The following is a 70,491-nucleotide window of genomic DNA, read 5'->3' as shown; positions in this document are numbered from 1 at the left end:
TTATGGTTGCATTCCATAGCTTAAATACATACCTGGTAGATGACCTTTTTTTGTCCAAATCTGCTGCATAGTCAGCATCAGTGAACCCTAGTATATTAAGCTCATCTTTTACATTAGCTCCACCATAAACAAGACCATATTTATTGACCCTTTAAGGTATCTAAAAATCCACTTAACAAGAGCCCAATTCTCATTTCCCGGATTAGCCATGAACTACTTGCAACACTTATAGCACGTGCTAAATCCGACCTAGTACACACCATACAATACATGAGGTTGTCTATAGCACTAGAGTAGGGAATCTTGTTCATTTCTTTCATGCTCTCTTCATCATTAGGTGATTGGTTATGGGATAGCTTAAAATGCTGTGCAAAGGGAACATTTACCTCCTTTGCATCATGCATTTGAAATCTTCTAATCAATTTCTCTAGCTATGCCTTTTGGGATAGCTGGATTAACCTCCCTGTCTATTCTTTATTATTTCAATCTCTAAAATCTTTCTAGCCTCTCCTAACTCAATTCATCTCAAAAGCTGATTGTAATTGTAGCTTTAATCTATGAATTTCCTCATCTGATTGAGTAGCAATCAGCATATCATCCACATAAAAGAGGAGATAAATAGAGATTTTAGATGAAATATGCTTAACAGAGACACAACAATCAAAGACACTTCTGTTGAGGCCTTGGTTGATTATGAATGTATCAAATTTTCTATACCACTGCCCAGGAAACTGCTTAAGTCCATATAAGGATTTCTTTAGCAAGCATACTTGCTCATTCTTACCCCTAACCTCAAATCCTTAGGTTGATCCATTAGGATGTCCTCTTCTAATTCACCATGGAGGAATGCAGTGGTCACATCCATTTGTTCTAGGCTTAAGTCCAAATGGGTAGTCATAGCAAGCAAGATTCTAATTGAGGTATGTCTCACTACTGGTGAGAAAACCTCATTAAAATTCACCCCAGCAACTTGGGTGAATCCCCTTGCAACCAACCTAGCTTTATACCTAAGTTTTTCCTCCTTACTTTCCCCTTCTTTAATCTTAAAGAGCCACTTACAACCTACCATCTTTTTATCCAAGGGTCTATCAACCAAAACCCAAGTCTTATTCTTATTTAGGGATTCCATTTCTGATTTCATGGCATCCAGCCATAGCTTGGAATCCTTTGATCTCATAGCCTCTTCATATGAAAGGGGTTCATCTCCAGCTGTCTCTAAATCAGAATACCCATATCTTATTGGAGGTCTAACCTCTCTCCTTTGCCTACCCTTTGCCACATTGTATCTTTCTATACTAGGAGATCTATCTGAACCCGAAGATCCAGCACTATCAGAAGGCTGGAACCTCTCAGAACTTGAGAGGATCAAGGCTGCCACTTTGATGGAAGCTATCTAAGGAAGGGGAATCAACACCAGCACTATGCTGGTCCATAGCCATAGGGGGATCAGCACTGTCAGTGTGCTGATCTGCTGCCAAATCCATGGGATTATCCATGGCAGTATCATGCCCTTGCTGTTCCACCCCAGCAGCCTTGGCTTTACCCTCCCCATCCTTTTGAAACTCTATATCTTATCATCTTTTAAGAAAGAATCATCTCTAAAGGTCACATCCCTACTAACCAATGTTCTAGGCAATCCTTCTTCTAGGGCCCATAACTAATATCGTTTACCCCGGTTGGATAACCTATAAATAGACACCTTTTGGCTTTAGGCTCTAATTTCCCTTGCTTAACATGTGTATGAGCAATGCAGCCAAATACCCTTAGATGCTCTAAGCTTGGCTTATGACCATTCCATACTTCATAGGGTGTTTTAAACCCTATTGCAGCTAAAGGTGACCTATTAATAACATAGGCAGCTGTTGTAACAGTTTCTTCCCAAAATGATTTGGATAACCTAGCATGGATTAACATGCATCTCACCCCCTCTAGTAGGGTCCTATTCATTCTCTTAGCTAGGCCATTTTGCTTAGGGTAACCCAGGACTATTAAATGCCTAAGAATGCCATTCTCTTTACACATTTGGGCAAATTCTTTGTTGCAAACTCAAGTCCATTATCTGTCATAATGACCTTGATTTTCATACATTTTTGATTCTCTATTAAGGTTTCCTAGGTTTTAAAAGCTTTAAAAGTACCATCTTTTGATTTTAATACATATACCCAAACCATCCTAGAAAAGTCTGTTGGTCCTTTGACACACAATGGCCACTCAAGGGGGGGGGGGGGGTGAATTGAGTCATTAAAAACTTTTCAACCGAATTCTTCCCTTTTAAAAAACTCTTAGATTTTCTTATACAAAGAAAATACTTGTTATAAATATATATATTGTTTGGTGTGATAGCAATATAAATATGCAAACAACAATAATAACACAAGAATATATAGTGGTTCGGTGTCTCCAACACCTACTCCACTCTCTTAAAGTCAACCCGACACTTGAGGTTCCACTATAACCACAACACTAGGTTTTCACACAAGATCACCTAGCAAACTTGTACAACACCGAGGTTTTCCCCTCGGCTCATCTCGAAAACTATTACAACAAAACACCACACCTAGATTACTTGGGCTCTAGGAGGCCACTCTCAATCCACAAATAATACAAAGGAACAATCCTATGTCCAACACACTTGGACTAATATGCATATGAATACAAGAACAAATATTACAAGGCAAGTATGAATACAAATACAATTTACCACACTTGGAGAGAATATCTTCTTCTCCTTTGCCTTGGGCTCCAAATGATATATCTTTGAGCTTGAGCCTTGGATTGCTTTATTTGAGTTGCTTGAGAGCTTGGGTGTGCTTTAGGAAGATAAATCTTGATAGAGCATTTGCCTTCTCCAAAAATCTCTTCTTGATATATATAGTGGAGCTTCCAACGGATCTGTATCGGCTAGAAAAATGTGATCGTTGGAGTCTGGGAGTCTACTTCTCTAAAACAGGAGTCGACTTTCATTTTAAGTGGCAGTTGACTCTAGTTATACAAGTGTCGATTTCTCTAATGCTAGAGTCGACTCTTCGAAAAACACCAATGCTGCCAGGTCGATTCTGCATAACATGCTCTGGGCTGGGTCGACTCTTAACTTTGCAAGAGTCGACTTCAGCTTAAGGGGGAGTTGACTCTAGTTATACAAGAGTCGACTTTCTGAAGCCAATTTTATAGAAATTAGATTTTATACTTATAGCAATTGTGTGAAGATATAAACCATATAGCATGTATACATTACAAGATATTTACATTTATTTAGTTTAAGTAAATGTTTAAAAATAAATGTAAATAAGAAAGTACCCCCCATTTGGATTCAATAAAAATATCTAAAAAATTAAAATCCAAAACAATAAGAAAATAAAATTTTAGTTTTAGTACAAATTCGGGATTTAGCAATTTTACCACCCTCAAAATTCATACTTTCTATTTCTTGAAAAATTCATTAAAAAACATTTTAACAACAATGAATGTTAGCTATCGAAATACCAGGAGATAGTTTTCCAAAATAAAAACATTTTCTTATATGTTCCCTTGTAGTGCGTTAATCTTCCAAACTTAGAGAAATAACATTTTTTGGTTTATTTTGATACACAAAATATTATAATTAAGACATATCAAAAATCCATTAGGGGTTTTAAATATACCAAAAATAGTTTTATTAAAATTATGTTTAGTCAAACATCAAAACGCACAATAGGTTGATTGGAACAATTTGGCTCAACAAAGTCATCTATGATCGACAAAAAATACCTTGCCCCCACCATGTGTTAAAGATTGACTAGGGCCCCACAAATCCGAATGAATATATTTTAAAGGGGCTTTAGATATGTGGTTTGCTTTCTTAGGGAATTTTACCTTAGAAGACTTACCAAATATATATGTTTCACATTGGTCCAATTCTGCTACATTTTCAGCCCCTAGGATACCTTGTTTGGACAATTCTCTAAGGTCTTGCTCACTTATATGGGCCATACTAAAATGCCACAATTTTGTTTGTGCATAGGTTTTGTTTTCACCTATTGTTGCCTGACCACTTAATGTGGTTGCTTGCAGCACATATATTCCATTTTGCAGGACAGCTTTCATGTACATAAGTGCTCCCTTAAATACCCTTAAGACTCCACCATCCCCTTTATAGGAATAGCCTATCTTATCCAACTCTCCTAGGGAAATTAAGTTCCTTTTCAAATCTGGAACATACCTAACAGAATTAATGTCTCCTACACCCTTAATATTGCACTCATGGTTGTTCCCTAAAATCACTTTTCCACCTCCAAAATATCTCTATAGTTAAGAAACCATTCTCTATGGGGTGTCATGTGAAATGAACAACCCGAGTCTAAAACCCACACATCCTTATCTTCTTGGCAAGATGCAACCAATGCATCTACACTATCATAGTCATACTCACATAGGGAGGATGAAATTTCAGAATTTGATCTTTCTTGAAATTCTTTCTTTCTACTAGGGCAGTTTTTCTAAATATGACCCTCTTCATGGCAGTGATAACATTTAATTTGTTTCCTACCATTCCTAGACTTGGACCTAGACTTCACCCTAGGCTTAAACTCTCTCCCTTCAGCCCTACTTCTAATAGTTAGGACATCTCCAGCAACCTTTCCCTCTACTTTCTGTTGCAACTCCTTAGAGTTCAATGCACTTGTAATTCTAGATTCCGCCTCACTAATTCAAACACTCAACCCTTAAGAATACACAGATAGAATAAGAAATGAAAACAACAGTATAAACTATACACACAAAGAGACATATGTTTATCCTAGTTCAGTTCCCTTGGCAGAAACCTACATCCAGACTGCCTTAGGGCTCTTCTCCACTATCTTGAATCACAAGAACGATTAGATGCATTGTAGAACACTCTCTCATAGCCCTATACCTAGTCGATATAGAGTTAACTCGAGATTACAAAGCACTAGACAGCTTTTCTCTCACACAGCACATACTTGCATAGCTCTCTCAAGATAGAATGAAAATAGAATGATCCAGAAAAGAAAAGACCCCCCGACCCCCTATTTATAGAACATAAGGGGCAGACCAAACAAGACATGATCGGCCGTTACAATATGGCTGTTACAACTAACCAACATTCTAGAAGAAACAACCAGGTAAATACCGAATAATCCCTAACATAAATGCCCTCCCTGAGACTCTCTAGCTAATCTAATACAAATGTTTCAACAAAATTCTCCACCCATTTGAGTTAGATTAGGCTTCCTTAGGGCTTCACTCTGCACCCTCCCACACTGCCATGCTACTCCTTTTAATCGGCATTTGGAATAATCTGTAGTATTTTCATGCAATGCCTTAACTTTGCGATAAGTACAACTTTAGTAAACAGGTCAACTGCATTCTCTACGCCTGAAACTTTGGTTAGAAATACATCTTGCTTTTCAATTATTTCCCTAATGAAGTTGAGCCTAACATCTATATGCTTAGTCCTTTCATGACATGCCTTATTTTTAGACAAATGAATGACACTTTTACTATCACACATCAAAGTTACCTTGGCATCTATCCCTAGGAGCTCACTAACTTGACCCTTAAGCCACATAGCTTTCGATATAGCTATGTATTTAGCTTCGGTGGTAGAAAATGCCACCATATGTTGGAGACTAGACTTCCAACTGATTGTAGAATTCCACAACTTAAACACATACCTTGATGTGGATTTCCTCTTATCTAAATCAACATCATAATCTGCATCCGAGAACCCTAGGATACTAGCTTGTTCTCTTATATTAGCTCCACCATAAGACCAAACATTCTTAGATGATCCCTTTAGATATCTATATATCCACTTCACTGTATTCCAGTGGGATTTTACTGGATTTGCTATAAATCGACCTACTACACTCATTGCATGAGCGAAGTCGGATCGAGTGCATACCATACTATACATTAAACTTCCCACAACACTCGAGAATGGAATATTTTCCATTTCCTTCCTACTTTCCTCATCCTTTGGGGATTATTCCGAGGACAACATAAAATGAGAGGCAAATGGCACATTCACAACCTTAGCATTTGCCATTCCAAACCTAGATAACAGCTCTGCTAGATAGTATTTATGAGATAGGAAAATTCTCCTTTGCTATTTGTCTTTAGAGATTTCTATCCCTAGAATTTTCTTTGCTTCACCTAGTTAGTTCATCTCAAATTCAAATTTAAGTCTTAGCTTTAATAGCTGGATTTCTTGCTCGAATTGACTTGTTATGAGCATGTCATCCACATAGAGAAGCAAATATATAGAGATGCTAGGTGAGATATGTTTAAAGTAAACACAACAATCATAGAAACTTCTAAGATACCCTTGCTTCAACATAACAATATCAAATTTCTTATACCATTGTCTTGGAGGCTGCTTAAGCCCATAAAGGGATTTCTTAAACAAACACACCCTTCTCCACCTTTTCTTTAACCTTAAAGCCTTTAGGTTGATCCATTAAAATTCTCTCATCTAAGTCTCCATGAAGAAAGGTTGTTGTTACCTCCATTTGCTCCAATTTTAGGTTTAAATGAGCAGTGATGGCCAACAACACTCTTATTGAGGTATGTCTCACAACAGGTGAGAAAATCTCATTGAAATCTATTCCCGATACTTGGGTAAAACCCTTTGCAACCAACCTAACCTTGTACCTAGGTTTAGGGTTGTTTCCAGCACCTTTCTTGATTTTATACAGCCATTTACAACCCACTATACGATGTCCTTTAGGCCTATCAACTAGATCCCAAGTTTGGTTCTTCCTAAGGAATGCTATTTCTGACTTCATGGCTTCTATCCACTTTTTAGAGTCTCTAGAGGTCACTGCCTCTTCATAGGTGAGGGGTTCATCTCCTAAACTTTTCGATGCACTAATAAGGGCATATGCTACTAAATTTGAGTAGCCAAGTTGTTGGGGAGGCCTTCGGGTCCTAGCCTGCCTATCCCTTGCTACACTATATCTAGAAGGGTTTGGCTGGTCCCCTAGGCTAGAGTTTGCATCATTTCCTTCTTCACTCTCCTCATATTGAGTTGAGTCTTGGTCCTGATCTCCTTCCTAGACTTGTTCATTCAAGTCCTGATCATTTCCAAATGTTTCTTGAGTATTATCAACCCCTATTCTAGAAATTTCCACATCTATGGTCTCTCCCTTTTCCTTTAAATCATGTTGGGTTTTCTTATTTCCTAATTTCATGGTAGAGTACTTTCATCAAATGTCACATCTCTTGTGACTATTGTTCCAGACCCTTCAGGTTCAAGGTTTCATAGCTTATAGCCTTTTACACCAATGGGATAACCAATGAACAGGCATTTCTTGGCTCTAGGTTCAAGCTTGCCTTGCTTCACGTGAGCATAGGCTAAGCACCCAAAACATTCTAAGGTGATTTAGACTTGGTTTATGGCATGTCCACCTTTCATAGGGGTTTTAAAGTCAATGGCTGCTGATGGAGACCTATTTATCACATGGGCAGCTGCTGAGACTGCCCTCTCTCCAAAAGATTTTTGTAAATTTGTATGGAAAAGCATGTACCTAACCCTTTCTAATAAGGTTCTATTCATTCTTTCGGCTAACCCATTTTATTTAGGGTTTCTTGGGGTAGTCTAGTGTCTTATAATCCCACTTTCCTTACACATTTGATTGAACTCCCTATTACAAAATTCGAACCCATTATCAGTTCTTATTGCCTTAACGGATATGCCCTTTTGGTATTCTACTATTATTTTCCATATCCTAAAAGCTTCAAAGGTATTATCTTTATATTTAAGACATAAACCATAGCATTCTAGAGAAATCATTAATAATTGACAGGAAATATCGAGAGCCTCCATGGGTTAGGGTTTGGGCGGGCCCCACAAATCTGAGTGAATATAGTCTAGGGGTGATTTGGATGAGTGTATGGCTGTTTTATTAAACTTTATTTTGGCAGCTTTGCCATAAATGTAGGATTCACACTTAATTTAGTGACCTGTCCATGCCGCAAAATTCCTTGTTTGGCAAATTCTTTGAGCCCTTGTTCGCTTATGTGTGCCATTCTTAAATGCCATAGCCTTGCCTGATTTTGGATGTTGTTGCTTGCTACTGCATCTTCGCCACTTAAGGTAGTTGCTTGCAGAAGGTATATATCATTCTACAGCATTGCCTTCATGCACACTAATGATCCTTTTGATATTTTCAAGACTCCACCCTCACCTTTCGATTTTAGGCCATTCCTATCCAACTCACCAAGAGAAATCTATTTTCTCTTGAGTTCTGGAACATACCTCACTGCAGTGAGGGTTCTATAGGATCTGTGAGAAGATATAAGTAGAACTCCAACCTGAAAAGCTAGCTTAACAGGTGGAGGGATCATCCTCCTTATATATAGCCCATGTTTCCCTTGTGGAGTCGATGTGGGATTCTCAACACTCCCTCACACGCCGAAGCTTCTCTAATAATTGATACATGCCCAGGTGATCGGGCAGGGTACTGGTCCATGACCACGATAGCCAAGGGTTAGCTCTGATACCATGTGAGAAGTTAGAGGTAGAATTCCAACCTGAAAAGCTAGCTTAACAGGTGGAGGGATGTTGTCATGGTCATGGACCAGTATCCTGCTCGATCACCTGGGCATGTATCAATTACTAGAGAAGCTTCGGCGTGGAGGGGGAGTGTTGAGAATCCCACATCGCCTCCACAAGGGCGACCTGGGCTATATATAAGGAGGAGGATCCCTCCACCTGTTAAGCTAGCTTTTTAGGTTGGAGTTCTACCTTTAACTTCTCACATGATCCATCATGCATTTTTTTATCTTACATCACCCACTCCTAGGATCTTACGCTCATGGTCATTTCCTAGCAAGACCTTTCCCTCATTTATTTCTTGGTAATTTTGTAGCCAATGCTTCTTAGGGGTCATATGAAATGAGCAGCCAGAATCCATAACCCACTCATTATTTTCTACTTTTTCAGAAACTACCAGTGCATCAGCACTATCATACCCTAGTTCACACACACTCACACCCCTTTCTACACTCTTCGTATCGGATAGGTCTTTCTTTTTCTTAGGGCAATGTCTTTTAATGTGTCCTTTTTCATGGCAATAGTAACATCGTATGAGATTCTTTCCTGTCCTAGACTTAGACCATGATTTTTCTCTACCTCTAAGGTCTCTTCTCATGCTTCTAGACCTTACTAATAGGACATCTCTAGGGGTGGATTTTCCATCTAGCTTAAACCTCAATTCTTTTGAGTTAATGGCACCAATTACGTCATCTAAGGACAACTTATCCTTGCCATGTTTCAGTATGTCTACAAAAGTCTCATATGACCTAGGTAATGAGTGAAGTAGAACTAGGGCCTTATCCTCATCATCGTGTTTTACATCTATGTGCTCAAGATCTAAGCAAAGTTTGTTAAATTCGTCTATGTGATCTTGAAGTTTTGATGATCATACATTTTAAATGTAAAGAATCTAGGTTTAAGGTAGAGATGGTTAGACAGGGTCTTCTTTAGGTATAGACTCTCTAATTTCTTCAAAATTTCTTCTACCATCTTCATCTTGGATACTTCTTGGAGAACTTTGTCACCAAGACTCAATAGTAGAGTGTTGAAGGCCTTCTTGGTGATCCCCTGCTTCTTCTCTAACGTAAGGGTCTTTGACATCTCCTTTTTTTAGCGCCTCCTCAAGGCCAAGATTGTCGAGGAGGGCTTCTATTTTAATCTTCCAGAGGGTAAAGTCATTGTTTCTGTCAAACTTTTCTACATTGTACCTTGATGAAGTTGACACCATTTTTTTCTACTAGAATTCGTCTCCATCCCTTGAGTTCTTGAAGAGACGCCTTGCTTTGATACCAAATTGTAATCCTAGATTCCACCTCACTAATTCTAACACTCAACCCTTGAGAATACATGGATAGAACAAGAAATGAAAACAACAATATGAACTATACACACAAAGCACTTGGCAACTTTCCTCTCACACAGCACATACTTGCATAGTTCTCTCAAGATAGAATGAAAATAGAATGATCCAGAAAAGAAAAGACCCCCCGACCCCCTATTTATAGAACATAAGTGACAGACCAAACAAGACATGACCGGCCGTTACAATAGGTCCGTTACAACTAACCAACATTCTAGAAGAAACAAACGGGTAAATTTCGAATACATCCCTAACATAAATGCCCTCTTGAGACTCTAGCTAATCTAATACAAATGTTTCAATAGCACCTATTACATCCTCTAAGGTCAATGTATCCCTACCATGTTTAAGAATATCCACAAAGGTTTCATATGACTTAGGCAAGGAATACAATAAAACTAGGGTTGTCTTCATCTTCATATTTAACATCTATGTTCTCTAAGTCAAGACATAGCTTATTGAAGTCATCTTTATGACTTTGAAGCTTCTGCCCTTCATGCATCCTAAATGTGAAAAAAACTTTGCCTTCCAAGTACAACCTACTTGAAAGGGACTTAGTCATATAGAGGCTTTCTAATTTAAGCCACAATTCAGCTGTTGTTTCCATCTGAGACCTCTCTAAGGACTTTATCCCCTAGGCTCAAGATTAGGGTATTATAAGCCTTCTTGATAATATCTTTCTTCTTTTCTTCTGGGTAAGTTTTAGGGATCTTAGCCTCTCCATCGAGAGCTTATTCTAATCCTAAATTACCCAACAAGGCTTTCATTTTCATTCTCCAAAGTCCAAAATCATTAAGGCCATTGAATTTCTCAATGTCGTATCTAGCAGCAGATTGGTATTTCTCCGATACCAATCTGTTAGGATTATGAACACTAGGATCCTCTCAATTCAATGCCAGTCTCTCACACACTCACCCGAAATCAATCACAACAACATAAATATAAAAACGGAATTGAAAACAGTAAAAAAATTAGGGAAAGAGACAACCAAACCACACAGTGAAGACATCAAGATTTATCCTGGTTCAGGCTACGGAAACAGTCCTACATCAAGCCTCAGTCCGAGAGCAATTCCACTAGAAATCTTGAAGAAATCAGTACACAAGAAACCCTTTCTATCTCGCTCACGAGTACAATCCTCTATGGAGATTACAAAGAACTAATTGCTCGTCTTTCTTCCCTCAATTTCACTGCACTTGTACACAATCAGAGAATAAAGATGAATGATGATCTTATGCGACTGCCCATGCCCTCTATTTATAAAGGATTTGGGCGGAAAATACAAGGGTGTTTAAAAAACCAACACAAAGTCTATATTACCCTTACATAACTATTTTAATTAGAACTAATCTAACTCATTGTCAGCTATATCACCAATCTAACTAACCAGTTTCTTCTGATTCTTATTAATCTTCTAGAATGTAATCAATGCAAAGCTACAACAAAGAGAAGATAGAAAACACATGAGAAAAGGAAAAGGCCTTGCATTTTGGTAATTTCTTAATGGTTAACTAATGGCAGGGGGAAATTGCAATCTAGTATTAGACCTCATGGGTGCTCGTTGTATTTTCTTAAATGTCAGGGGTAGTTCTTGCAATTATCCTAAACCTCAGGGGTACTTGGTGTAATTTTCCTTTTTAAAATTAAATTTCTTTAACATTTTTAAATTTTATAATCCCAAATTTTTAAAATAAGTCCAAATGTGTAAATTAAATGTTATTCAAATGAATTAATCTGTTACCAAATCGGGCTGTCTCCACCAATTAAAATGAATCAGTCAAATGAAATCTTTCATTCACTTCAATTAAATTTAAACTTTAATTCCCATATTTAATTTTAGGGATATAACATTTGAAAATTTGAGATAGATATAAATGTTTACATTTGAATAATAAGGTAAATTTCAAATATTTAAATAAGAAATTTGAATATAAATGTTGAACTTGTATGATATAAATTGAAATAGGTTGTTTATAAAAAAAATTGAAATAGGTTAAAAAATATTGAAATAGGTTAAAAAATATTTAAATTTGAATATTTAAAGATAAAAAAGGGCGAGCTTGGTTGGTCCTGCCTGTCAAGGCCCATGGGCCTGCCTGGTCCAACCCAGCTGGGATTTTGGGGTGTGCCTAGCCTCCCCTCAAAAAAAAAAAAAAAAAAAAAAAGGGCTTGATCATGCCTGGCCTGGCATGCACGGTGCAGGGCTAGCCACCCTGACTGGTATTGACATCCCTTTCGCTTGGGGACCCCAAAAATCTAGTATCAGTTTAGTACTTTGAAAGCTGAAAGCCCAGTCCTTTGGTATAGAAGGCAGGTAAGGTGGCTGAGTTATTGGCATTTGTTGGAGTAGCACATGTAAGAAGCTCTGTGGGGCTCATGTTGTCTGGGACCCAAAAGGCTAGCAGGCATGTCAGAAGAACTGATATTTGACATTTTATATATGTATCTGCTTCATGAGAGGTTTCTACCTGGACAAAATTATAGTTGTCAGTGCAATTGTCTCCCTGATACAACATTCTAGGCTTTAAAAAAATAAAAAAAATGAGCATCATATGTGCTTGAGGAAGGATATTAGATAATTATTATGAGAGTATTCAAAAGAACAAAAGACACAATAACAACATGCCAAGCCTTTATCCCATCATGTGGGGTTGGCCATATAATTCTAGCTCTTCAATCATTCTGTCTATATTCTCATATTTTTTTAAGCCCTTATAACTAAAATCATATCCAATTGTCTCCCACTAAGTTTTTCTTGATCTTCCTCCACCCCTTTTGCTACATATTTGTTCAATTTCTATCCATTTTCCTCACGAGCCTTTATTGGTTTTCTTCTCACATAACTAAACTATCTTAATCATGTCTTATACATTTTATCTTAAATAAGAGCTACTTTGACCTTATTATGAATAACCTTATTTCTAATTTTGTCTTTTTGTATTGCCCCCCATCCATCTTAGCATCCTTTTTCTGATCTTGCTTACACTTCCAACTTCTGTACCATATAACAAAGCTAGTCTTGTAGTAATTTTTTATGAGATTTCCTTTTAGCTTTAATGGAATCTTACTATTACATAAAATGCTGGATTCCCTTTTTTATTTTAACCATCATTCCTTAATTTTATGGGTAACAGTGTCATTTATACCCGTATCTTTGAATGATTGATCTAAGATATCTGAACTGATTGTTTTTTGGTATGACTTGATCTTCTAGTTTTACTATAACATTGTCAACACATTTTTATTAAGCATACATTTCATATATTCAATTCTCACTCTAGATTCTAACATGTTCCTCCATATCTTGAGCTTAGTATTGACACCTTTTGTCTCAGCCCCCTACATAGTGTCATCTGCAAATGATACACATATGACACCTCTGCTTGAATATGGTTAGTGAGTTCATTTGTTACTATGGCAAATAGGTAAGAGATTGATACAAATCCTTGATATAATCCTATTATAATTGAGACCTCACTATCTCCTCCACATGTTTCTACTCCATGATACATCTTCACTTTAGTAACTTGTATACAAGCAATTTGGACTCCTTTCTAAATCTATGAACACCATATGTAAATCCTTTTGTTTACCTCTATAGTTTTCTATTAGGTGCCTCAACAAATTGATAGCTTCCATCGATGACCTACCAGGCAGGAAACCAAATTGGTTTTCTGACACCTTGGTTTTTCTTAATCTTTTCTCAATTTCTCTCTTCCAAAGTTCCCTAGTATGGCTCATTAGTTTGATTCCTCTATAATCTTGACAACTTTGAACGCCTCCTGTATTCTTGTAATAGGCACTAAATTACTCTTCCTCTAGTTGTTTTTGGCTTCCTTTTTGATTTAAGGATCACATTAAATTATTTCATTAATAAAAAAATGCCCTCTTTTCCCATGCTTTTTCATGCTTGTAGCAGTATATTATCTGGTCCAACTGGTTGACATATTGCATGCTGCATGGCAATCCACAGCTTTAGTTCCACATAAATGACTAATATTTTGAAAAGTAATATTTTAAACTGTTGAATTAATATGTGCTAGGGGACCTCAGTTACTTTATCCGTGTTAGCTGCGTGGGAAGAGTTTATAGAGTTTTCAATAATTTAATTGCTGGATGCTGTTGGTCACTTTTTTGGCAAAATGCTTCCATTTATATATCCTAGAGAACAAGAACATAATGACAAGGACATTGTATTAGTGACTATATATGTTATTTGCATAATGTTAAATCTGAACCATGTATGTTATTTGAGTGAGATTTACTCATTTTCTTGAATAGGAGGGTTGTGATAGAGGAAGACAAGTTAGTTTAATATGTGAACATTCATTATTGGAATGTACATGATGATTTTAGACTCGATGACCATTTTGTGGTTTTGACATTTTTATCATGCAGCTCCAATTTGTAAGTTGAAGTTCACGAACTGATCCCCAAACCACATAATGGGTTTCAAATCTGTTATGATTAGGAGCTCTAGGATCCTCTCTATTCAATGCCAATCTCACACACTCACCCGAAATCAATCACAACACCAGAAATATAAAAACGGAATTGAAAACAGTAAAGAAATTAGGTAAAGAAACAACCAAACCACATTGTGAAGGCAGCAAGATTTATCCTGGTTCAGACCGCATAAACGGTCCTACATCCAGCCTTCAGATCCTCTATGAAATCCACTAAGAATGAATGAAACCAGTACACTAGAGTCCCTCTCACACATACACACGAGTACAGTCAATCTTGGAGATTACAAAGTCTATCTTTCTTCTAGCTTTTCTCTCACACACTGCACTCTTACATCAGAATGAATGATTGTCTGCCCTTTGTCTTCTATTTATAGACATTATGGGCGGATGTTACAAGGGAAATAAAAGACTACACATTTCTTATTATAACCCCCATACATAAGTACATAACTATACTTAGAATAATCTGCTGCTTGATATTATGGACTTCACTGGTTTCTTCTAGGGCTTACACTCGATGCAAACTACAACAAAATCAATGAATCGCTGGTTACTGCAAGTTGTCCCAAGTATGATTTGTAGTGATAAGTTATTTGTTTGGTGTCCAGGATAATCAGTTCATATTTTAACTTGTTTATAGCCATAGAAAAGGCTGTTATATAGATTCCGATAATAACTTTTCAGCATTTTTCTGTAAATGCTTTTGGTTGTTGGACTTGTAAACTTAAAAAATCTAGCTATATGGCATGATATTGAGTCTGCTTTGTTAACTTTGAACACATGGTTTTGTTTGTTGCATTGCCTTTAGACTGTGAGATAATATAATATATTGAATTCCATGTCCCCCAAATTGAAAAGAAGACTGAAGCCGTTTTCTCCTATGACATTAGAAGTTTAATGTATAATTTTAATGCAATGGAGTGTCTCCCTCATTCCCATACCATGGCACATTATTTTAATATTGTTAACCTGTTGCCTCGGCATACAATGATATGAGATTTGATGTATAGGTCGATATTGACTTTGAGAAGGAACCAATTGGAGTTGGGAAAGATGGAAAAGATGTCTACTTTAAGGATATTTGGCCTTCAACAGAAGAAGTTGCTGAGGTACATACTCTTAAGATTGTAGGTTTGCTAAAAAAGTTGATATTTTACAAATCGATTAATTTCTTTGAATGCTATTTAGGCTGTTCAATCCAGTGTATTGCCAAATATGTTTAAGAGTACTTATGAGGCTATCACAAAAGGAAATCCCATGTGGAATCAGCTGCCAGTTCCAGCGTCCAAATTATACTCATGGGATCCCAGTTCCACCTACATTCACGAGCCACCATATTTCAAGAATATGACCACTGATCCTCCTGGTCCCATTCAAGTGAAGGATGCCTACTGTTTGCTGAACTTTGGTGATAGCATTACAACAGATCACATTTCTCCTGCAGGAAATATCAACAAGGATAGTCCTGCTGCAAAATTTCTCCTCGAGCATGGGGTGGAACGCAAGGACTTTAATTCTTATGGTAGTCGCCGTGGTAATGATGAAGTAATGGCAAGGGGAACTTTTGCAAATATCCGTCTTGTCAACAAGCTATTAAATGGGGAAGTTGGGCCAAAGACAGTTCATTTTCCTACAGGGGATAAACTTTACGTGTTTGATGCAGCAATGGTTAGTTTCACATATTAAATATTAATATTCTTTATATATTTCTATCTTCCTATTAACATCTTTCTATTGCCTGGGATGTCATTTATTTGTTTCTGATTTCTGATTAGCTTTATTTATTTGTAGTATTGAAGCTCTCCTTTCTCAGCAATGTTGTTCAGAGTAGCAAATCTTTATTTGGGCAAGATTAGAACCCAAATGATAAAAAATGAGGTGTCTTATTGATAACAATCCTCTTGACCTTATAAATGAAGAGTTGGGCTAAACTTACTCTGATTTCATAATTGATCATTAGTTCCATAATTTTGTTTATACACACACACACACACACACACACACACACACACACACATCTTCATTCATGCACATGTCAAGTAACATATGATGCATAAATTAGATGTCAGTTCCTTTAGTTTGTCAATTCATAACCTATCTTACCTGGAATATGATCATTTTGCCATGTTGAATTGGATCGTGATAAGCTACATGTTCTAAAGTGCAGCAGTACCATATGATTACAGGCTCTCACGATTATGCAGATTTGTAATGTATATATAATAGCCAAATGTTTTAACTATTAGATACATATCATAGTAGACTGTATATTTTCTCTTGAGATTAACCTTGTAGAAACTCAACCATTGGTGTGTGATAATCAAAGGGAAATAAACATAAAATAGTTGGGAGTTGATTTGGAGTTGCTAAACTCAACTTTTCTGGAACAATTTGGAAATTCTCATGGCATTAGGGTTTCTCGGTAGCTCTGTTCCTAACAGATATTAATGATACCTTACCGCAAATTTTGTATAGTTCAGTGAAGGAATCCGGTCACATTTTACTAATAATATAATTTTCAAATTAACCTCTTTCCAGAGGTACAAGACTGCTGGACAGGATACTATTGTTTTGGCTGGAGCAGAGTATGGAAGTGGAAGTTCTCGTGATTGGGCTGCCAAGGGCCCAATGTTGTTGGTAAGTCTTTGCATGGCATTTGAACCAGTCCGCTTCCCCATCTGTTTGGTTTCTCGCCTTCTTTCTATGCTGCTTTCTAACCACTGAAATAAATATAACAGGGAGTCAAGGCTGTAATTGCAAAAAGTTTTGAAAGGATCCACCGCAGTAATTTGGTTGGAATGGGTATTGTTCCACTTTGTTTCAAGCCTGGGGAAGATGCTGATTCAATTGGGTTGACGGGTCATGAGCGTTATACCATTGATCTCCCCAATAAAATTAATGAGATAAGACCTGGTCAAGATGTCTCTGTGAGGACGGACACTGGCAAATCATTTATCTGCACAGTTCGCTTCGACACAGAGGTACTTACAACTTCCTCTCTCTCTTATATATGTCTATTGCTATTTCTAAAATATGTGCTGCATGGATTCCTATTTCAAAGAAAAAAAGAGAAAAGTTTGGGTACAAGCTCAGTTAGTAGTAGCACCACGGTGATCCTTTTCTGATTTGGTGCCCAATCTCTCTTCTAACCCTTCTAGTATGCAGGTTGGTGTTTATTTTGTTTTGGAAATTCTATTTGGATGGTGGTTAAGTTTGACACTAGTGACACTCTACATTGATGTCTTGCACTTTTATGTCATATTAATGCAAATATACAAGACATTAATGCAAAGTGTCAAACTTAATTGTTTAAATAGCATTTCCCATTTTGTTTTATTTTACTGCAACTTGAGGGGGTATTTTGAATCACTAGGCAATTAGCACCATATATGCTTAGTACACCAAATGACGAAGTGCTTGGCAAAAAAGAAAATATAGCATGTGTTTCTGCCTATGCAACACTATGGGTCATCACTAAAAAGTGCCAGTTGAAGATGATTTTTGGATTCACTGGACGAAGTAATATTCCTAAATGGTAATGCTATTTGTATGTTTAACTTTTGACAATCACAAAATTACAAGTGTTTCTTGAAAAAAATTAACAATAGTTCTTCATAAATTATCAATTCCTTTTTACAAATTCAAAGTTTCTAATTTTTGAAAATTATAAACACTTTTAAATAAGAAAATGTGTTTTTTTAAACTATAAACACTTTTTACACAGCAAAAATGTTTATAATTTTTAAAAAGTAATTGATAATTTATAAAAAAAATGTTATTAATTTCTTTAAGAAGTATTTATAATTTTGTGAGTGCCAAAAAGTTAAGGGTACAAATAATAGCATTATTAATACCCAAAACCTCCCTAGCAGACTGGTTTTGTGGGATTAAGTCATGATAAAATCTCTTCCTTTAGTACTTGGTATCCTCGCCTGGCCAGCATTCCCATGTTGATCAATTTTGACACAAGTTAGATTTAAAGGACTTTCCTGGCCCGTACTTATATGGTAGTAGCCCTGGGTTTACTCTAATATAACATAAAATGAAGTGTATGCAATAAGAGGTAGAGAAAGAACTTTGTCTTTTAGCATAAAATGCATACCGAAGGGGAAGGGAACTGGTTTTCTGTTTTACATTTCATTTTGTGAGCCTTATTTTGCATAATCTGTGTTTTGATTCTGAATTAGTAGACGACGAATAAGTGTTGTGATGAAAGGGCAGACAAATAGGTGAACAAAGGAAGAAAGATTTATTTTGTTTTGGTTTAATTGGCTTTTTGCAGGTAGAATTAGCTTATTTCAACAACGGGGGCATTCTTCCATATGCCATTCGACAGTTGATTAAGCAGTAGCAACCCCAACTCGATCGATTTTCTTGCTTTGCTTGCTGCTCTGCACTCCTCCAATTCTAGTGCAGGAGAGGTCAATAAATTTTGTAGCACTGTACGGCAACCCTTTGATTTTAAAGTTTTACTTCCACTTGGCTACCAAGTTTTTTGGCAAGATCGGGAACACCGGTTCACTTATTTATTGCTTTTGTAACAAAAATACAATTCTGCTTTATACTTCCTTTTTTGTGTTCAATTGGAAAATAAAAGTGCAAAATAACCTTTTTGATTTTGGTTAGTTTAGTTTTTAAAACTCTTTCTTGTTGAAATTTATCAATAAAATGTACTTTTTGAAATGATTCACTTTATGTTTTGTTTCTTTTTATTACATTTTCTGTTAACCTCAAATCATATCATTTATTTTTAACTATTAAACACTCGTGGAGTTTAAATTTTTATAGATAAAAGTGTTTTAAGTTTAAAAAAAAAATTGAGTTGTTTTAAGTGTCTAAAATTGTCTTCTGCATTTTACATTTATTTCGATACTTAAAACTCTTTAAATGATTTATTTTTTAATATCAACCTTTGTGTATTAACTATTTTGCTGGAATAGCCTTAAAACTCTTTTTTTTATTGGTAGCATCCACAATTATGCTATATATAGTAGAGGCACTCCTTGATAAAAGAAAGGGCCAAAAGTTTAAACTTTTTATGTTTTTACAATCTAAATCTAATGTTTTAATTTTAGTAATTATATCTCGATTAGGTATAATTTTATCTAGGATTTGAATTTGATTGGAAAGGCGTGTGCTTAGGATTTGAATTTGCATCACTTTACATTTTAAAATATCTTGTCTAGATTTTATATGTATATATGAAAAAAAAAATGATATGTATATTTAATATATATATACAGAGAAAAAGAAATGTATGGAATGGACGTCAATGGTAATGATACTAGCTTGGAGGTGACAATAGGGGTCGATCAGGAAAGAAGCTGATCTAGAATTTGGAAGCTTAATAATTGATCGTTGATGTCGATAGGGCAAGCTTAAGCGATTGCTGACAAGAGCGAGACGATCGACAAAAGATGTCATTGGTAGGCAAGAGCAAAGGGCCATTAGTCATTTGTTTGATTAGAAAAAGTATAAGTGAGACTTGTTAATTCTTAAAAAACTCACTTATCTCTTGGTTTAGTAAAAAATAAACATTAATTACACTCTCAACAGCTAAAGCTGAATTTATAGCAATTAAGAGTTGTTATGCTTAAATTCTTTGGATAAAACATCAAATAGAAAATTATGGAATTAAATTCAATCATATTCCTATAGGTATGATAATACTAGTGTAATTCAATTAACTAAAAATTTCATTATTCATTCTAGGACAAAACATATTAAAATTAGACATCATTTTATTAGAGAACATGTAAAAGAGGGAGATATTCAAATGATCAATTAATTGATATTTTTACAAAACTCTTAATAGATGATCAATTTTACAAAATTAAAAGAGAATTAGAAATGTTAATCTTTCTAAGTAATATGGTTCTTCAAGTTTATTATCATCTATGCGTTTAGCTATCTTAAGTTTATTTATTTTTTCTACTTCGCTATACATCTTCAGTCAACTAAAGTATAGTCAATTCGAGAGTGGATTACCCGAGTTGAGGACTGACTTACCAGGCTCTAGGGTTACTTTGCCCCTCTTCCATCTCATGAGTAGATCTTAGTTTGATTATGACAAAAAAAGAGGAGAAATGATCTCATGTTTTATTTTTTGCTTTGATCTTATGTATTCTCATATTTGTCTCATCTTATGCAAAATAAATATAATTATCTTATATTTGATAAGTTTAATATGTTTTTTTATAAAAAATATTTTATTAATCAACTATTTTATCAAATTTTTTTTATACATAGATTCAGGGGGAATATATCCTTAGGGGAGTTATGTTTATATATGGTAAAATATGAAATTTTTGTCATCATAAAAAATAGGGAGATTGTTAAGCTCAAAGGTAAGTAATACGATTTTGATGATAACAAAAATATTTTTAAAATATAAATATATTTTTTACGTATGTAAAAAGTAAATTTATTTTGAATTAAAAGTGGGTACAAAAAGTAAATTTATTTTAAACTAAATGTAGGTTATTTTTAGACATGTTTCTTTATTTTGATTATTTATGTTTCAAAAGTTTATGTTTAAATTTTCATATCTTGATAAATGAATTTCTTACTCATACAAAAAATAAATTTATTTTGAATTAAAGGTGAATTGCTTTTAAACATGTTTTCTTGTTTTAATTATTTATGTCTAAAAAATTTATATTTGAATTTCATATCTTGATAAATGTATTTCTTTCTCATATAAAAAATAAATTTATTTTGAATTAAAAGTAATTTGCTTTTAGACATGTTTTCTTATTTTAATCATTTATGTTTCAAAAGCTTAATTTGAATTTTCATATCTTGATAAATATATTTATTTCTCATGCAAGAAGTAAATTTATTTTGAATTAAAGGAGAATTGTTTTTAGACATGTTTCCTTATTTTAATAATTTCTATCTCAAAAGTTTGTATTTAAATTTTCAAATCTTGATTTCTCATGCAAAAAGTAAATTTATTTTGAATTAAAAGAGAATTTTTTTTAGACATGTTTCCTTATTTTAATAATTTATATATCAAAAGTTTATATTTAAATTTTCAAATCTTAATTTCTCATGCAAAAAGTAAATATATTTTGAATTAAAGGTGAATTATCTTTAGACATATTTCCTTGTTTTGTTCCTTGTTGTTTGAGAAGTTTTAAACAATTTTTGAATTTCAAACTTCATAGTAATATTTTCTTTAATGGCTAGTTTGTTTGGAATATATATATATATATATAGGGTAAGTATGTAGACTCAAAAAAAAAAAAAAAAAAAAACTTGATAAAGCATTTAAATAAGAGTGAAAATATTTAAAGTGCTGGAAGTGTGCTGGCTGGTAGAATTCTCAACCGTTGGTGACTTGTTTGTAATTGTCTTTGGTTATAAATTTGTTATTTTTACTCACTTGTTGTGTAAAGGGATTGTATTTGCTAGTAGTGTGCTAGTGGTTTTTGCTTAGACAATAGATTGTATGTTGGTTCTAGCTTCAATTAAAAGCTAATGTTGATTCTCCCTAATGGAACCTCAAGCTATGTCTTGAAAGAGAGGATTAGACTCTTTAGAGTCAAACCTCTATAAATTTTTCTTGTTCCTTGTGATTGTGTGATTTTATTGTTATCAATTCTATTGCGATCACTACATATTAAGATTACAAATTTAAGAATTTTCAAAAGAGGTAAATTTATTAATTTTTGAAAAACCCAATTCACTCCCCTCTTGGGTATTTTTCTGGGCAACAACCCCGTCTCTCATAAAACCAATGCTGAAGCATATTCTTGAAGTACTCCATTAGACATTGAATCGGCAATTTATGTGTATCTGTCAAGGTTGCATTTAGGCATTTTGCAATATTTGTCATCATGATATCAAATCACTTGCCATTTGAAAATGCATGTGCCCAATGATTGAAACCAACCTCTCTAAGATAGGCACCAACGACTAGAACATATTGCTCCAGTTCATTAAAGTATTCATTAAATTCTGATTCCCTATAAGCCTTTACTGCTTTGTAGAATAAGGCACACACATTTTTGTGCTTGAATGTAGCCTTAACATTATGCCCAATGTGATATATACATGCAACGTGTGTGGCATTAGAGAACTCCGTCATTACCGCTTTTTGTATGCTTTTATGCCGGTCAGACACAAATACTAAACCGGGTATCTCATCACCAATTGCAAAGTGTAATTTTGTGAAAAACCATTCCCATGATACATCATTATTTGAATCTTCGACTCCCAACACTGTAGGATATACGTTGTTGTTACTATCTTTGTAGGTGGCAACAAACAAACTATCAATATATTTACCCTTAAAAAAACAAGCGTCGATAGCAATAACGGGCCGTATTTGGGAGCGGAATCCAACTAGGCATGCACTAATGGCCATGAAAAGGTATTTGAATCTATTGTTACCTTCAGTCTGGATTTTTGTAATTGTTTCGGGGTTTTTTAACTTCAACATGTACAGATAAGATGAAAGCAACCTAAACGATTCTTCCGCACCTCCATGGATCATGTCCAAATACTTTTTCCCTCGACCGCCATGCCTTTTCATAATTGATGTTGACTCCAAAGTCCTTGCAAAAATCGTTGATAATGACCTTGGGCTTATAAATATGTTTCACATCCTCATATTTGGGTTTAACATAAGAGCCAATTACTTTTTTCTTCACCTGAGAATGATCACAGTGCATTATTGAAGATGAACATGCATGAATATTGATATATTTCCTTATTGTTCAACCAAAAGAAGTGCCAAGTGTTGTTGCCCTCAAGTGCCGTTTACACTACTCCTGCTTGCATCTTTGGTACAATACCTTCTTTGTTGACTTTACAACTTTGTATTCATAATTCTTTTTCAAAGCTAACAAACTCATTATTTGATGCAATTTAGATTTTAACGTGAAAACTTGGTTCAACTCAACTTCTGACACATTCGACGATGATCCCTGGCTAATCTTTGATAATTTAAAAAATGGGAGCAAAGTAGGATGCTCAGCACGATCGGGTTCTTCAGAAACGTGTTGATCATTTTCAACCCTATGTCCGACATTATCCCAATTAACATCTTCTGCACCATGCCCACCATCATCACAATTAACAACTTCAAGCCCATTTCCATCCACATCATCATGACAATCATTATCTATCGACCATATTGGACTATTGTTGCCCAAGCGTACTACCGGAGTATTACTTAATTCTTTATTCTCTACAACTTCTTCGTTATTTCTATCACCAAGATTATTCACAAAATCAACACACAATGAGCTTTTAGAATCTATACGAGATCATTTGACATCATGAATCTCTGTTGAAAGTGTAGACAGATCTAACTTGTTAAACTTGTACTTCAACTCAACCAACTTCTCAACCGAACTAACATTGAACTGCATGTATATGGAAGTTAATAATTGTTCAAAAGTGCAATTTGGCTCCACGCGTATTACCTGACCACTTTTATCAGTCACGTACTTATATTTTTTGTCATTAACATCATATTTTCACTGACCTCCAAACATCACAGGTACAAAGATAGGTGTCATTCATTTAACGTTATATCGATTTTCCACACATCGCTGTGTAAGAATATATCTGTTAAAACGTATTGGTGTGTAAGATTATATCGGTTAACACATATTGGTTCACATAAAATATCAACCGATAACATGCTATCGATATATCATTTCAGAACAGATATGTACATATATATTTGTTCAACACCGATATATAAATCAATATAAACATGAGAAATATATAAGTTTCACCTACCGGTTGCAATATATTAATCGATATAGAGAATTGCATACTTTTCACTAGATCAAACTTTTTGATGAAGAAACAGAACCAATTTCATTTACAAACCCATTACTTTTTCATTCAAAACATCACAAAAAAGAGGATAAACTACTTTGAAATCAATCAAGCTTCCAACATACATTGACAACCAATTTTTCAAATATAACAAAATGAATAAATACTTGGTATGGAGAAAAACTACAGGACCTATAGAGTAAATAATAACAATGGCTTTTAACGAAGACGATTAATGTTGAAGCGGGGACAATGGAGAAAAAGAAAGAAATATGAGCCAAAGAGATTCATTGCAAGTAAGAATGTGCAGGAAATGATAAAACAAGATCCTATATCTAATACAAGTGGGGACATTTTTGTTTAGTAAAAATTTAAAAGTCCTAATTTTACAAAAATTTTGGAAATCTGCTATTTTTGCAAAGTTTAGTACGGAAAGTCCTATTTTTGCAAATTTCCCAAACTAAAACCCGGATGGATTAATCGACTTACCCAAACCTTCTCTTTCTCTTCTCTAATTTACGATCTGGAGCATCCGACCCATCCGCCTAATCTAATCGACAAACCGCAGTCATCCGCAGCAACCTTGTCGCCGCCGGGGTCCCTGCGAAGTCCAGAACCGATCCCCGCCTCCGAAACATGAGCAAAATCCTCAGCATACTCGCCTAGGTAGGGTCAAATCCTCGGCCGAGATCTCATCCAAACCAACGAGCGATTGAAGGTTCTTCGAGCGATCAGCGGAAAGATGCTGCTTCATATAAGTTGCAGTTCCAAAGGCCACGACAATCTCCTCCAGAACTCTATCCAAAACAACACCTTGCCTTGCTCACGTAAGCTCCAAACCTTTCACTGCGACTTCAAGACTAGGGTTTTTCTGGGTTTCAATAGTTTGTATAATAATTATAATCACAGCTTGGCGGGGAGACGGGACTGCTCTTTGCTTTCTGTATCACCTTCCTCCGAAACTATTCGATCCCATGACAAAATACCAATCAAGCATGTCCAGAAGCAGAGTACTAGAGCACCTAGGGTGGTTTCTCTAGGGTTTAAACTCCGTTGCCATTCAAGGACAGTGGTTCCGCCTGCCAAAAACTCGATAAATGGTAAAAAGAAGAGGCATGGCGGTGTATTGCAGTCGATTTTGCGGTCCATGGAGTCTGCGGATGATATCGGGAAGACCCTTAGTTTTTATGACGGGAAGCTCAGTCCCAGAGAACAAACTGTGATTCTCAAGGAGCAGAGCAGCTGGGAGAGGGTTGTTAAGGTTTTTGAGTGGATAAAGTCACAGAAAGAATACTTGCCCAACGTAATTCACTACAATGTGGTGCTTCGGGCACTGGGTCGAGCCCAGAAATGGGATGAGTTGAGGCTCTGCTGGATTGAAATGGCGAAAAATGGTCTTTTTCCTACTAATAACACCTATGGAATGCTCGTCGATGTGTATGGAAAAGCGGGTCTTGTTAAGGAAGCACTTCTCTGGATAAAGCACATGAAACTCAGAGGAATTTTTCCAGATGAGGTCACAATGAATACGGTTGTTCGTGTTTTGAAGGATGCAGGGGAATATGACCGGGCAGATAGGTTTTATAAAGATTGGTGTCTTGGGAAGATTGAGCTGGATGATCTTGATTTGGATTCTGTAGCTGTTTCTGAATCTGTGTCTCGTTCCCAACCCGTTAGTTTGAAGCACTTCTTGTCGACTGAGCTTTTCAAGACAGGTGGGAGAGGTAACCCCACAAACATTATGCCTTCATCTGATTTGGAGTCCCCTGTTCGCCGGCCCCAACTTACAGCTACTTATAATACTTTGATTGATTTGTATGGGAAGGCTGGCCGGTTGAAGGATGCTGCAGATGTGTTTGCTGAAATGTTGAAGTCGGGGGTGGCAGTTGATACTACTACTTTCAACACCATGATCTTCACCTGTGGAAGCCATGGGAATTTGACAGAGGCAGAAACTTTGCTCAAAAAGATGGAGGAGAGGGGAATATCACCTGATACGAAAACTTACAACATCCTTCTGTCATTGTATGCTGGTGTAGGGAACATAGACGCAGCTCTTCAGTGTTACAGGAAAATAAGGGAGGTGGGGCTTTTCCCCGACATTGTAACCGGCAGGGCTGTTCTGCAGATATTATGTGAGAGAAACATGGTTCAAGAAGTGAATGCAGTACTTGAAGAAATGGAAAAATCTGGCTTGCACTTAGATGAACACTCTTTTCCTGTTCTTATTAAGATGTATGTTGATGAAGGGTTGCTTGAGCAGGCACATGTCATTTTTGAGAAGAGCCAATTACATGGAGGATTGTCCTCAAGAACATATGCGGCTATTATGGATGCATATGCTGATAAGGGATTGTGGGCTGAAGCAGAGGCTGTGTTCTGCAGGAAGAGGGATTTGGGTGGACAGCAGAAGGACGTGGCCGAGTACAATGTGATGGTCAAAGCTTATGGTAAGGCGAAGCTTTTTGATAAAGCGTTTTCACTCTTTAAGGGCATGAAACATCATGGGACTTGGCCAGATGAATGCACCTTTAACTCTCTTATCCAAATGCTATCTGGAGGAGATTTAGTGGACCAAGCAAGGGACATTTTAGTAGAAATGCAAGAAGTGGGATATAAACCCCTGTGTCTGACTTTTTCTGCTGTCATTGCAAGTTATGCCCGTTTGAGCAGGCTTTCTGATGCTGTGGATGTCTATGAAGAAATGGAGAGAACAGGGGTAAAGCCCAATGAAGTTGTTTATGGGTCTTTAATCAACGGATTTGCGGAGGCTGGTAGAGTTGATGAAGCTCTTCGCTATTTCTTCATTATGGAAGAAAATGGTATTTTGGCAAATCAGATAGTCCTTACTTCCATGATTAAAGCTTACAGCAAGGTCGGGTCCTTGGGAGGAGCCAAACAGTTTTATGAGAGGATGAAGGACTTGGAGGGCGGTCCTGACCTCGTGGCATCAAATAGCATGCTCAATCTGTATGCAGATCTTGGTATGGTATCTGAAGCCAGAATAGTATTTGATAATTTGAGAGAGAAGGGTTCGGCAGATGGAGTTACCTTTGCTACCATGATGTATCTTTACAAGAACATGGGTATGCTTGATGAGGCCATAGAAGTTGCCGAGGAGATGCAACGGTCAGGTTTACTGAGGGACTGCGTTTCATTTAACAAGGTAATGGCATGCTATGCCACAAACGGGCAGTTGCTGGAATGCTCTAGATTGTTGCATAAGATGGTAAGTCAAAAGCTTTTGCCTGATACTGGAACATTTAGGGTATTATTTACTGTACTGAAGAAGGCTGGTGTGCCAATGGAGGTGGTGGCACAGCTTGAGTCATGCTACCGTGAGGGGAAGCCTTTTGCTAGACAAGCTGTTATAGCTTGTATATTCTCGGCAGTTGGCTTGAATGATTTGGCACATGAATCCTGTGAAATCTTCATTAGAGCCAGAGTTGGGCTACAGTCCTTTGCCTATAATGCTGCATTATATGTTTACGGGGCTTCGGGGGAAACTGATCGAGCTTTGAACGTGTTCATGAAAATGCAAGACGAGGGTGTAGAACCAGACCTCGTCACTTACATGAATCTGGTGGGTTGCTATGGTAAGGCTGGCATGGTGGAAGCTGTGAAGCGGATTCACAGACAGTTGAAATATGGAGAGATTGAGCCAAATGAATCCCTGTTCAAGGCAGTGATGGATGCCTACAGACATGCCAACAGACAGGATCTTGCTGAACTGGTTAGCCAAGAGATGAGATTTGCTTCTGATGCACATCTGTATTCTGAATCTGAACTTGAAGAGGATGATGATCAAGCTTGTTAACATCTTCAAGGATTTAGCCCCCCTTTTTGAAAATTCAATTTGTATCGAAGATTCAGCATTGATGTAGAGAGAAACTAGAGATTGCACACTTTTTTTTTTTTTTCCTAATTAGAAAGGATATGAAGGCAGTAAGACCACTTTTCGAGTTCATTTACTGATAACCTGACACTCGATCGATATACCTTACCATTATTAATACCTGTGAAGAATCATCCTTTCTCATTATTATTACCATTTTCGTGAGCAGTGCTTTTGGTTTATATTTTGTTCGATCCAAATAATTGCTTGAATTTTTCTGCCAACGGCTGAATGAAATTGTTTACTTGTGCATCCTCCAGGCTCTTTTCCCTTTTGATGATTGGTTGCAAAAGTTGCCTTTGACCAAATTGCCTGGGTTGCAGCTTGGAACAGCGTCTCTTATGTGGTTTTGGGGTTCCAAAATCAAACTCTTACTTTTCTCTCTATATTTTTACGTTTTTTTTTATGTATAGTTATTCAAATTTTTTATTTCAATTACACTTCTAAATTTATATTTTTGAATTAATTTAATTCTTATATTTTGATATTTTTTTGTGACAATATGAATGCAATCGTTGTTTTAATTACATATAGCTATATTTTTGAGTTAATTTAATTCTTATACTTTAATATATAAAAAAAATAAAATAAGATAAGTCAATTAAATTATTTTTTTGTATGTTAAAATGTATGAGTTAAATTGTATAAAAAATTCAAAACAACAAAAAATTATAATTGTTATATTAAAAAAATGTGAAAGTACAGGAGTTAAATTAATTTAAAAATATAAATATAAGTATATAATTAAAATAATAAAAAAGTCACGTAATCATAAAAAAAATATAAAATTATAAAAGTAAAAATATAGATTTGACCAAATTCTTAAGCTAACCTGGCTTGAATTTGACAGAATTCTTAATAAATAAGCCTAAGTTTATGAAAGCTAGACTCTTTTGCAATCTAAAAATGCTATTTTTTTTTTGTTATTTTTATTATTCAACCAATATGATTTACATCAATATTTATTAATTACATGTAATTATATTAAATTATATTTCTTTTTAGCTATTAAAAATGTAAAAATTTAATTTTGTAAGTTGTATTCAATTAATACATCTACTTTGAATTAATAATTGTTATATTTTAAATGTTACTTAAATATTATTTATGTATTTTCCGTTAAATATTTTTTTAACAATTAAATAATATTTTATTTTTATTTAATATTTGTAGCTAAAAGGAAAATAATTTTTAATATATATTTGATAATTAAATGATTTTTTAGAATAAAAATATCACTTTTACAAGATTTTTCAATTTTTGTAATATAAAAAGATATTCTTGTTAACGAATTATTTTTATCCTTTCATTTTATTAAAATTAAAATATAATAAATATAACAATAAAATAAAATGATCATCCTATTCTCAAAAGTTGAAACCTTCCCCTTAAAGAAATAAGAGCTCCACTACAAAGCCAGGAGGGTCACAGAGAGATTTACAGAAAAGGGGCAAAAAATCAAAATTACCCCGCCCACTTTGCAAATTTGCAAAGTGGGCCACTACCCTCGCCCCTGCTTCTCTCATCTCCCCCCATGGCCGTTGCCCTAGCCTTGCCACCGCCCTTCTCTCGCCTCGCTGCTGTGCCTCCGTTGCCTCACTGCCCTCGTCTTGCTTTTGTCGCCTTGCTGCCATCGCCGTCTCGCCTTGCCCGATCGTCGCTACATTTTTAGCGACTATCGGCGAGGCGACGATGGCAACGAAGCGCCAGATACGAGGGCAGCGAGGCAACGGAGGCAAGACGAGGGCGACAACGAGGCTAGGGCAGTGGCCATGGGAAGGGAGAGGAGGGGAGATGAGAGAAATAGGGCGGTTGTAATTCATGGGAGAGGGAGGGAGAAAGTAGGGCGCGGGGACAAAATCATTTTTTTGCCCCTTTTCGGTAAACGCGTCGAACTTTCCAACATTTTCCAAGAAATAATCATTCTATTCTAATTCATACAAAACATAATGATGAAATAAAATTTTCCTTTCTCTTCCCGTCCAAAATCATTCCTTCCAACTAGAAGTGCTCAATTGGTTTGGACAAAGTCAATCCAAAATTATGATCAAATGGAAGACTCATTTATAAAAATTTTTAAACCAAAGAGAGTTTTTCAGTTTAGTTTAATTTGATTTTTCGATTTAGACCAAAATTTAAATACCCTTTTAAGTCTTACTATAAATGAAACAACAGTCCAAATTTATTAATTATGGAACCAAAAACTCGAATAAAATTAACCAAAATTGGTCAGTTTAATTCCCACCGATCATATATATATGGCAACCTGATCTTCCATCGAAGGGTTTCTTCTTCTTCGCTTCTTGTCCCTAAAAGTCTTCTATGTATCAGCCATGGCTACTCTGAAAACCTACATCATTGCCCATATTCTCTCAGCACCCACCAAACCCATCACAGAAACCCATAAACCCAATTCACATAAACCCAATTCACTCTCGCTCTCTACTTCCCAACTCTTCTCCAAGCCAAACCCATCACTGAGTTCAACAACCATTTCCACCAAAAAGAGGCCAAATTGGGTCACTAACTCGGTCACAGAGGACAGGGACTTGGTTGTGGCGCAGACTAGGGTTTCATCTGGTCAAGAAGACGGACCCAGAGATGGAATTGGGAGAGAATTGGAAGAAGAGAAGGGGGTGCTCTCTCATGGGCCTGGGGACAATGATAAGTTCGTTGGTAGAGCAATTAATGCTGCTATTGTTCTGGGTTTTGGTACCTTTGCAATCACCAAGTTGCTCACCATTGACCATGACTACTGGCATGTGAGTTGATCTTGTATTGGTTAAGTTTTTTATTTGGAACGATGAGAATCCTTAACCACGGCCTTTCCGGTGTGTACTTGGTAAACGTAACTCATGGGTATACTTAGCTTAGAAATCACGTATACTAAGTAATCACACAGAAATCTGTGTGAGCTTTCAACCGGGGTTGTATTGATTAAGGTTTTCCCTAAATGTGTTTCTGAGCCAGTGATAAGCATGGATCTAATTCTATAATTTGTAAGGCAATCATTTCCTCTTTGTTTGTATTGTTTAGGGGTGGACTCTTTATGAAGTCCTCAGGTATGTGCCTGAACACAATTGGACTGCATATGAAGAAGCTCTCAAAACCAATCCAGTATTAGCCAAAATGATGATTAGTGGAGTGGTCTACTCTCTGGGAGATTGGATTGCACAAGTATGTGTTTCTGAATGTCATTTGCTATATTTATATATGGTGATATTGAATTCCTTTTAATATGATTCTTAATTTGTTATGTGCTATTGAGTTTGCAGTGTTATGAAGGAAAACCCCTTTTTGAATTTGACAGAACGCGGATGTTTAGGTCAGGCCTTGTGGGATTCTTGCTCCATGGATCCCTTTCTCATTATTACTACCAGTTTTGTGAGGTAGTGCTTTTGGTCATGTTTTGTTTGAATCAACTTACTAGTTGCTTGAATTTTTCTATGAATGGCTGAAATCGTTTGCTTGTGTTTCTAGGCTCTTTTCCCTTTTGACGACTGGTGGGTGGTCCCTGCAAAAGTTGCTTTTGACCAAACTGTGTGGGCTGCAACTTGGAACAGCATCTATTACGTGGTTCTGGGGTTCTTGCGTTTGGAAACCTCAGAAAATATTTTTGATGAACTCAAAGCCACATTTTGGCCCTTGTTGACTGTAAGAAATTTAAAATTTTTCATCTTCACCAGTTTTTGTGATGAGTTTCTCCATGGTTCTCTTCTAAACATCATGTTTTCCATATGTATGGCCTATGTTGTTATATTTTTTCTACCTAAATGCATAATTCTGATAGTTGAGTCAGTTGATTTGATTCTCAAACATCAAAAATGAATCTTTAACCACAAATATTTTGGTTGTATTTGAATTCATACGTTTAAGATCCAGGTTTAAAAATCATAACATGAACAAAAATATAAGAGGCAATTGTTAGGTATACTACCATTTACAGGAAAAAAATATGTTAGATATACTACCAAAATTTACATGAAGAAATATGATGGGCCTGGGCTTTTGGCTTATGCTTGAGCACTTGGCTTTCATTGAGGTAGTCATCAAAAGGACAGTTCCTGATTCAAAATCAGTATAAACTTATGAAGTGCTTTCCCTAGAGAAAGGATGTTGCTCAACAGGCCAGATGTTGATCAAGACATTTTGAGGTTAAATCATGTTATTAGGCACTTGTAGATCATGCGAGGCTAGTATCCTCTCTCCAGAAGTGAATTCTGTTACTATGCTACTTCTACGGTATGTTCCCTTAGTATGTTAAGGATCTCATTTTGTCTTCTGGGGAAGCTCATGTTGATAAGAGGAAGAAAAATGCTTCTTCTTCTTCTTAAATCTCTTATACCCTGATGTGGACTATCTAGCGATAGTTTATTTTGAGCTCCTTTAAAGGCTGTGAAGTTCCTTTCTCTAGGCTTAATAGTGTATACTCTTTCACTTTTTGTTTAGTTGGTTCTTACTTGGTACAGGGGGTGAATCTAGACTTTTTGAATTAGTTTTTGTATTTGTTATGTTTTTTGAGTAATTATTTCATTGATGCATAGAGGTTATAGGCTTTTATGCATGGATGGTACCCTTTTAACCTCGTCTATCAAATACTTCTACATAAACAAGTATTTCTCATAAAAAAAGAAATAAAACTGACATCTGACTTATCGGCTAAGTTAAAACATCAATGTACTGGTGTTGCTTGCTTGTTCTATGAAATGAAATTAAACACAAGTTCATGAATTTAATACCATTGCCGGTTCTGATTCTATGTATGCAGTGATCAACATAGCTTGTTGATAACATTACTTTACTATGATTCACTTTCAGGCAGGGTGGAAGCTCTGGCCCTTTGCCCACCTAATTACCTATGGTGTGATCCCTGTAGAGCAAAGACTTCTTTGGGTAGACTGCGTGGAGCTCATATGGGTAACCATACTATCGACGTGAGTACTATATCAATCAGTTCCTATCTGTTGGATAACTGGCTATTTACATAAATGCATTATATCTGAATGCTTTGATTGGTTTTTGTCTTACCAAGAAAAAATAATGCTTTGAATCAGAATCCCATGGGCATGTCTATTGCGGTACACCATATCTGATTTTTTTTTTTCTTTTTATTTCTGTTGCTTCGTGTACTGTCTATATTTGCCAATTCATCCGAACCTGAAAATGCCAGGAAATTGCAAAATCACTCCAGATTCTATGCGTGAAATATTTACTTTAACTGCCTAATACCGTAGTATTTCTTTTGTCAATTGTTAGATTACGGTAGTACTTCATGACATAATGGATGCATCAATTTCTTGGCCTCCTGTCAAGAATGGTTGTTTTGGTTCTTTGGCATCTGTTGTCTTCGGGCTTGGCTTGTTGCATCTTCCATCTGATGTTAATGCCTTAAAATTTCTAGAGCTGTTGGCAAATACTATTTGGTTCCGATTGTTGCCAATTTTTAGCCTGAGTGGTATTTGCTGCCACTGCTCAAGAGGGTCAAAAAATGGCTGTGTTTGGCTTCTAATTACCTGATTCAGATTCGGTATAGCTTCCATTTTGTCCCTGAGCAGGACCGACCCTATTGCATAGGTGATGCCAAATTATTTGTGATGTCCCGTTCTAGAACTAGCCTGTTTCCATGGTTGACAATTGTGAAAGGGTCTTTTAACTGTTCTGGTAGACATATTTCTCTTAAAACTAAAAATTTTCATTTGTAGATACTCAAATGAGAAATCAGAAGCTCGGATATCAGAGGCATCACCTGAAGCAAAGTCCAGTTCGAAGGTAAGAAATAAAATTCATCCACAGTTGTGCTGCCTCAGGGCTCCCCAAAGGTCATCAAATATAATTGACCATAGCAAGGGCAAGGTTGTGTACAGAAACAACTCTTCCTGACCCTCACAACAACGAACATCGATGACGAACATCAATGCTGGATACTGATCCATCATCTTACCAAATGTGAATTGAAGATCACCTCTGTGCTAACTGATTTTAAACTTGATGATCTCTTACTCTTGACAGGAGTGACTATGCCAATGACTTGAAACCGCCTCCCACTGATATCGACCCCAGGTCGATGATTCTGCAGTCGCGGTCTGAAGATACATACCAGATCATCTTCTCCATCGTTAGAAGTTATAGATATGGTAAATTGGGAGAACAAATTCATAAATGGTGATCTTCTCCTGGACGGATTTAAGTGTCATACTGGAGTGAGTTTGCTCTTACAAGCTGGCTAGAGAGACATTGTTCTTGTTTTTGTTTCTCTTCTGTTCTTAGAGGATGCTTTTTTGGCTTGTCTTTGATCAGAAGAGCACACAACTCTTGTTTATGGTTTGCATTATTATAGGGAAATGAACGAGGGAATAAAATTGTCTTTGGAGAAATGTTATTTGGACACTCAATTGTGACACTTTTAATGGCATCCGTATATTAATAATTATATTTTTGTGTCACATTAATATTAGTGTATAATACATACACTCATAAAAAATGTTACAATTGAGTGTTCCAAGTAACCTTTTTAATTGTTTTAAGTATTTATTTAAGAGACATGACTTTTAGTTTCAATCTCTTTTAATTGCATGCTCAGATTGCTGCTGATATAGTGTTCCTTTATATATTGCAAGCTCTTTAATTTGAATTTTTCTCATTTACTATTAGTTAAAAAAAATAAAATATTACTAAAAAGAATATATTTCTCAGTCTATTAGGAGACGTCTTTTCTTTTTTTTTTTTTTTGTAAGTAATAAACATCAATATTTTTAACATGTCTCTTCTCTCCCCTTGTGACTTGTTTTTAGAAAAACTTCCAAACCCCATGGATTCCCCGAAGCCGCTTAAGATTTAGTAAATTTTTAATATTTAATAACACCTTTTAATATTTAAAATTGAACATTTATTTAAACTAATTATTATTCATCAAATCTAAATAATTCTACCAGTTATTGTAGCAAGGTCCCTTGTTTTTTGTTGTCATTAGGGTTTAGTATCAATGTCAATAACTAATGTCTTTGTTGTTTTTAATCTATTTTTAATTTTTAAAAATAGTAAAAATATATTTATATTTATATTTTTGAAAACAAGAAAAAATTTTATAAAAAAAATTTAAAATAATAAAAAGTTATTTTGACAATTTTAATCATAAATATGCTCAAAATTTTCAAAACACCGAAAACACTATAAATAAAAAAAAATTGTTTTCAGCAATCTCAAATAAACATTCAAAATATAAAATTAAAAATGAATTCAAAACTCAAAACTGAAAAGTAAAACATGAAGAGAATAACTCTTAAGATTTTGATTAATTTTTATTGGGGAGTGCAGAAAAGAATCTTATTCATTTCGACCATACTTGTGAGATGCTATCTAAGATAGAGCTGGGGCGGAGCCATGTGAGGCCCAGTGGGGACAATTGCCCCCACTGGGCCAGATTTTTTTTTAAATTTTATTTTTTACAATAATATACTACTAGAAATAAAAAAAATTATATTATATTTTACTAATAGAAATAAAAAAAGTAAATATTAAAAAAAGCAAGTATGTAATGGTTCAATAGTAACCATTATAGTATTTTTTTACAATTTGTTCATAATTTTTTTTTTTTTTACAATGATGATGCAAATGAAGCTAAGTACTGAAGAACATTGTGGAGTAAAGAAAGCAAGTATATAGGAAATTTATATTAAATAAAATAAACAAGTTAACAAAGTAAGTATTTAGTAAATTGATGTTGCACAACTTCCTATGAATCCCAAGCTAAGAATTATAATAATGGATTACAATGTTAATTTTCGAGATTAAATTAGAAGAATCTATTACAAAGAGGTCCGTGTCAGTCTCGAAATTAAGAAGATTCATTCTATTTTGGTTCAATGAATTTAGTAATTGGTAAGAATATAGTATAAACAAAGATGTCGCATTTTATTTATACTGTTATCTTTTTAAAACAAATAACGAGGAACAATGAGATGGTAATTTTTTTTGTGATAGAAAGGTTTAGTAAATTAAAAAAAAAATAGACTTTAAGTTTATGTTAGAGATGCTAATAGTACATACAGTTAAGTTCGAAATAATTGTGAAAACTTAATGAATCAAAAATAAAATATTGAGATAATTTTTTTTAAATAGTTAGAACAAATACTGTGTGATTATTGAATATAATGAATAATAAGATAAAATTAAATTATAATATCATTACATCACATCAGTATTATGACCTAATTATCACAATTAGATTGAATATTTTCGGGTGGATTCACATCAAATACTGAAAGGGGAATATTTGCAATATAATACAAAGGGCACCTGCAAATGTTGATGTTCATGTTTGAGGTCACAATGCGAAAACAGAAAATGCAGAAATGAAGAATGAGCCAAAAAGGCATTAGCCCCCTAGAAGCTGATGGCCTGCGGATAATGAGTAACACTTACCCAACTACTTCTACTACTGCTGCTGCTAACCGCTGATTAAATCTAAATCATTCTGTTGCTATAGCATAAATCACCAACTTGCCAAACAGGCCTTAGTGAGTGAGAGGCGCCCCTGTTTTTTGAGCAATAAGAGCAAACAGAATGATGCAATGGAACAAATTCTTCCATTATAACCTTCAAAACAAAGCCACTAGTCCAGGCACAACATCTTCTATGGCTTGGTGGATTGATTTGTGAAGAGGAAGAAGCCGAGGCACCGAAACAGAAGGCTATAACAGCATTGGGTTTTCTCAGACACACACAAACTTTTTAGGCTTTCGGCGGCCTTTCCTCCGAGAATCTGGGGAGTTGGACAAGCGAGTTCACGCGAGTAACGCCTTCCAAACCCGACCAGTTCTGATCTTCCAGAACAGCAGCAGCTTCCTCGTCTACTTCTTCTGCCTCCTCGACTGGTAGCCTTTTGTAGGGGTCATTTTCTTCGGAAGATCTGACGGTGAAGTTTCTCTGCAAGGATGGCTCGGAGTTCTGGCCATCGTCCGATTCTGCGGCGTTGCCGGAATGGTTGCTCTGGATGGTTGCCGATGAGAAGCCTTGTTCTTCGCAGTCAGATTCGGAGTCCACTTTCCCGTCCAAAAATAAGCAAACCACCGCACAGTCATCCATCTTAGATGTTGGGTACTTGGATTTCCATTCTCGTGCTGCACAGTCAACCAGGATCCTTGCCGCCGACGACCGTGTTGGAGCTGTCGATACTATCTCAACCACTTCCTCGTTGCTCAGCACGTCCCAAACCTGCAATCAAATTGCCAAACGGTGAGTCATTTCAGCTCCAAACTGCAACCGAATTGCACCCCCTGTGACGATTTTCAAACTGCAAAATCGTTGCGGAACAAATCTTGTGATCTTTTCCCGAAAGGATTGCATTTTCCTTTTTATTTTAATTCCATTATCAACTGTATTCTGTTTTATAAGGAGAGCCAATATTGCAGTCAATGGTCCAAAAAGTTTGGCAATTTCAACATGTGCGATTAGACATGAATTTCTATAGCATTAACATCTGGTAAAATATAGGGCCCCAAGCGGAAAGAAACATCATCTTCAAGAGCGCAAGAAACTAACGACAGGAACAGCGTAGATGAACAAATATATCTCATTGTTAAAAGAACAAAAAATCATGAATGCGTAAGTACCAAATAAACAGGTCCACTGGAGTAGATAGATATACTGGAAATCAGCTCGACAACCCAAAATTCAACTATGTAATTGCCAAATTCTTTTCAATTAAACATTACAATGGTTTATTCTAGTACTTCAATCTATTTACTATATCAACACACCAGATTTTCATTCACTATGTGGGCTATACAAATTCTAGCTCGCCAATTGTCTCTTATCTATGACCACATATTATGTAAGCCCATTACAGTGGCAAAGATACCAATCTAAAATGAAAATTTGAAAAATTAATTTATCAATAAAACCAATTAAGTGACTGTTAATTGATATCACCTGATGCGATAGCTTACAGGTTGGAGCAAGATAGACTCATCACTTTGCAAGTCTGAGCTTGTGGGTTCAAGTCATATTGAGCTTCATTATTGATGTTCCTAACAGGGCATTAATGATGGACAAGATGCACCAGGGGTCGGCTTTCCATAAAGTATGCACAAACAAGGTGGCCTTGAGTATCTTCGTATCCTTTTTTTTTTTCAACAAATAATAATAATATTATAACAACAACAAATAACCACGTTAATTTGAAATACGAGTGCACAACCAAGCCCTAACCTTGTACCATATTAAGGATTGAAAAGCGAGGCAAGCTATCAAACTTAAAATAATGTGGTTTACAAGCATCAATCGTATAGAAAATAAACTACATTTCAAAACTCTAGGGCAAAAAAACTAAGATTTGCTAAATCCATTCAGGGCATAAAAAGTTCATAAAAAATGCAAGACCAATTATGATTGACGGCAAAGAGGCAATGATGAAAGAGAAGCTTTATATTATAATATATATATAATAACAAAATTATTCACTGAAAGTGAAGAGTAAGAAAACTACCGTGCCACTCATGCCCACTATCCAGACATCCAATTTGTTTGGAAGAAGTTGGAGGTCTATAATAACATAATCAGTTGCTAATACTATACTTCGTTTTGGTATCATATTCTAGATTTGGCATCTGCTAATAACCACAAGTAAAATACAACAATGATCAATTATTGTTACCATTCTAAATGCACATTCAAGCTTCTTTTTTCCTTGAGGTACCAACATAAATGCTATAATGATGAAAACAAGTACTAGCTAGAGAAACTGTGAGCATGAAGGAAACTCGGACTGCAAAGTGCAACTGCATTTTGATGCCCAGATATAGTCCAACTGGTTAGTGCATAGAAGGATCGAGTTCACATAAAATTCTTGTTTGTAACTAAAAGTTTAGGACATGTCTCAACATCATTCTTCTTCTTCTTCTTCTTCTCATTCCCAATTAAATTAGACATCAAGTGCAGGAATCATCTAGTTAAGTGCCCATGATCATTCCTCTTCTTATCTTCCCTCTCAAAGTTTGAGCTCAACTGCAGGAATCATCTAGTTAATAGCCACTCAAACTCCAAACCTTCTCATAGCCTTGTATGAAGTATCACTTTTTTATCAGCAGACATGCTCATTTTGATACAATCTACGAGAGAAGTCTCCATTATTCAGACACTCATATACATAAATGGATTGAAGAGTTTTGTTGATGGAATAACAATAACAATCACAAGCCTTAAAAATGTATACTATTTTACTTTCAAACAAAACAAAACCATGATTGATTAAGACAAATAGAGAGTTTGTATTCTATATCAACATGCCCATATATTAGGATACTCCTAAGCAGAATATTACACCACCTACAAAGGGGCATATTCTGGCTTCTGACATGATGCTTCATTAGCCATTAAAAACACAGTAGCACCAAGTATCTAACATTTAACACTTCCAAGCTGCTCATATCCAAATAATAAAAATGATTAACCTCCATGATGCAATGCAATCAATCCATGAATATAACTTATAGAAGTTCAACAATTGTAGTCCACAAGGAATAATGTAAAAATATAAATAGCATAAGACTACCTAAGAGCTCACATAATAGGTCATGATCAATATATAGTGCAAAAGACATTGCTGCAACAAAAGAGAGCAAGCTGTGGCGCAGTAGAGAATCATAGGAAGAAAAAAGGGGACTTCATCCCAAATTGAAAGATATTTTTTTAGATAAGTTACTCCAATACTGGGAGAGTCAAGAAACATGAATCTGTTCTGGTTATGGATACAAAAAGCTGGAAGTTTTGGAGCTCAAACAAATTAGCAGGACAGATTTGTCAGATTGGTTCCAAAAAATTTTCTCAAAACATCCAGTTTTATGAGACAAAATAAGTTGCCATTGCTAATTCAAAAATATTTCTTATGTAAAAATAGAATTTGATTTTTTTAAATTCACATTTTTAGTTACAAAAATAATAAAAGCAGAAACACAAAGACGAAGGCCCTAATAGTGTGCTATCTGTACAACCTACATTTAACAGAATAATGCATCTCAACACGTACTTTACTGAACCTCTGTATTGTCATTTGTTTTCCCCTTTCTATCCATTACTTACTTGCAATATAATTTCATGCAGGTAAAGTAAGTCCATTAGAATAGAATATAAAACAATGCTGGCGGATCCTTTCAGAGACATGCAAGTTCCAACCCAATAACAAAAGTACTACTTTGACTAAACTAATGTCCATGCGTGTCACAATGGTTAGATTTTGCTCATTCAGATGTATGATGATGGACCATCCATGTGTAAACATTGTCAAATGAAATTTCATTAGGTTCACAAGGCCAAAACAAGTGCTTCTTGAAAACAACACACTTTATCTAGGAAAAACAAATATCTATACAAGGCAAGACAAGACTAAGTTCCAACTAGGAAGCAGAAATGCATTCCAACTCTTCCCCAAGTTTTTCCTCCTTTTGCATTAACTACAAAACAAGACAGAAAATGATCTCTACTGCATTCCCCTTAGTTGGCCCCGACCGACTCCTGGGACTAAAAGTGCAATAAGCTTTAGGCATCTTTCTAAAATTTTTTTATTTAGATACTAATAGAATCGAAGGATGAAAATTGGATAAAAAAATTTTACAAGTTAAATTGCTGAGCATCCAAAAAGGTATTCCACTAAGCGTCCCTGATTGTCCAGAAAGTGTCAGTGCTCGACCTGGGCAGATCCTCTAGACAATTGCCACAAGGCCCATGCCACTCGGGTGTATGTATGTATAATTTCTCATTTTAATTAGGCTTAGTTAGCTCTCTCATTTAATCAGGTATTTGACATCAGACAGATACTAATACGAACAAACAATCCCTCATTACCAATATGCATCTATATTATGCTGCATGAGTAGAGAAATTACCCCATCAGAAGCAAGAACAATGAACTTGTCGCGTTCTGTAAGAGTTCGGTGTGAGAATTCCGGAATAGAGATTACACCATACTCTTTTAAACAGAAGTCCCCAAAGGCTCGAGCCATTGCTAAGCCAGGGGCATCATCAAATGGTAGCCACACTCTGGGCACTTCAGGCTCATCTTGCAATGCAAAGACCCTTCCTTTACACCGTTTAATCCTTTCAGCTTCCCCTATTAATATTAGCTCTGATCAACACAAATAAGTTGCGGAAAAGGAAAGGACCAGGAACTGGACCATGGTAGAACGTACTTGGCAAATCAGGCTTTAGATCAACAGTCAACTGAATTGCCACCATGCAATCATTATTGTCCTTAGATCCCAAGATCGCCCGAGAATCCCCAATATTTCCCATGTAAAGATTTAAGCCCTTGCAACAAAAACATGACAAGAAAATGAGAATAAACCAAAAGAAAATCAGAACAGAAGAAAGTAGGAAGCAGTTCCTGGGATACCTGCTTCAATATAGTGACAGCAGTGCTACCACTGCAAAAGCAGTCCAAGTTAGGGTGGGATCTTAGCTCCTTGTCCATTGCTTTGTATGATTTGAGAAAAGCCTCTCTCCATGAAGAGTCCACCTTATCCTCTGTAGCACCATCCTTTTCCATATCTCCTCCATCTGATTTAAGATTCCCAGCACAACAGCTAGTGCCAGACCCATTTTGCTTCAACTCACAAGAATGCAAGAATGACAACAGCTTTAACGGTAACGCATCCCTTACTTTGCGAGCAACAAGATGGCCATGTGGACCATGGCCATCAAAGACACCACAGAAAGTCACATCATCTGATAAGAAATCCTACAGAATTTCAAAGCTTAAGAAAAGTAAATCTCAAAAGTCAAACAAAAAAGAATCGTTCTGAAAGAGCAGCTGAACTTACTTCCCACACAATCATTGCATCCTGGTTTATGCCCTTACGTCCTTGCTGAGTGAAAATGCAAGAAGTTCGGCTCTTTCCATTTGTAAAAATCCGGTTAGGAATGGAGGACAAATGCTGCAGCATGGTGACATGGTCGGAAAATGTTTTCCTACTGCGCTTCCTCCTGCATAACCCAAGGCCCAGACAAGAGGGAGAGAGAGACTCTCCCCTGCTCCTGCCATTACGACCCCTCAGACTGCTAGTTGAGACACAACCCCCCATTTCCTCAGTCCCGCAAAGACGACATCAGATTTAGACAAGGTACAAGGTTCTTCTCCAACGAAATGCCCAAAGCAAGAAAGTGTGGTCAACACAGCAAAGACTGAGGATCCTCTTAAAGATTCCACACCCCGAATCAGGGTACTTGAACCTGATATAGAAAACTCGCTACTGTTTAACTTAGTCAAATGTCAACCAAATGGAGGAGACGTGAAGTGATAATGAAGCCAGCTAAACAGAGCAAGACAATATTAATTAATTGAATTCTCTATCATACATGGCAATAGAAGCTTTATCGGAAAATCAATTAAAAAAAAAGGTAAACATGGCTTTTTCAAGCAAAACTGCATGTGATGAAGGAAACATACACAAGGCTGTCTGGATCATTGATCTTTGTGACAGGAATCTTATTTATAAAAGGAAAAATTATGCATAGCTATATAAAAAAATGCCAATTTAATTTAGATAAAGAAAACAGAAAAGCAGTAAAAGTGCAAACATTCGCCGAGAATAGACCAAAAATAGGAGAACAACTTTGCTGCCAAACATTTAATACGTAGCCAAACATTTATTCAAGAGGTAAGTCCATAGCTTTGTCCGCTAATGACAGAAGCTTGATAGACACGAGGTTTGAAAAGAATGTCCCACTAGCTAAAGTAAAGAAATCCCACATTTGACTAGAAACTATACCCTCCCCCCTCCCTCAACTTTTAATAATAAAATCCCCTAGACACATAGGAGCACTCCTAGTACAATACCATGGCAGAACGGTCGATCCCACCATACACAAAGACAGTTTCTGTATTATGAATAAGCCAAAAGAGAGGTCGTTTCCTGTTTGAAGCAGGTTAGGATGGAGCAATTCTTGCTCTTACTGCTCGAGAACGGTGGTTTTTCTGTTTTATTTTTCTTTTCTTTTTCTTCTGCCGAAGAGAGTGTTATATCGGTAGACAACACTTCGGATACTGCTACAAATACCTAAAATATAGACTTTGAAGGCAGAGTTCCAAAAAGAGAGAAGGTTTTTCATTTTCTATCTGCAGTCTGCACCACTATTCAAGCACCCCGAGAAAGAAACATATTATGTTCAAATTTTGATTTTCCCTCTCCAGAACAGATCAGAATCAACAGGCTTAAAAGAAAATGGGAAAGCAGAAAAAGGACGAAACAAAGGAATTGATCCGGCAAGAGAGTGACTGAACAAGTAAAACAATCTTCAAATTACGGAAAGTTCAAGAAAAAGTCGCAAAAAGAAAAAGGCAACCCTCCGTTTGCGGACAGAGGAACGGAGGAAAAAGTGGCGAAAGTCAGAAATCTGAGATCACTACAAATCTTAAGAGAATAAACAAAAATGCAACACTCAGACCGAACATAAAATAAATATTTACCCTGGTTAAAATTCGAAACTGAACTAATATAAACGGCAGATCCAAAACATATCGTCTTCTTTCTTTCTGTTCCGCTTTTCAGATAAACCAAACAGACAAATAATCAGAAAGTCGTAGTTTGATTTGAGACGGGAAAATGAAGGAAATCTCTCCTCTTCTTAGTTTGATTTGAAGGTCGATAAGAAGAGAACGGGAGAAAAACAAGGGGAAAACATTGCTTATTTCACCGAATTTCATTTTCTTCTCCTCTCCTTTCCTTTCCGCTGCTCTCAAAATCAAACAAGGAAAAAAGAGAAACTATTCGTCCTTTATCAACCTTTTTCTCTTTCTCTCGTCAGAACCAAACCAAACCAAAAAATAAAAGAAGAAATTCTGCTTTTCTCAACAGTTCCTCTCCAAATCACTTTACCTTCTTACTTCATTTCCCTCCCGTAACTTCCGAAACAGCGTAACTTCCGGAGATCATCATACATTTGAGAAATTCAGACGAAGAAAGGCCTCAAATCAAGGAAGCAACAAAACAAACACATAATCGAAGCTGTCGAACGGAAACCAGAGCAAGATAGCAAATTACCTATTCAAATTCTTCTTCCGGTGAACTCGTTCGCGATTTGCAGTTCTGAGATTGAGATCGAAGGAAATCCAACTCCGAGCGCAGAGACAGCGACGATTCCAGTCGTAGAAGAAAGAGGCGCATTAAGTGCGAGAGCAAGGAAAAAGTGAACTCGCAGTTGTTTCAGAGATATATACATATATATATATAGATAGATAGATAGATAGAGATAGAGAGAGAGAGAGAGAGAGAGAGAGAGAGAGAGAGGGCAGTTAACAGGAAGAGTCTCTGGACGAAATGATGATGACATTTGATTTGAGATGGCTTATGATAGGCCACATATCAAAATTATTTCATTTGTTTTCTGAAATTACAGTAACTCCCTCATCTAACTCTGTCTATCACTTTTGTCCCATTCTATTATAAACTCTGTTACCAATTCCTCATCGACCTTACATACGTAGAACCTCTCTTATTATTCAATATTTATTAGATGATCCAACCCAAACTAACACAAAATTAATGAATTTGGGTAGACACTTAACATATTGAAGTTATTATCGAGTTGACTTGATATAAATTTATTGCGTTTCGGTTTATAATATGTCAACATAAAAAAATTATAAACTAATTATTACAATCTTCAGGTAGAACTCATATTTAAAAGTTAGCTGTTAAGGGGAATGTGCCCAAGAAATTATAAATTCCGCACCAGAAACCTGAACTTTTAATGTGGGACAAGTCCTATACCTTATAATGGACCATAACATACCACCACGCTCTGCAGCCCGATGCTCACGACGGCAGGCTGTGCACTACCCACTATTAGTCTCGAGTGAACACTGTAATGCCGATGTCACCTCCGTCACCGTTCGCTTGCACTGGGAGCCATGAGACCAGCTCTGATGCCACTATTATAACCCTTGGGTAGAACTCACCCTCAAAATCTATCTGTTAAGGGGAGAATGTCCAAGAGATTATAAATCCCACACCAAAAACCTGAACTTCCAATGTGAGACAAGTCCCATACTTTACAGTGGATCATAACACTAACCCAACAACAAGACATGTTTAATTGGGTCGACACAAAATCTAGAACTTGAATTAACCTATTTTAATTAATTAAAATATATGTTAATTTCTAAAATACTCTTAACAAATTTTTCAATTTTTATTATTTCACTTTGTGCCAAATTATTTTTTACACAATATTTTAATATTTTAATTATTTTTCAAGTTGTTTTGTGGATGGTGGATGTATCATTCTTAATTCATGTCTTGACTATTTTGAATTGTTTAGAAAAATAAGAATGAAATTAATCACTTAATTTTTAATTTATGAGTTATTTTATTCTATTTTTAGTTTTAATATTTTGATTAATATTTAAATTTAAATAAAGTTCTTAAATAGGTTAATAAGTCAATTTGTTCTACACATGCTAATCTTAATAAATATTTAATAAGTTAACCTGTTTACCTATTTAGTCTAACATGTCTAAATTCGAAATGAGAATTCTTAACTCAATAAGCTAACAAATTAGATTTGGGTTAAGTCTTAATAGATCACAACCCATTAATGACTCAATTTGTTTACTTATTTTGACACCTTAATATTTATATATTGTAATTAGAAAAAAAGGTCTTTCTACTCAAATCTCTTGGTTTATTGGAATTAGTAAGCAGCCTTATTTAATTAGTCTAAATAATTATAAAATTATAAAATTAAATATTACAAATTATTATTAAATGTTATGATTTATTAATTTTTTTAAATAAATTTTTAAAATTATTATTAAATGTCATGATTTATTAAAAATATTAAAAAGTTAACTGAGTCCAGAATGTTTTTCCTTAGAAAAACACATTAAGACTAGTTCCATGTTATTAACTAGGAAAGGTTACGAAAGGATGCATATTTTCTTTTAAGGGTTATTTTAATGGGTCTTTTTGGGTAGTGAAGTCAAATGGGTAACCTTTGGGCAGTGAAGTCAAATGGGTAACCGTAGACGAATGGTAACCCTAGGCTTGCCATTTGTCTTAAAAAGATGGATCAAGTCAAGCTCAACTTATTTATAGATGGACTATTTATACTAACAGGACGACAAGTTTGATGACCTAATCAAACTTCATTGCCCGAGTTTTATTCGGGATGAAGCTCGGGGCTTCATCCAAAGGTAACAAGGCGACAAAATGGTATAGCGACGATCGACACGAGGTGTTGCAGCGAGGTAATAAGGCGATGACATGGTAACAAGGCGATGACATGATGCAGTAACGAGTTGATGAGAAGATGCATCGATAGTTGACGAGGTGAAGGCAGCGAGACGAGGCAAGGTGGTGATGCGACAAAATGGTATAGCGACGATCGACACGAGGTGTTGCAGCGAGGTAATAAGGCGATGACATGGTAACAAGGCGATGACATGATGCAGTAACGAGTTGATGAGAAGATGCATCGATAGTTGACGAGGTGAAGGCAGCGAGACGAGGCAAGGTGGTGATGGGGAGAGGCGAGGCAGAGCTTGTTGGAAACAATCATGAAAAAAGAGAGAGAAGGTAGCAAAGAACAGGGGTGGTGAATCTGCAAATTAGCTGAGGGTATTTTTGTTATTTGACTCCTTCGGTCATCCTCTCGATAACCTAATTATTTGTACAATTAGCATTTTCCTTCATGGATAGGTTCAATCTAGGCCCAATCTATTAAAACTTTTTTGGGTAGTGATCGCATATTTGTATTTATTTGGTAATATATTTTATCTTGTATCCCTCATATTTGGTAATAAATTTCCATCAAATATTGGTACTAGTTCAACTTAAACAAAAAAAATATGCTTATTGATTCTTTATCTCAATTTTTGAATTAGAGTTTGAAGTTATTGTGCTTAGTATTGGTGTTGAAAATTAACTCTTTTATTTAATAAAGTTAGATCATAATCATGAGTTGTTTAACATGAATGGGTGTTGTAGAGTTTGTTATCTTAAGAGATGGTGAATTAAGCCTTTTTCACCCTTTGAAAATAAGAGCTTAAATCAAATAAGAATGAAAAAATGTAGTACACAAAAATGTATAGTGGTTTGGTTTATGCCTAGTCCACTATTTTAATTTCTCACTAAGAATTTAGTCAAACTAACTTATTTGGGTAGCTTTTGAAACAGATTCAGTTACAAACATTTACAATTATGGCTTTTCAAATGGTTTAATTACAATCAATGCCTTTTACAAGGGTAAGGCTTAATCTTTATAGATTCACAAAGAAATGTGAAGAAAAGAAATCAAGAAAAGAATATGATATTACATAGTTTACAGAAACTTTTGATTCAAAGAGATACGAGAATTGAAAAATAAGCATTATCTTTATTTTTAATAGCTCAAGTAGTGATGATCTTTGAAGACTCTTTGAGGTCTTGAGAGTTTATTTTTTTGTGATATTTTATTCTTGAAATATAAAATAATTTTGATAATGACACAAAGTCATGAAAATCAATCTTAAACTCTATAGAAGTAAGTTTGAGTGTTTAAATTCAAAATTAATATATTTTTTTTATAATCTCAACTTACTTTTCAAAGAAACAAAGTTAAGAGAGATCAATGATTAAGAATTTTTGTGTTTGAAATCTCATTTATATTAATCAAGTGTTCTTCTACATATTGTCAGTTTAGTTTAAGTTTTTTCAAGTGAATAGTCAACTATGTAGGATTAATCTATCGACTATGTACCATGCAGCTATCGACTATGCATAGGCATCTGTCGATTATCTTGTTTATTTTGTTGACTGCGATAATTTCTTTGTCGACTATTCTTGTTTATGATGATAGAATTTTTCTTCATAATTTTGGTGTGTCAACTATAGAAAGGTGTTTGTCGACTATTAATAGTTTTGGTTGGTTATCTGTCGACTATGCTTACATGTTTGTTGACTATGCCTTAGTTTCATTCAAATATATAATCGACTAACCTCTTTAGTCTGTCGACAGTTTGTTTCACAGAAAGTTGTAACGGCTAGTTTTGACACATTTAATACTCATTCAACCACCACAACGATCGAATTTTTGTATTTATCTACCATCAACTATAAATAGGAGTTGGAAGAATCGTTGAAAGGCGCTGAACACATTGAATATCTTCAACTACCGAGCATTCAATTTTCTCTGAGTTTTAAATTTTATTTTCTCTATAACTTTCTTTTCGAGGCTTTGTATCGACATTGTTGCATTCATCTTAAGCCTCTTATTTTTGTTAGAGAGAACCTGTAACTAAGATTTGTACTCTTAGATTCTCATTATCACTTTTATTGTATTTGACCTAACGTAAGTTAAAGGGCCTATTAGATTAGGAGGTTTGTATATTTCCTAGTCACGGATTAAAAGACCTACATGGATTGAGTAGGGGGTTGTTAGTAGATTTATTTCAAAATCTTTAGTGGGTAGCTAAGCTAGTGGACTAGGCTTGGAAAACTGAACCACTATAAATTAGCATCTCTTGTGTTTGTGCTTTTTATTTTTTTGTTTGCTATTATTAGCATCTTTATATTCATTAGTTAATTTGTATATTTAACCTCTCATCCATAAAGATTTCATATTCATTACTCACAAGACGAGATTGTCTTTATACGGTTGATACCTCATCGTGTCATTTTAAGGTCTTGAGATTTAATGAATCCATGGTTTTCATAAACGACATCTCTGTTTTTCAAAAGAATTATTTTTATTATACTAATTCACCTCCTTCTTGGTGTGTGCCATAACATTTCAATTTTATAATTTTGGAGTTTAGAGTGTATATCTTCTTATCAGGTTTCAAACTCATTTTATAGTCTTCTGGTATTGAATTCTCTAGTTGAGCTGTGCTTAAACAAATTGAATGTTTGTTTTGGTTTTTGAGTCATAATTGTTATTTTTTGACTCTACAAACCTCAAATAATCAGTTTGAAATTCATAATTTATGCACATGTTGTATGAAGATCATTTAATGCTCTTAAAAGTAAAGGCAGATTGCATTTAATGAGCTATAACGATTATAATTTTCAAATTCAGACAAATATTATTCGAGTACAAACTTGTGTTTACTCGATTAAGATTGATCTTACCTGAACTATATAAATTTTTTAATCGATTACATTTATTACTTACTCGAGTACAAGCTGCTTTTTGCTCGATTAAATTTTTGTTACAAAAAAATTCAACACATACTTGATTACAAAAGGCTATCTACTCAAATACATAAGGATCTTTACTCGAATACAAATTTTCATACTTGATCAAACTTTCAGTATATCTTTACCACTTATTTACTCGATTACAAAAATAATTTACTCGAGTATATAATATACATTACTCGATTACAAGATTTCGTAATCGAATACAAATTCTATCTAGAGCTTAACAAAATTTTCAAAGAAAACATACTTAATTACAAAAGTAATTTACTCAAGTATAGATGGATCATTACTTGATTACAAGAATTGATTACTTTTGACTTGACATAAACTTGCATTATCTACTCCAATACAAATTCTATTTAATCGAGTACACTAAATCTTTACTCGATTTAACTTATATTTGTAATCAATTACCTTTAGATTTGATTGATACTTACTCGATTACAAAAATCTTACTATAGATTAAACAAACAATTTTACTTAGAAATTTGACTTAGGTTTTTCTGATAATTGAATTACTTGATTATATATAAAGATTTACCCGAGTAAGAGAATTAGATTAGACTCTTATTTGATTAACATGAACTCATTACTCGATTAACAAATTCTATAAGTTGACTTGATTTAAATGATTTACTTGATTAAAAATTACTTTACATATTATTCTTAATTATATGAAATTGTTTTGGTCATCATCTTTTAACTAAATTTACTATTTTTCTCATTAAATTAAAACAACAAGTGTCGGCCAGAAAATTTGTTTTTGGATCTAGTAGTGACTACAAATAATAATAGCTGGTTAACTCTTGATAATTTGGGAGTCATTTCAAAGTTCAAACAAAATTAGGGCAAGAAGACTGTGTAACTAAAATGGGAAATATTATATTTCTTTTGGCATGATATGTAAAAGAGGTTGATCAAAAGATAATTGTCTATACAGGAGATGTATAAATGTATGTGTGTATAAGTGTGAGAAAAGATGTTGATCTCAAGGGTATGAATTTATTCATATTTTTTATGAACAAGATATTTTTGAAATATGTTTTTAAAGGGATAATTTGTAATTTCAAGAAGGACCTCTTGGTGGGGCTCAAAGAAATAAATTCACTAAGTTGAAGTATATTAGGTAGTCGACTAATGACTATAGTTAGTCAACTGAAGTTAACCAATATTCTAAAGAATGAAATAAGAATTACAAGTAGTCCACTAATATATATGTTTAGCAACTAGCTAGAGTAAAAAATGAAACGAACAACAGTAGTAGTTCCACTAGTTGATCAGGACAAACTAATTACAGTTTGACAGTAAGCCATGAGTCTTTCAGAAGGTACTTAACTAGTTGACTAGTAAAACTTCACTAGTTGACTAAAAACTTGGTAGAATGCTTGATTGATGTCTTGAGATCAATATCTAGTCGGCTAGTAATCTGTCACTAGTCAACTAATCTTTTTTAGCCTTTCTTGCTTCTGCCATTCAAAACTTGTGTTTTACCAACAAATGACCCTTATCTATGGCCCCACTGCCCTTCACTTATGTATCCCCTATATGCTTAAAGCGTACATACCTACTCATATCAAATTTTGGAGCATATACAACCTATTTGTTTTCCCAGTTAAAAGAACAAATTCTCTTGAGTTAGTTAATGGACAATTATTTTTGGCAAACTACAACATTTTTCTTGGAAAGAGTCAAAATAGAATCATTCGCTACAACTGAGGGTTTAAGATGTCACTGGCGAGGTCAACTGAGTTTGAACCGAGTCAGGGCGGAAGTGTTGAAGGTTGAATCTTTAGGAACCCGAATGGTGGTCTTCGGGGCCTTCGGGATTGTGCGCCTGGAAAAGTCTTTGAGGCAATGACGGATGGGGGGCCCCTATGGGTCTTTGGGTAAGTGAGCCTTCGGGGTCTTTCGAAAGCAGGGTTTTGACTCAGCTTGCGAGCACAAAAGACATCAAAAAGGTACGTTGAAGACCTTCCCACGCGAGCTTTCCGATGCTTAAGTTAGATAATAGTTCGAGAAGTATGCCCCCCAAAAATTGTAGATGAATGTCCAATGTATGTAATATGTGTTCAAGTGTCTTGAAGAGTGAGTTTAGACTCTTCATAGTAGATTCCAGATGGGCTTTAGAGAGAGAAAGAGTTGGGTTCAAAGAAGTCTAAAAACCCCAAGAACATTCGTTTATCTTGGATGAGGCAAATATTTATAGACAATATGTGAGACCCATGGTTGAATCTTCGAACTCTTCTAGGGAGTTTATGCAAAGAAGTCGGAGGGCTTGGAGACATTTTCGAGGTATAGCCTCAATGGCTGTCTCCGAGTGGCCCCGAAGAGGTGGCTTTGGCCTGGGAGACTCGAAAGGTATCTTTGGATTTATGCAAAATGAATAGATTTAACCGTTCTCGAGGGACCCATCGAGGACTGAGGAGGTTATCATCTTGGAGACTATATGAGAATTATGACTTATCGAGAAGATACTTAAACTTAAAAAATTTTAGGACACCTTATAACAACAATTTTGAATAATTGAGTGAATCATTACACCTTTTAACTAAAGTTGCATTCGGTTCAAATGATGCCATTTGAAATTTCAAATTTGAAATGCTTGACAGTTTTTTAGGTAATGGACATCACTTAAAGTGCTCTTCTAGAGGTATGAACTTTTGGAGCATTTCTTGAAATCTAGATTTTTTCAGATATCTGAGGTTTAGACTTTTGAATGTTTACGTGAGTGAAACACTGACTTGATTGAGAGGATATCTGAAACTTTCTACTTTTGTTTGGAAATTTGTAGGTTTCATTACAGACGTCAGAATCATTATAGTAAACATGACTAACGTTTGGCATTGCTTTGAAGATCTGAAAAGTATAATTTAGGTGCTTGAACTTTAGCCGTGAACATGGCATAATTCTATATTTGTTGGGATGACTTTCAGTACTTGTATCGTTAATTATGTTAAAAAAAAAAAAATTACAAGTTGAATCTTACATAGAATGTGAATTGAACTCATAATTTACCACACTGATACTAATATATTATTCATCCGATCATTTAATCTATGTCCTGAAAGCTTAATTCTACATTTGTTCAATTACACGAGAGAGTGCTCTCATACGACTTAACGTTCTACACAAGTTTAGATTTTAAGGGACTTTAATCTCTTCAAATTTTGGGTTTTCTTATAATCAAAATTTATTTAATTTTTTTAGTACCCTTGAGCCAATCAAATATTATAATATTATAATATATTATTATAATGTAATAGGGTAAATTGCCCACAAAGTTCCTACAGTTTTGGTCATCTACATAGAGACCTCTTATAGTTTATTTTTGTCTTTAAAGATCTTTGTTGTTTAGTTATTTATTGCTTAGACATGCATTCCATTAGTTTTGGAACAAATGATGTTAAATAAATTCAAATTAAGTTAAACCTAATTAGCTTTCTACCAATCTCACTCTAATTACAAAAATAAAAAATAAAAAAATTCATGAATATTGTCGTTTGAATACAATAATGAATTTGTTTGTCGAGAAATTCGTCTTTAAGCCATTACAACCCTACAAAAAAAGAAAATGACTAGGGGGCGTAAGGCATTTCCTGAGCAAAATCTCCGACGCATAAATCAGATTCTTGAGAATACTAAAGAATTTGTAGAGTTCTTGAATTAATATTATAATTGTACTTTTTATATATGAATGTGGGTTTATTTATTTATAAGTGAGTTTGGCGATTTGTAATAAATATTCCTAATATTTCAAGATCGACTAGGATTTAGACTCTTATGGATAAGTCGTATCTCTTGCAAGAATACCAAAAGAATTTTTAGAATTGTTTTGTTTATGCTTTTGATTCTGGAAATATCTTGTGGAGACACCTCTTTTGAAAATCTTAAGGTCGCATGAATATCCTTTTTCAATAGAGTTTGTTAAGACTCTCCTAAGAACCCCTTGACCAAGGTCACTTGAGATCTTTTGGCCTGAAACACTTCATTTTTCCCTTTCGCTTTATCTTTAGTTTTTGGGTTTTGTTTCTACGTGGACTTCATGATTGGATTGATATGTATTCATTAGGTGAATCCTTTTATCCTAAGTCTTTTTGAGATACCAGAATCTCACTCTAGATTTTTCTCTAAATATTTTTTGGATATTCTATTGAGTTTATTTTATTAGACCTTAGTCCACGTACACATAACTGAGAAGAGACGTTTCCAATTATAAGTTCTCCAATTTAAAATGCATCACTAGGTTCTCGAATCATAGACAATGTTTATAAGAGAAATATATAAAAAGTCGCATATAAGCCAATGTTGATTGTAGAGACGAATGTTATAATCTCTTATTATTACTTCTACCCTCGAGAATATACCTATATATTTTTTTTTATTTCAAAACACCTTCAATAATAATACTAATAATAAAAGGATATTGATATCAAAAGAAAATAAATAATAAAAGAATACTATGGTTTTATTAATTAAAAAGATGAACTTTTTCAATTGTTTTTTATAGTTTTAGTTACTATAAAATGACAAATTTTGCCTAAAATTTTAATTCTTTTTTTCTTATTTGACATTTGTCTTAATGAAAAAAAGAGAGTACATTTTTAACAAAAAGAAATTACGAGAAATATAAATGTAGCACTTATAGTGTAGGGAAACTAATTAAAAAATTATTAAATTGGATTAAAATAATAAAGGTCACAAACGGCCACGTGAGTATGCTGACGTGGGACGTTACTTGTTATTGGAGGACTTAAAGGTTGATTGAGGATAAAAGGAGAATTAAAAAGAAGTTAAAATCTATATTTTTGTCTTTATATTTATTTTGATACGGTTATTTTAACTTTTTATTATTTCAATTAAATTTTATAATTTGATCTTTGAATTAATTTAATTCTTGTACTTTAATTTTTTTTGGTGTGGTAACTTTGACATTTTCGCTGTTTTGATTACATTTTTGAATTAATTTAATCTTTATATTTTTATTTGAAAAAAAATAAAGTGAAATAACAAAATATACTTATATTCATGACAAAATACAGAGATTAAATTAACTTGAAAATATAGATTAAGAAATATAATTGAAATAATAAAAAAGTTTGAATTATCATACGAAAAAAAAAATATAAGAGATTAAATTGATTAAAAGTACAACTGCATGGGTATAATCGAAATAATAAAAAATTGAAGGGACTACACAAAAAAAAAAAAATGAAAATAAAATAGGCAAAAATATAAGTTTGTCCTATAAGAAAATGTTGTGATATTATTTAAATATAAACATATGATATATTACTAGTAATATTTTCTTGAAAATAAGGTGACAAACCCAAAATTAAGAAACATTCTTACTTGCATTGGAGGTATTAAGTTAACACAAATTTTTTTATTTAATAGATATAATTACCTAATAACACATAATAGGAGAATTCATTCTATTTGAACTGAGACCAAACTTCTTAGAAATTTTAGATCTAAGATTAGATTTGTTGTCGTTCGAACACAATAATGAATTTATTGATTGAAAATGTTCTTGTCAAGCCGCTTGAACTTTGTAAAAGGAAAACGATAAGAGGATGCAAAAAAATTCTTGTACAAATATTCCGATACTTAAGTTTAACACTGAAGACTTGAAGGCCATATTAAAACTAATATTAGAAATATATATTTTTTTGAAATAAAAAGATTATTTATTTATAAAAAAATATGAAGTTTTATGAGATCTACTAGGATTATGATTTTTTTTTTGACATTTGAGATCTATTAAAATTCTTATAAATAATGTTTATTCTAATATTTGAGGTTTACTAAAATTAGGATTTTTATGAATAATATTTATCATTTACGAGAATTTTTAGAGGAATTTTTAGATATTAAATCTATCTTATTTGCACTTTATTTAGAACCCTCACAATAAATATAAGTATTGGCCCAAAATGTGATTTTAAGCTTTTAAATTTTTTTTTAATTTTTTAATAAATTTTTGCCTATACGAATTAGGACGGTTTGATCTTAACTAATACAAATTCTATTTTTTCCTTTTAAGAGTAAAGACGGAATTTTGAGGTTCAATCAAACCTGGACTAGATGGATCGTCAGTTGAGACTAAAGTTTCTAAACATGTACCTCAAAAGATATACTTATCCAAGATGGGGGACAGATGACGTGGCAAGAGTCCCCAATTAAATTAATTAAAGTGATTGTTTTTCTTTGACTATTGTGTGTTGGCTTTTTGCTTGGAATACCTGTCTACCGGGCCCCCCTCCCATGAGGGTTGAGTGAGCCAGGCCGACTGTCTTTTCCTGGCTGCCCAATCTCCTAGGGTAACACTCTATTCACCTTGATTCTTAATTATTGTTTGTTTTTAGAGTTAATTACATCAATAATAATTTAAGTTTATATTTTATTATTATTTGATTAATAAATTTTGAAATATTATCTGTTAGTCACTGATATTTCAAAACGATTACTACTTAGTCACTGAATTTTAAAATATTACCTATTAGTCACTGATATTTCAAAATTATTACTACTTAGTCGCTGAACTTTAAAATATTATCTATTAGTCACTAATATTTCAAAACTGTTACTGGTTAGTCACCGAACTTTAAAATATTACTTACTAGTCATTAATATTTCAAAATCGTTTTTCACCTGTCACTTGATAGTCACTAAACTTTAAGCTCACGAGTGACGAATGAGGAATAATTTTAAAATATTAGTGACTAACAGGTAATATTTTAAAGTTCAGTTTAACAGTTTTGAAATATCAGTGACTAATAGGTAATATTTTAAAGTTCAGTAACTAAGCAGTAACAGTGTTGAAATATCAGTGACAAACAGGTAATATTTCATAATTCAGTAACTAAGGAGTAACTATTTTGAAATATCAGTGACTAACAAGGAGTAACCATTTGATTCAGTAACTAAACAGTAACAGTGTTGAAATATCAGTGACAAACAGGTAATATTTCATAGTTCAGTAACTAAGCAGTAACCATTTTGAAATATCAGTGACTAACAAGTAATATTTTAAAATTCAATGACTAAATAGTAAAAGAATGTAAAGTTGGATTATTATTAGTGTAATTAACCCTTTGATTCTATTAGTTAAATAATTAAGTTTAAATTTAATTTTTAAAATATTTCTTAGGTAATTGACCCTAATAATAATAATAATACAAAGGAATAGCACCAATTAATCGAGAGACTAAATTGACCCTTTTACTTTTAAAAAAAATAATCTTAATCACGATATTAAATTCAAAAGAATAATTTAAGAGGCAACCCTTAAAAAACATGATGGGTCTTTGAGTGTTAGGACACAGGCCTAAACAGTTGGATGTCTAGTGGGAGACCTTAAATGATATCATTGAAGCCATGCAATATTGAAATGAAATGTTATTTGGATGTGTGGCCAATCTTTGATTTCACAAGCAACCTGTTGTTGTCCAGCTAGCTAAGCTAGCAATAGTAGAGTGCCAGAGTCTCAAAAGATGGAAAAAAAAAAAAAAACAAGGCTTTTCAGACCACTTGCATGGCTCATGAACTATAAAGCATGTTACATCCCCATCTTAGGACCAACTCTACCAAGCAACACTTTAATGTTTCAACTAGAAGTTAATATGACCCAACCCTTGCTAGTGGACTAATTCGACCTCTTTTTTGGGTTATTTTTTCTCTTCTTATTTTTGAAATGGGTATATACAAAAATTAGTTATTTTGCATATTAGTGACGGGTACAACCCCTGTCGCTGATTCTGTCACTAAAAAATAACCGTCGCTAACCCCATCGCTAAATTTCAGCGACGCCCTTTTTAGTGGCGAAAATGTATCTGTCATTAAATCCGTCGTTAAAAAATTTAGCGACGAATTTTGATGTTTTAGCGATGGAATTTTCTGTAGCTAAAACGCTGATTTTTTGTAGTGGAAAATAATACTTGGACACTCTATTTTGACACTTGAAATAATATTTGTGCATTGATATATTGTATTATATATCATATTAATATAAATATATAATATATTAATGTAGAGTATCTACTCATGTGTTAAAATAGAGTATCTAAGTAGCATTTCTATGTAACTTATGAGATTAGTTATTCCACTTATAACTAATTTGACACTAAAGTTTTAATCCCCTTTTGTTTTTAGTATTTATATTTTGGGCATCGAAGAGTAGGTTTGGTCACACTCATGTGGTAGCCATGAATCCCCCACCTAGTGAAATGCATATTAATTGCATACCGATTAGCATCCATGCATCCATTCATATGGGACCACTCTACACTTATGAGACTAAAGTTTTGAAAATGTTATTTGTATAAAGAGTTTGTACACTCTATTGTTTATGCCCATACATTTAAATTTATAAACCAAGTACATTCGATTCAATAGAGTATACATCATAGTAAACATTAAGATAACGCTTGTATAATAATCTATAAATAAAAAAAGATAAGATATGGAAAGCATTTTAGACTTTTTATTTTTTCTAAAATATTTGTTAAACTTATCTGACAACTTTTAGAAAAAAAGTCACATGACTTCTTATATGACATTTTAGATCCCGCTGCATGTTTTAGGTGTGGTACACATACTCACTTATTGAGGTTAAAGTTTTATGTTGTTATACATATTGATCACGAAGCATTGTCATTGAGGTATGCTCGGGTTTAAAGTTTAGATCCCATTATAAATTTGCACCGTATATACTTACTTAGTGAGATTAAGACTTGATCATATAAAAATTGATATGGATATAGATTCGGAAAATGATACTTGGATACTCTATTTTGACACTTGAAATAACATTTATGCATTGATATATTGTATCATATATCATATTAATACAAATATATAATATATTAATGTAGAGTTTCATCTCATGTGTTAAAATAGAGTATCTAAGTAGCATTTCTATATAAGTTATGAGATTAGTTATTCCACTTATAACTAATTTGACACTAAAGTTTTAATTCTTTTTTGTATTTGTATTTTGGGCATGAAAGAGTAGGTTTGGTCACACTCATGTGGTAGCCATGAATCCCCCACCTAGTGAAATGCATATTAATTGCATGCGATTAGCATCCATGCATCCATTCATATGGGACCATTCTACACTTATGAGACTAAAGTTTTGAAAATGTTATTTGTATAAAGAGTTTGTACACTCTATTTTTTATGCAATCTTATCAAACATTTAAATTTATAAACTAAGTACCTTCGATTCAATAAAGTATACGTCATAATAAACATTAAGATAATGTTTGTTAACTAAAATATAAATCGAAAAAAATAAGATATGGAAAGTATTTTAGACTTTTTGTCTTTTCTAAAGTGTTTGTCAAACTTATCTGACAATTCTTAGAAAAGTATAAGATATGAAAAGTATTATAGACTTTTGTACTTTACAATGTGTTTGTTAAACTTATCTAACAATATTTGAAAAACAAGTCACGTGACTTCTTATATGACATTTTTCAGATATGTTTATCGCATCCCTCTCCACATAAACATATCTTGCACTTTACAGATAAGAAAAAAATGACACATATGTTCTTCAATACATTCTAAAAAATTTAACAAGCAATTTGATAAAAACATTAGAACATTTTTCATGCTTATCTTGATAATTTCATATTTTAATTTAGAAAGTATTTTAATCTTATTTTGATACAATTTTATCATACTCATTTTAATGAAATGTTCAAACTTTATGTATAAATATATAACGTGTGTTTTGGGTCCTAAAAGTAGGTTTGATCAACTAGTTAAGCCACTATATAGCCTAAAATTCAAGTATTAAATAAGAAATTGACTTCTCATCCATTGAAAAAATAATGATTGGAACATACATTTGCTTAAGGAAAAGAAAAATAAATATACTCAAAAGTGTAAAGAGTTGAATTTGATTAAATTTGAATTAGGTTTATCTCTTAAGGATATTTTTTGAGTTTAACTCTTAGTTATATTATAGGCTTATGTTTTTATTTAGAGTTATCATTATGTTTTATAAGTTTATCTCATGTAACTCTCTTTATAAGTAACTCTGTCACTCATATAAATTATTGAGAAAATATAAAATTTATTAGAAAAATCTAAATACAGGCAATACTCTTAACTTTTGAAAAAAAAAAAACTATCCTTGAGGTTTAGTACCATGTTACATTTTTTCTACTTAATAGTTAACTCGAGTTAAATATTCAAGAATAATCAAAATATTGTTATACTTAAATGGCTTATCTCTTCTTTTTCCCATGTCTTTCTTCTCTTTATATTCTTATTCTGATTGAGTAGTCTCATTTCTCTTCTATTTCTTGGTTGTTCGACAACTATGAGCCACCATAATCACCCTTTTTAAACCATCACTTTCTTTAGTTAACTCTCTTTTCGACCTTTCACCACCACTCATCGCTTTAGCTCTCTCCATTATTCGATTGCAAACCGATACCATGGTTGCTACCTCAAGCCCCATCATCTTTTGTCGTCATGACACCTTCCTTATATCTCTATCATCTTTTGGTTTCTTTTCTCTTTTGTCTCCTTCGTCCATCGCATTGGTTTGAGCCAACTCCTTCAAATGGGGTTAAGATTTTTTGTCATATACCATAGAGAAATGTAAATCAAATCGCAACCTTGTCAATGGGATTAGATTCTTGAGGTTCACTACAACTTTCTTTTAATTTTGTGATGATTACTAGTTTTCTTTTTCTTTTTTTTTAAATCAAATAAAAGAGAAAGATACAAAAAAAAAAAAAAAGGAAGAATAAAATGATTATTTTATTTCCTTCATAATATCACATCACTAGAGGTCATTACTATTTTGTAAAAATGGAGTGTCTCTATACACAAACGCAAAAATGATTATTATTGTAACGACCCGTTAGTGGGTCTAGGTGTTATGGGTATTTTAGTTTGCACATTAGAGTTGTTGCCTTTATTAATTAATTGTTAAAAATATTATATGAGTTGGTAATGGGGGTAAATTAATGAAAATAATATTTGGTGTGAAAAAGTCTCAAAGTTGTGGGCTAAATGGGTTTGGGCCTTATTTGAATTAGACCATTGATAAATAATTAAATCTTAAGTGTAAATGAATTGGGTTGAACCCAAATCTCAAGAAAAGTCCATTGGGCCTTAATTGGATTGGGCCATATATTTTGACTTAGGCTTGGGCTATATATTTTGACTTGGGCTTGGGCTATGGGCATAGAGAATGGTATCTTAATTAAAAAGAAAAAAAAGATTAAGAAAATGGTAAAATGACCAAAATGGGTAAGAGATATGTGAATTGTGTGTGTTAGTATGAAGGGTAAATTAGAGAAAATTAAAAGGGAGATGGATTGAAAGGAGTTGGGAGACAAGTCTCCCACATTTTTTTTCCTCCTTTTCTTTCTTCTTACTTTCTTGTTCCCTTCTTCTTCTCCCTTTTCCGATTGTCTCTTCTTCCTCCATTGTTCTTCTTCATTGAAGCTTTAAGTGGAGACTATGGAATTTTCAATTTCAAGGGGTGTCTTCATCTCTTTGGATTGCAACCATCTAAGGCAAGTTCCCTTCCTTCTTGTTTCAAATTCAAGATCTTCTTCTTCTTCTTCTCCTTATGATTGTGTAAGTTCTTCTTCTCTTGATTATATTTTAATGCAAGTTCTTCAACCTTGTTTCCATCTTAGAAGGCTTGTTTCCTTCATTTTTAAGTTGTTGCTCTTAAATTCTTATTCTCGGATTCACTGACCATGTTATGTTCTTTGGTCTATAACTCCTTGTGTTTATATCCAAATTGAGATCCGTTTGTTGGGTTGTAAACTAGACATCTTAAGATTCATTTTAGACACAAGAATCGAATTTTTTGACTAAGATTTGATCATGTTATAGCCTTGTAAATCCCTGCTAAGATCTGGAAATTTTACTGCTTTCGAGTAAACTGACCTTGTTGTACTCTTTAGGGTATAACTCTCTGTGGTTATATCCGATTCAAGATCCGTTTGTTTCTGTATAAACTAGACTTGATAATCTTCATTTGGTAAATTTTTTAGAATTTTTGGCTGTGTTTTGAGCCTACAGTATCCTTGTAAATTCTTGCCCAGAATCTGGAAATTTTCTGCTCTGTTTTTGAATAATCTGTTCTTGCTTCGGTTTTTGGGGTATAATGCTCTGTAGTTATATCCAAATTGTGATCCATTTATTTTTTCTATAAAATAGACTTCATGGACTTTGATTCGGTATAAGATTTGAAATTTTTGGTTATGATTTGTACCCATAACAACCTTGTTGAATTCTATGTAGAATTCTGTAAATTACTGTTACAAATTCTGCCTTGTTTCGGTTTTTGTGGAATATCTCCTTGTGGTTATTTCCGATTTCAAATCCAGTTGATGTTCCAGAAACTAGACTCATTAGGCTTTGATTTGGTATATCGTTTGTGGTATTTTACCAAATATTGAGCCCAGATTGGATTTTTGAAAATATGCTTGAAATCTGGAAATTTCTGAAATATGTTGTTATTCAACTCTTCCTATGTAGTCTATCCTTCCTACGTTTAAAATTATGATTTTTGTATAGTTCTTCCATTGTTTTTTTGAATTATTCTTGATAACCCTCATTGTTGGATAAAAGGGTTTTATTTTCCTTATTTCGATAAATCTTGCAATATTAATTCGTTTTCTTGTTGAACATTGCAAAAATCTAAACAGGGTTTTGTGTCACCCTACATTTCTTAAGGAATGACATTTATTCATTAGGGTCTAGTGTCATGCAAGATTTAGTGTTTCTTGCATGTATAAATTTTGATTCCTTGCGATTATTATTGGGGTAAAAATATACCGTAAATATTGGTTTGGACATTTCTATAAGTATGAGTCAATAAATGTATTAAAATTTACCCTGTGATCATAAGATAGTGCACACTTTAATTTATGTAATTGTGCATGTTAAGCATGATTTGAGATTTTTCTTAATCATTGAGGATTGACATGAAATGGGGATATGCATATGTGATGCATGATTATACTGATTTGCGCACCTATTATTTTGCGCGACGGCTAAGTCCGTGGATGAGAAAGGATATCCTATGAGCGCTTGACGCGAGTGAGGTGGCCATCAACCCAGAAGGCGTGGCTCAAATTGTTATCATTTGTTGATGTATTTTCATGATGCATATATATTCATGAATGGATATATATATATATATATATATAGGCCGTGAGAGCCTTGAGAATTATGCAGAAAAAATTCCCTACTATTGGTGCATATGCATGAGCATGGGAACGAGTGCATAATATATGTAATAATCACGGCATGGGAAATTAATGTAAACCGAGAACTTATGAGTCGCGTTATACTAATATCTCCTCATAGAGTTGTTTATTCTATCTTGATTATCCCTGCCTTTGATTCTATATCTCCATGCTTTATAAATACACTTGTTGAGCCTTGTGGCTCACCTTGTTTACTCTCATGTCATTCCAGGTACAAGTAGAGCAGTGGTTGAGGGCGAGCCCAGTGGGGCTAAAGCCCAGGGTTAGAAGTGTACAGAGACCTTCTAAATTAGATGGTCTATGTTAGCATTTGTGATGAGGGCAAGTGTGAGGAAATTTTATGTTGTAAAATTTGTTAGTGCCCTTGTATTTCATTTTGTTTAGACTATGGTCTAAGATGTTGTAAACCTTTATGTTAGCTTCCGCTGAGTTTATCTAAGGATAGTATTATGGTGTTGTATGTTATTGTTCTATATCACACTTGTGATGACCTCCTTTCGGATATCCTATGCTAGCGGGACTATCCGGTAGTGGGCCACTACAATTATAATTTACTTAATTTATTTTTTAGGCTCTTATTTTTTTAATATTTACATATTAATAAAATAAAAATCCATCAAAGTGGCTCTAAAATTTGTTTTGGAGACTGAAATCTATACATAGATATCTCGAATATAGACCCACAAAGGGACACATGTCCCTTCCCTATTGGTAAATTAAATTAAAAATCTAAAAACCAAACTTTTCTTATAATAATAAAACTAAATTGAAACGAACTTATTAAAAAAAAGAAAACTAAATTTGATTAATTAAAAGAATTGAGATATTTAATTCAAATTAGATCAAATATTTTGGTCACCAATGAGATGAAATCTCCATTCAGGCTTTGTATTTAATTTTTTATTTTTCATTTTTTTACACATAAACAACCACTCTAACTTGTATAAATACAAACATGAAATGAAGATTTGATAAGTGCCTAATTATCAGAAGGAGTCTTATCAAGGTGGAAGATTCAAATTTACCCTAATTGTTAGAAGTGGAGACTTGTTAGAACTTGTTTGGTTGCCAAGAAAAGAATTAGTCAAACTCCTTTTCCAGGAAAGTGGGCAATGAAATGGCGACTCGTTTCCACTAACTTTGTGGTGTCTTCCAGCTTTAAAGATCAAATTCACTTTTCTTGCTTTATTTTCTTTCTTCACAAAAAGAGGAGTGGAATCAACATCCTTTCCTTCATCCTCTATTGTCGGCTTCCCTCGAATAATGATGCTTATATATATATATATATATATATATATTCCAATTTTAATATATTGTATGGATGATAATATTTATCCGATCCGATAGGAATATGAGAAATTTGATTTATTTGGATTGGGACAGGTATGGGCAGTGGAGAAAATACTTTTATGGATAAAAAAATATTATTAGTTCATCATTACTTACATTTTAAATAAAATAATATAATTAAAATGTCTAAAATACTCATCTCCCAAGGAGGTGAGGTGAGGCGATAAGGCACCGTGAGACTATGAGACATCGTGAGGTTCGAGAAATATTTTTGTCATTTATAATGTATTGTGTAATTCAAAGTATAGTCCAAGAGATACCAATAACATGATTGTTACGAGTATACTGCCCTTGATATGGACTCAACTAGCATATATTATTAATATATATTTATTTTTTATTTTAATATTATATATATTATTGTTTATAGTATAACATATAAGCTACCATAATACAATCTTAAGTAGCTTGTTATATTAAACATTTTATTTTAATTTCACATGTACAAATATTAGTAAATGTAATATTGTAGCATAGATGACAGATGAAAGGGCAAAGTGCCAAATCGGTTGCTAAATTTCAAAAACAGGGCCATTTCGGCCAACCATCAACTTTTCGTTTTAATGTTGGTGGTAATGTTGTCAATAATTAATGGTTGACTAACTTGATCTCGTTTATGAAAGTTTAGTGAGTTATTTGACTCATTTTAAAATTTAATAATCAATTTGGCTTTTAGACTAAAATATAGCGGCTAAATTGATATTTTTTTATAAAAAAATTATTTTTAAAAAGGCCAAGTGCCGAATTGTTTGATGTGAGAAAGATTTTGACGGCCTTATACACACTAAAGGAAGCCAATGTGAAGATCGAGTTTCAACTAGATACATATCACCCAAGGTAATTAATGGATGAGGTTGAGTTCAAACCGAGTTGATATTATTCAAGACAATCAATGTTCTTATGGGATCGAGTTTAAAATAGAACCGACATTATCCAAGGCGACTAATGTAGCGAGTGAGTCCAAACCGAGGATATAGAGTGCAAGATAGTTAATAAAAGGTGTATCCAAGGTAAATTCAAACCGGATTTATAACCCAAAAGTGGTCAAAATTAGTAAGGACCAAGGTTAAACCATGCAAATATCACCTAAGGCAACCTAGTGAGCAAGTACAAACCAGGTGGATATTGCACAAGGTGGTTAGTACAAAGATGAGATTAAGTTCTTAATAAGGTAAAATATCATGCAAGACAATTGGTGAGGGGTTGAGTTTAAACCGCGATGACCTTACCCAAGGTGACCGATATGAATAAAAGATTGGGCCTAGAATTGGATAGACACTACCCAAGACGGCAACCGATGTGACGCTTCAGTTGAAATTGAATAAGTGTGGTTTAAGCGGTCAAATCGGGTGATGTGACAAGATGAAGGTTAAAGATACGAGTTAAGAACTCATAGTGGTTAATCTTGAGGTTGGTTATAAAAATTTCGAGAATAAAATTCTTTAAAAGGGATTGGATGTAATACCCTTGATTATTTTCAAAGAAATCATGAAGAGTTAGGCCTAGTAAAATTTTTGAGAACCAAATTATTAAAAAAATTTAGAAATTTTGAATATTTAAAAATTATTTTTGAATTAATTAAAATTAGACCCAAGGGGCTTAGTGATAATTTAGAGAATTATTGAGCCTCGAGAGGAATCTAGGAGTTTCAAACACTAATTCATGAAGAATTGAGCTTAAGTAAAATTAGTTGAAAATTATAACAATATGCCTATTTCGCAAAACTAAGGAGTTGGATTTGAACACAAAGGATCAAACCAAATCAAATTGGGTTGAATTTAATATTGGGGATTGTAAACAAGTTTACAAAAAAAAAAAATCATGGGACCCAAGTTCATTAGACATTGACAAACAAATTAAAAGTTATTTGAGTGCGAAGTTAGTTGAAATACATAATGGATTGGTTGGATAACCTATTCCCAACCTGAATAAAATTTGAAAAAGTTTGGATTGAAACTGTAACGACCTGCTAGTTTGTAATTTAATTTATTTTATTAATTTATGGTGTTAATTTAAAGGGAATGTTAAATTATTTTATGCAAGGAAAATGGGTAATTATTTGGAAAGAATTGGGGTATGAGTGTCATTATTTAAGTGGGGTGTAGATGTTAACTTTTGAAAATTATGGGGTCTAGGTGTAATTTCTGAAATCTGGCTAGGGATCACTTTAAAATTAATTGGGTGCATGTATATGTTGAAGGAGTAGTTAGGTGAGATGACACTTGTGCGAGTGGCCATGCGGGAGGTCTTGGGTTTGAGCTGGAATAGGTGTGCTTGAGAAAAAAAATGGCTAGATTTTTCCAGCCACAGCCAGCTCGAAACGATGGTGGCATCGTGCGGCCAGCACTCAGCCACCCATTTTTTGTTATATTTAACCCTCAAATCCCATTTGATTCAGTTAGTAAAACTAACTGAAGAAGAAAACCTGGAGAAGAGGACACGAGCTCAACTTAACTAAGGAAAAATTTCAAAAAATATGAGGAAGAAAATATATAATTGAAGTTTGAGGTTATCAGGTAAGTAGGAAAGATAAATTGGAAATTCTTTACAGTTGGAATTTAATGTTAGTATGCGATTTTACTAATTTTGGTAAAATTATATTATTTTACATTGTGTATTAATTTAGCGACGTGTAAGTAGAAAACACTGAAATCTGCTATTAAAAGGCAAGCTCCATACTTCCTTTGTAGGGTTCCTTTGCTTTACGAGTTTCACCCCCTCCCTTAATCCGATTCAGTTCCAAGTATTATTTATATATGTTGCGAGTTCTTTTAGTGTAAAATAAATTAAATAAGAGATTTTATGATATTTTATTTATTAAATGCTTACGGGATATTATATTGCCCCTATTCCCTTGGGAATGATGTCGAACCAATTCAAGATTAGGTTCCTAGAGGTTGGGATATAGTTATGGGTCCCTCAGGTGTGAGCAATCGTATTAGGGGACATAAGTTATTGAGCGATAAGGCATGTACTGACTATTCAGCGATGATGGAACAGACCATCGACTGGCTCGAAAAAGGCTGTTGACCGGTTGTTCTTAGTCACAGATTGTCCACTCGTGCCTAGTCATCGTCAACCGGCTTTTTCATTATATGATGGCCCCGTTTGTTGCAGCTTAATTAAAGAAATTATAGCTTCTTAGATTATAGCTTTTAAAACTTAGAATAAGTTGTGAACCTGTTTGCTGCAGCTTCTTAGAAGTTGTAGTTAAGTAGTTGTGGTGTTTGATACCATAAGCTGTAAAATAATTTATTTTTGTATAATTGTCTATAATACCCTTAGTAGTTATAGAATGATAATTTAAAAATTAATTAGTATATATGTATAAGTTTCAAATGTTATAAAAAAATTAATTAAAGTATAGAGAGAGAGGAAGATGACGAGAGAGAGAAAGAGATTTGAAAATGGAGATGGCGGTGGAGAAGAAAAACCCATGATTGCGTAGATAAGAGGGTAATTCTTTACTAAAAATAAGGGCAAAATTGTCATAAAAATGTAATTATTTAAGCAGAAGTTGTAAAAGCTGGGGTATCCCAACTTTGAAAAAGCCAGTTTCTACCCCTTCTAAAAGTTAGTAGAAGCTATAAGTTAGAATTCTATAAGCTAAAACAAACACTACATCCCAACTTTTTTGAAGCTAGAAGCTAGAAGTTACAACTTTTAAGCTGCAACAAACAGGGCCGATATATTACATGACATTATAGTGCATGAGATTAGGCATGCATCATTTGGGGGAGGGGGGTACATAAGTTGTGAATGCTTGGACACAAACATTTTAGAATGACTAAATGCACAAGCATTGCATTGGATGTGTATTCTTATGTGGGCAAAGCATGGCCCGATACTTAGCTTATGGGGGCCAATCTATCACGTTGATGCTTACTACGCCATTGTATCTAATATCTGTTGCATTGCAAGGTTACAGTATGGTGTGGTATGGAGTTGACCCTCGATAGTTATGAGTGGAGCGTGGTTTGGGTAGTTATGACTTAGGAACTCTGGCATGTGATTATGTTGAGGGCCTCAGGCTTATATGGATTATGTTATGAAGGTCTCTAGCTTATGTGGATGATGCTAGCCAGTTCATGGCTACAACAGGTTTGTAGGACGAGACTTGGGTGCCAGGTTATGCATTTCTTATGTGGGCCCCAATAACCATTATATGCATTGGTATATTTATGTTGGAAATTGAATACTTTGGTGCATGGTATGGTGTGACATTTTAATTTATCGCACAACATGTTGTGGGTGGTAATCAGTGTAAAAGTTATATTCCTAGCCTTGTTGTTATTCTTTTGTTTGCTTGCTAAGTTTTGTGACTCATCTTTACTTTATATTATTCCAAGTAAAGGAAAAGCAAAAGCCGAAGGTGAGGGCAACAACATTTGAGTGGTTGGTTAGCTAGTTGTATAGGGTTGTCTCAACCGTCAGTCATGGGGATGTTTTGAGATTTTGGGGTATAGGAGATTGCTAATCGTGTTTTGCCACTCCTGTAATACCCTGAGATACCGTAAATATCCTGATTTTAGACCCTAGAAAAATTATTAAAATTTTAGTGAGTATTTAGTAGCGAAATTTATTTAATGATATAAGATATGTGACCCTAAAGAAATTATTGGAGTTTTAAATGTTTATTAAGTATAAATTTATTTTAAGTTGTATGTAATTAATTTATTTAGTTTAAATCATATAGTATAATTGAAAAATGCTTATGTATTAGAAATTATATAAATGGTATGCATTTTACTGTTATATGTATATATGTATAAGAATGTAAATAGGTATAAATGTATATGTATATGTATATATATATATTAAAAAAAAAAAAATCTGGCAGAAGATCGGAGCAGGCGCGCGCCATGCTCTGGCCGCGCTTGCAAACAAGCAAAATTAGGGTGAGGGGGGCATTTAATGAAGAATGGCCGTCAGTAATAGCTTCTAGGACGTGTGGTGTTCTTGATGGGACAAGACACGCCGAGTTTTGGCTATAAATAGCTGCAAGTGAGCAGCCCCATTCAACCGAAAATTTTTACTTCATAGATCAGTCGATTGGGGGAGTGTTTGAGAAATTGGTGAGTAGGGTTTTGATCCTCGAGTCATGGGCAAACTTTCTGGTGAATTTGGTGGCCAACGGAGCAGAGGAAGCAGTGGATTGGGCCTCGCCGGAAAATCGCGCCATTCGTCGGAGCCGAGACTTCATCGCACAAATTGAGCTACTTTGTGTTATTTTTTCTTGATTTTAAGGCTATATTCGGGTTCGGGAGGTCAGAAATAGGGGGAGAGGAAGCTTCTTTTGAAGCTTGGAGCCTGGTAGCGTCGCCGGCGACAAAAGTGCAGCCAGAGAAGACGCACCAGTCGGGCGCGTGCAAGCCACGCGCCCGCGAGTGGGAAGAAGGCGCGTGGCCTTCACGCGCCTGACAGGAAATAGAAAAAAAAATAAATAAGAAAAGAAAAGAAAATAAAGAAAAAATAAAATAAAAGAAATAAAAATTTTGCAATTTTTTTTATTAAATTTGGAATTTTGTTTATGTCTTGTTTTATAAAAAATATGCTGGAAAATGCTAAATTAGTCATTTATTTAAATAGTTTTGCTATTATGGAAATAAGGAAAAAATAGGAATTTAATTTGGAAAATTCCAAGAAAATTCTAGAATGCTAGAAATATTATTTAAAGAATATTAGTAAAGAGAAATTGAATTATATGAAAGTCTAGATAATTATTATGTAATTTTGAAGAAATAAGGCTTAGAAATAAAGAGAAATTGTAGAAATTATGAAAAATAGTAAAGTAATATTCTGAAAAATAAATTTAAATGTTTTAGGAGTCCTTGAGGGCAAGAAGATTGAGAAATAGCTGCTCGACATGGTTTTCGAGGCTGACACGTTTTTCAAGGCAACTTAGCAGTAAGTGTACCGTTTCAAGCTTAGTACGGTTATAAATGTTTATCTTCGAGAATGCTTTCGTCATATTGGCATACTCTGATATGTACCCATCATGTAGACTACATCCATTACATGATTATGAAATGTATAAATACACATTGATATCATTGATCACATGCATTTGAGGTCGTAGGGAGTACGAACTGGCACCGCTACTTTACTAAGGGTGCACCCATACACCCCGGCTTCGAAAGAGGTGGCCGCAAAAATAATAAGTAGCATAAGGGGTGTAGTTGACACTTACGAGGAAAGACATTGCATACACACATGACAAATATTATGTACTCTTATTTAGATGGTTCATCATCTAACTTGGGTTTGCCCCTGGAACATTTGACGTTCCAGTCGGGATCTGCAGTGATGATACAGAGGTTGAAGATGTGTAGTGACGTGAGACGTCAAGAAACGAGTAAATGTGCCATGTTATGTTGTAATATTAATAGTTCAAGAATTATGTACGTTTTAATTTATTTTCAGAAGTTTATGTATTAACTTTGTAATGAACGCCATGTTCAGTTATTTATGTACGTAATGCCATGAGTAGGTTCGATTCAACTTCCGCTTTATAAGATTGTATTTACCTCTAGTATATAAATTAAACACTAGATAGATCCTAGGGAATTTCAAGAATAATGTAATTAAAAAAAAAATAAGACCAAATTTCCTAAGGCATAACACGCCCTGAGAAGGTGGGTTGTTACAACTCCATTA

At 34.3% G+C, this 70,491-nt stretch overlaps 4 protein-coding genes across 8 annotated transcripts in view; 3 read left to right on the top strand and 1 right to left on the bottom strand.

Moving 5' to 3' along the window:
* LOC127811345 (aconitate hydratase, cytoplasmic) overlaps nt 1-19,060 on the top strand; it is a 37,492-nt gene extending 18,432 nt beyond the window's left edge. Inside the window, exons 16-20 of the mRNA XM_052351106.1 lie at nt 15,376-15,474; nt 15,554-16,033; nt 16,904-17,002; nt 17,104-17,346; nt 18,648-19,060. Of these exons, the coding sequence (XP_052207066.1) occupies nt 15,376-15,474; nt 15,554-16,033; nt 16,904-17,002; nt 17,104-17,346; nt 18,648-18,716 (990 nt within the window). The 3' untranslated portion in view covers nt 18,717-19,060. The remainder of the gene's footprint in view (nt 1-15,375; nt 15,475-15,553; nt 16,034-16,903; nt 17,003-17,103; nt 17,347-18,647) is intronic.
* Nucleotides 19,061-24,644: 5,584 nt separating this feature from the next.
* Nucleotides 24,645-28,314, top strand: LOC127812251 (pentatricopeptide repeat-containing protein At1g73710). Its single transcript, XM_052352638.1, has one exon. The coding sequence runs from the start codon at nt 24,906-24,908 to the stop codon at nt 27,978-27,980; it is 3,075 nt and encodes a 1,024-aa protein (XP_052208598.1). The 5' UTR covers nt 24,645-24,905; the 3' UTR covers nt 27,981-28,314.
* Nucleotides 28,315-30,336: 2,022 nt separating this feature from the next.
* Nucleotides 30,337-34,488, top strand: LOC127810809 (uncharacterized). The gene is made up of 7 exons (XM_052350361.1): nt 30,337-30,820; nt 31,095-31,235; nt 31,334-31,447; nt 31,539-31,712; nt 32,877-32,992; nt 33,761-33,827; nt 34,068-34,488. The coding sequence occupies exons 1-7, from the start codon at nt 30,392-30,394 to the stop codon at nt 34,071-34,073; spliced, it is 1,047 nt and encodes a 348-aa protein (XP_052206321.1). The 5' UTR covers nt 30,337-30,391; the 3' UTR covers nt 34,074-34,488.
* A 1,790-nt stretch (nt 34,489-36,278) lies between these two features.
* LOC127811684 (probable protein phosphatase 2C 52) lies at nt 36,279-44,326 on the bottom strand. 5 transcript variants are annotated; one of them, XM_052351778.1, is made up of 6 exons: nt 44,093-44,326; nt 41,873-42,301; nt 41,446-41,790; nt 41,243-41,360; nt 40,940-41,178; nt 36,279-37,271 (listed from the first exon to the last, which is right to left on the bottom strand). In XM_052351778.1, exons 2-6 carry the CDS (start codon nt 42,131-42,133, stop codon nt 36,789-36,791), a joined length of 1,446 nt encoding a protein of 481 aa, XP_052207738.1. In that variant the 5' UTR covers nt 42,134-42,301; nt 44,093-44,326; the 3' UTR covers nt 36,279-36,788. The 5 variants fall into 5 exon arrangements, with proteins under 5 accessions (XP_052207738.1, XP_052207736.1, XP_052207735.1 ...); XM_052351776.1 differs by having other exon boundaries at nt 41,873-42,298; XM_052351775.1 differs by having other exon boundaries at nt 41,873-42,281.
* Nucleotides 44,327-70,491: the final 26,165 nt, after the last annotated feature.

This window comes from Diospyros lotus, chromosome 10 (genome assembly GCF_014633365.1).
Source record: "Diospyros lotus cultivar Yz01 chromosome 10, ASM1463336v1, whole genome shotgun sequence".
Classification (NCBI taxonomy): domain Eukaryota; kingdom Viridiplantae; phylum Streptophyta; class Magnoliopsida; order Ericales; family Ebenaceae; genus Diospyros; species Diospyros lotus.
This window is presented reverse-complemented; position numbering and strand designations above follow the sequence as displayed.

Excerpts from the sequence above, each read along its gene's own strand:
- LOC127810809 (XM_052350361.1), top strand. The coding sequence starts at position 30,392 with ATGGCTACTCTGAAAACCTACATCATTGCCCATATTCTCTCAGCACCC. Across the intron at positions 31,236-31,333 it reads TGGGAGATTGGATTGCACAA|TGTTATGAAGGAAAACCCCT; the intron begins GTATGTGTTTCT and ends TTGAGTTTGCAG. Across the intron at positions 32,993-33,760 it reads TGGGTAACCATACTATCGAC|ATACTCAAATGAGAAATCAG; the intron begins GTGAGTACTATA and ends TTTCATTTGTAG.
- LOC127811684 (XM_052351778.1), bottom strand. The coding sequence starts at position 42,133 with ATGGGGGGTTGTGTCTCAACTAGCAGTCTGAGGGGTCGTAATGGCAGG. Across the intron at positions 41,791-41,872 it reads ATGCAATGATTGTGTGGGAA|GATTTCTTATCAGATGATGT; the intron begins GTAAGTTCAGCT and ends GAAATTCTGTAG. Across the intron at positions 37,272-40,939 it reads TTGTTCTTGCTTCTGATGGG|GTTTGGGACGTGCTGAGCAA; the intron begins GTAATTTCTCTA and ends ATTTGATTGCAG.
- LOC127812251 (XM_052352638.1), top strand. The coding sequence starts at position 24,906 with ATGCTGCTTCATATAAGTTGCAGTTCCAAAGGCCACGACAATCTCCTC.